This window comes from Girardinichthys multiradiatus, chromosome 11, assembly GCF_021462225.1.
Source record: "Girardinichthys multiradiatus isolate DD_20200921_A chromosome 11, DD_fGirMul_XY1, whole genome shotgun sequence".
Classification (NCBI taxonomy): domain Eukaryota; kingdom Metazoa; phylum Chordata; class Actinopteri; order Cyprinodontiformes; family Goodeidae; genus Girardinichthys; species Girardinichthys multiradiatus.
Genome location: NC_061804.1, coordinates 1,310,537 through 1,382,625, shown reverse-complemented (window position 1 = coordinate 1,382,625; position 72,089 = coordinate 1,310,537). Strand labels below are relative to the sequence as shown.

The 72,089-nt window shown below is 40.2% G+C and overlaps 3 protein-coding genes across 3 annotated transcripts; all 3 read right to left on the bottom strand.

Annotated features, from left to right (window-relative positions):
* Positions 1–2,814: 2,814 nt before the first annotated feature.
* LOC124876931 (odorant receptor 131-2-like) lies at positions 2,815–3,795 on the bottom strand. The gene has a single exon (XM_047379990.1). The coding sequence runs from the start codon at positions 3,793–3,795 to the stop codon at positions 2,815–2,817; it is 981 nt and encodes a 326-aa protein (XP_047235946.1).
* Positions 3,796–24,628: 20,833 nt separating this feature from the next.
* Positions 24,629–25,618, bottom strand: LOC124876767 (odorant receptor 131-2-like). Its single transcript, XM_047379761.1, has one exon. It carries the CDS (start codon positions 25,616–25,618, stop codon positions 24,629–24,631), a length of 990 nt encoding a protein of 329 aa, XP_047235717.1.
* Positions 25,619–36,131: 10,513 nt separating this feature from the next.
* On the bottom strand, positions 36,132–37,124 carry LOC124876897 (odorant receptor 131-2-like). Its single transcript, XM_047379939.1, has one exon. The coding sequence runs from the start codon at positions 37,122–37,124 to the stop codon at positions 36,132–36,134; it is 993 nt and encodes a 330-aa protein (XP_047235895.1).
* Positions 37,125–72,089: the final 34,965 nt, after the last annotated feature.

The window sequence follows — 72,089 nt, the reverse complement described above, 5'->3', positions numbered from 1 at the left end:
AAATGAGGTAAAAAGAAAAGCCAGAATCAGGTGTTGTCTTTACATTAACGGCAAACTTTAATGGGTTCACCTGCTAGTACCAAGTTGAACAACCATAACAAGAATCTCTTGTTCCACTTCCGAAAGGTTCTGTGTTGGACTGAGATCTGGTGACTGTGGAGGCCACTGGAGGTCAGTGATCTGATTGTCATGTTCAAGTCATGAAGATGATCTAAGCGTTGTGACACGGAGCATCATGCTGGTGGTAGCAGCCATCAGAAGATGGGTCAACTGTGGCCATAAAGGGGTGGACATGGTCAGCAACAACACTCAGGTAGGCTGTGATGTTTACATGATCATCAGTTGGTACTAAGGCATCCAGAGTATGTCAAAATGATATCGCCCCCAGCATGGCACCACCACCACCAGCAGCTTAAACCATTGAGCCAGGCAGACCAGACATTTTTTCAATCTGTAATTTTCAGTTTTGCTGAGTCAGTTTGAACTGTTGCCCCGGTTTCTTGTTTTTAGCTGACTGGGGTGGCACCTGGTTTGATGTTCTGCAGCTGTAGCCCATCTACTTTGAGGCTCACTTTGAACTTCATCAAGTCTTTACCAAATTAAATGAGCTCCTGTTCCGTTATTGGCTAATTGGCAATACCAAGCAAGGTGTACCTAATAAAGTGGCCTGTGAGAGTCCTCTACATCAAATAAGTTTTTTTGTTAGATAAAGTAAACTTTGAATTTCTAATTTCTTTAAATGACTGACAACCTTTACTGAAAATCTGCTCACAGTAAAAGCAAAGCATCTGTGAGCAACAGGAATTAAACGAATGGGAAGAAACTCACGGCTGCAAACACCAGGTGATGACATCAGTGATATGTCAGCTGATGCATGACATCATCGTCAATGTATTACTTTTTTAAATTGAAGAAAGAAAGTTTGCTAGTTCATGTCTGGGCCCGTGACTTCAGCTCAGAGTATTTTGGGGTAATCTGGTAATCTGTGTAATCTGGGTGATCCTAAACTAGTTGTTGTTAGAGGTGAACCAGCACATTGATCCACCTGAGTTAATCACATTTAGAGTGATACTTCTCTGTTATGGGTTGTACTGCTGAATCTTATGCAACCAAAGATGAATGTATGAATGTCATGAAAGCCCAAAACATAAAAATATAAAAATAACTCTAAATTTATAATTTCTTTAAGAATAAACCTCAACCCAATATGCAGTAAACAGGAAAAAACTCCCTTTTTTACTTCTGACTTTTACTTTTCTGTTGAAATTCTTCATTGTTCAGTGGTAACCTCACATTCCTTCAGTCATAATTATTCTATCCTCAGTTTTTGCCAACTTGTTGTTTTTGTCAGGGTTGGCAAGGCAGAGGACTCCAGAATGCAGACGGACAGACATCTACGTAGTGTGAGAAAAGATTTAAAAATCAGAAGAAAACAAACTGCCAGACAGGCAGGTTGTTGCAGGTGCAGGCTAGACATGAAGGACTTGACATTAATCGAGATAATGTTTCCGCAGAGAATGAACAGAATGGCAGTGTATAAATAGAGCATGGTGCATGTGAAACATAGAGACTGATTACATGATGCAGGTGGACCGAATGAAACTGATTGCAGGCTGAAAGAGACCAGGAAAACAAGATGTGACTGGAGCAAACCATAAATCCAAACTAATCAGGAGAAAACCTAACATGCAGAACATAAGCTAGAAAACAATACTAGGAAACTAAAACAAATCAAGAAAAATGATAAACAGAAACGATGCAAAACATAACTGGAAATAAGAATAACAAAAACCCCAAAACATCCACAAATCATGTCAGTTTTCTCCTTGTTCAAATGACATGAAAACATCTCGTTCTTTTGGATTTTTGCTGATGGGTTGCGCAACTACCCAGAATCTGGGTTTGGATTCCCCTGTTCTCATTACTGCATAAACTTTTATTTTTCCTTCAACTCATTTGGCAGCGAGCAAATCCAGACATGTTAACTTGATCATAATAAATTGTCTGTAACAGAGCTGAGGTCCTGCATGCTACACACTGATGTATGGAGTCATTCTTTCTCTCACCGAGTCTTGTTACAATAGAAAATAGTGGCTAAAATGGATCCTGATGTCATTGCCACTGTTTGCTGTCACCTTGCTCTGCTATTTGATAATGAGAAGAAAACAGATTGAATCAGAAATGCTGTCAGTTAATGTTATGGAAATAACTAAATCTGATGTTCAGTAGGAGGTTTTAGCTGTTTTCTCACTAATCAGAAAATGTCATCTTCATATTTTAAAACAGTTAAAATGTTTTAGCTTTTTAAGACAGAAACCAACAAACAAACCCAAGAGTTTATGGAATATTTATTAGCATGATCTGCATCTTCTATTTATTTCCTTATAAAAAAGTAATCAGATTCTAGGCATAGAATAGAAAGTGTCTAAACTTATTTCATGTTAGACTCAACTACAGGAAACAGATAAAAAGCATTCAGTGTTACAGTGGGTCACCCCCTTCGTACTGTACAATGATTTAGATACTGTCATAACATTGAGTCCAATCACATAATATTGAGCAGGTCCCCCTCTTGCTACCAGAAACATGCTGACCCATTTGGACCTCTGCAGGTCTGCTGTGTTACCTTATCAGCTACATTGATCACTGAATTAAATTAAATCTTGAGTAGAAATCAAACTAAACTTTTCTTTCTTTTCTTTACCTGTTGGTTGATATTTGTCCAGCATTCTATGTGTTTTTATGAGACACTTTTACCAAATCTATTTGACACTAGTTAAATAAATTTTAAAATCAAACAAGAAATCCTGCCAGTCAGGTGACAAGTACTCTGGGTTGTTTCATAGCCAGGCGGAAAACAGAACCTCTCCACTGACAGCTGAGATTGAGCATGAGGAAGGGCCTGATGGTCTGGTCTCTAAGACCATAGATGAGGCAGCTTAGACACTGAGGAAGAACATTTATGGAAACATACAGAAAAATCTGCAGGCGCACAGCTGGAACCCTGTCCAGATTCTTGGAGATAAGTATGAGCAAGGAGTTGTGCACTGTTGATGATACTGTGAGGCCCATCTGCAGCAGATGCAGCAGCAGAGTCCTTCGAGCCTTGCTGGCTGAAGCTTTGTCACTGGAGGCTGAGCGAGCTGCTACCATGATGCCAGTATAGGTGAAAGTAACGGTTACACCTCCTAACACTAACAGGAAGTAAGTGGAGGCTTTGTTGTACAGATCAGACACTGGATCAACAAACACACTCTCTTTTCCACAATAGTCTGTCATCTGCATGTTCTGCTGGTCTTCTAATGAAAACTTGAACATTATGATTATTTGAATCATAACATTTAATGAAGTAAAAGTCCAAGCAATACAAATAACCAAAGTTGTGTTTCTGGTGGTGATGATGGCGCTGTGTCTGAGAGGATAGCATACAGCTATGTACCTCTCTAAGCACATAAGCACCAGAGTCACTGGAGACGTTCTATGAGACAGAGAATAAAGTGCTACCAGAATGGCACAGACAGGAGACGCCAGGGTTACTCTACTAAGAGACAGAGAAAACATTGACTGGCTGTGTGCCATCTGCAAAGTGTCTGCAAACAGGAGATTAAACAGAAGAAGATATCGAGGGGTCTCTCGAAACACTTCTTTACTTCTCAGAGTGTATAAAGTGGTGAGATTAATGTAGAGGAACATGCAGCATGGCAGCGTCGTCACGACAGAGGATAAAACTAACCCCAGGAGCCCCTGATTCTGCAGCACAACGGTGGTGTTCCTCTCAGTTTGATTAGTGAACATTTTCAACAATATTTTAAAACAGACATTCAAACACAAAGGTAAAATTATTGCTTTACCAACCACACCAGTTCATATGGTTCATGCATTCCAGTTGTAATTTGTCTAACCCACCATCACACCTTCCTTCCAACCTGTCCTCACCAATGCTGAACGCTTTAACTTTCTTCCCCCACTATTTATCTCATCTTCAGAGACTCAATGACCAGTCGCCACCTTCAGGAGATTTGTCAGGAAAGAGTTGTGATGAAAACATGGAGGACATGGTGAGGCAGAACCTCTGAACTACTGGAGCTTTTTGGATTAGACAAAATATTTTCAGGACCCAAGCTAGTGGAGTATAAATAAAAACTTTACTTCAGACTCAAGGTTTAATCAGAGAAAACAACAACAGCATAAGAAACAACCACAGGACACAAATATATAAAAACTAATAACTTAAAATTTAATAGAAGACAACTGTACCAGTGTCTCTGGGTTGTTTTTAAATATGCAACTGAAGCAAAAACTGAAGTAATTCTTACAAAACTTAAACCGTCCAAAGCTAAAGATGTGTAAGGCATCAACACAACGGTGCTCAAAAATGTCAGTTTAGCACTAGGCAGTCCCATTACAAAAATCATTACTCAATCAATATATTAAACAGAATTCCCAAGAACATGGAAAACAGCCATAGTATCGCCCATTTTTAAATCAGGAAACCCACAATCCATCTCTTATTAAAGACCTAATAGTATTTCATACGGTGTCTGGGAGGTGTGTTGGGACCCTTCCATGGTTACAACATGAAAGTCCGGTACAAACCTTTCTGGAACTTTCAAAATAAACCGCATGAATCTACTTCCAGCACAGCCAGGAAAAAGGGTAACAGCAAACTTCCCGTGACGTCACTGTGTTGAATAAAACCCTGCTTTCGCAAAGTTTCTGTCTCTTCCACATGGCCCTGCGGAACTGGACGGAGGGACACAGCGTGCTGATGTCTCTTTGCTGGCAAACAGACATAACTCTTCAAACTAGATCCAAGAGTGTCATATGATCACGCGATCATATCCACTAAGTTTAGTAGGAATGAATTGCTGTTTGTGTATCTGGTATTCATTCATGAACGGGGTAATTAAGGTACAAGCGTTGCTTGACTTTTCTCTCTGAGGTCTGCAGAATCAAACTGTGGTCCAGAGAGTTTCCAGCAGAGACCCTGTCTCTACGACACCGAGTGGAGCAGTTTTCCCGGTCTGAAGCAAGGACAACGGGGACAGCATCACCGTAGTTACAGCTGTAACGTGCAGTTTGGCCGGCCGACAGAGTGAGCCGCCTCTCCCCACAGCTACAGAGGTTAGCTGCAAGTTAACCCTTTTGTTCACTGTGGATGTTTCTTCAACTTCGTTGCCCTGGACAACTTTTCCTCAGTACGGTTCACATGAGAGGTTAGGTTTGGGCAGAGAGAAGTAATTTAGGATGAAATTATCTAAATATTTTTTTTGTTTTATGACGTTTGGTTTTGTTGGTGTTGAAACTCAGTCATCTTAGTGCTAGCAGATTATCTGCTCAGCACACATGCTCAGTTTGTGTTCTGTGTTTGTGTTTTTAAAGTTAAGACAAACTTTATTGAAAGGGTGATTTTAAACACAGAAGATCGGCCATAATACGCCGTCCGCGCTTATGCATTTTAACCCTTTTTATTAGTGGTATTTTAAAGGTACAGGGGTTGGACAATTAAACTGAAACACCTGGTTTTAGACCACAATAATTTATTAGTATGGTGTAGGGCCTCCTTTTGCAGCCAATACAGCGTCAATTCGTCTTGGGAATGACATATACAAGTCCTGCACAGTGGTCAGAGAGATTTTAAGCCATTCTTCTTGCAGGATTGTGGCCAGGTCACTACGTGATACTGGTGGAGGAAAACGTTTCCTGACTCGCTCCTCCAAAACACCCCAAAGTGGCTCAATAATATTTAGATCTGGTGACTGTGCAGGCCATGGGAGATGTTCAACTTCACTTTCATGTTCATCAAACCAATCTTTCACCAGTCTTGCTGTGTGTATTGGTGCATTGTCATCCTGATACACGGCACCGCCTTCAGGATACAATGTTTGAACCATTGGATGCACATGGTCCTCAAGAATGGTTCGGTAGTCCTTGGCAGGGATGAGCCCATCTAGCACAAGTATTGGGCCAAGGGAATGCCATGATATGGCAGCCAAACCATCACTGATCCACCCCCATGCTTCACTCTGGGCATGCAACAGTCTGGGTGGTACGCTTCTTTGGGGCTTCTCCACACCGTAACTCTCCTGGATGTGGGGAAAACAGTAAAGGTGGACTCATCAGAGAACAATACATGTTTCACATTGTCCACAGCCCAAGATTTGCGCTCCTTGCACCATTGAAACCGACGTTTGGCATTGGCATGAATGACCAAAGGTTTGGCTATAGCAGCCCGGCCGTGTATATTGACCCTATGGAGCTCCTGACGGACAGTTCTGGTGGAAACAGGAGAGTTGAGGTGCACATTTAATTCTGCCGTGATTTGGGCAGCCGTGGTTTTATGTTTTTTGGATACAATCCGGGTTAGCACCTGAACATCCCTTTCAGACAGCTTCCTCTTGCGTCCACAGTTAATCCTGTTGGATGTGGTTCGTCCTTCTTGGTGGTATGCTGACATTACCCTGGATACCGTGGCTCTTGATACATCACAAAGACTTGCTGTCTTGGTCACAGATGCGCCAGCAAGACGTGTACCAACAATTTGTCCTCTTTTGAACTCTGGTATGTCACCCATAATGTTGTGTGCATTTCAATATTTTGAGCCAAACTGTGCTCTTACCCTGCTAATTGAACCTTCACACTTTGCTCTTACTGGTGCAATGTGCAATCAATGAAGACTGGTTACCAGGCTGGTCCAATTTAGCCATGAAACCTCCCACACTAAAATGACAGGTGTTTCAGTTTCATTGTCCAACCTCTGTATGTGTGTAATTCTGATGAGAAGCAACAAGCTTCTTTTGTTAGTTTTAACCGCTAACAGCTAAGAACACGTGCTTGCCTGCTAAAGATCATTTACCCAAAAAGGTTGTTAGTTTTCAAGCTAGTAAAATATTTCCCTAAACATTATTTTACTAAACTTGATAACTAAGTAAACACCATTAAGCCCCTTTTCTCCAGAAAGATTTGATTCTTTTTCAAAATAATATTTCCTTAAATATTATTTCAATAACTAAAGGCAGCTAATTAGAGACTGTTGAGAATTAGTCATCTAGAAGGTCGGTTTTATTCAGTAGATTATTATTTAAAACATTATTTTATTAAAATAATATTTAATCTGATCTTGCATTGTGAGTGGTTGTCTAAACGTTGCTGATTATTGTCTAAGTTGGTTCCAAAACTAACTTAACTTCATTTCCAGATTCTTCAAGATAATCCTTGGTTCTCAAACATAAACATTGCATGGTAATGTTGCATCACTCTTTTGGTCATAATTTCTAATCATCTTTGATCAACTTGTTTATATTGTACATAGTCCATTAGTCTTAATTATTCTTTAATTCTGCTTGGTAGTTTAGTTGGATTGTTTTAGCAAAGTAAAGAGTTTGTTGATTGAAATATGTTTGACTTTGAGTTGACTTATTTTTGTTAATAAATTCTTGTATTTTAAGAAATTGTGTGAATTTATTCCATATATGTGCAGAATTTATGCTGTTCAATAATGTCAGAGCTCGTCTCACACCTTTCTATTTTGTCCTAATACCATCGCCTTAATGGGCTGGTATTCACAGGACAGCTCTTAACAGACCCAAATATTATTTAATAAATATTAAAATATTAATGTAAAATAATATATTCATATTCATAATTACAACATTCTTGGCATCCCTGGGTGGGCATTATTATGAACAGCTTGCACTGTACATATATGAGAAGGAATAAACCACAACTGCACATTATTGAGGTACCAAGTGATTAGCTTAAAACCAGCTGTCACTGGTCACAATAGGACTCAAAACATCAGAGTTCTAACATCAGATGTCACTGATTATATTTAAGAGAACATTATAACTCGTGACACTCCTGGAGTTCACAATTTTAGACTTTCATCAAAGTAATAACTCCAATAATATATCCGTGGTAGTAACTATCAACTCTGCTACAAAGGCAACATTTTAGATGTTCTGACACAGTCTGGTTTCTTCTGTGTAAGCAATGACCTGAGACTTGGTTTAACTTCAGTTAACCTCACTGTTCAGACAGTTGCCGCACATCTGTATCCAGAGGCTGTGTTTTGTGTACGACCACAATTTGAAACTGAATTAACTTTCCAGTTAATTTTAGTATCTGACCTGATTTTTGATGCATGTATCCATTCAGGAAATTTATAGTTTGTTTTATGTTTTTAAAGAACAGGATTTATTGCCAGAGTAAATCCCAAATTTAATCTAATTCACCCTGCCATAAAAGGGTGTGTGTCAAAAACCAAATTGCAAGTATCACCCTTAGGAGGTGTAGCAATTTTCTTTTCCCTTTGCATTTTAAACATAAAATCCCTTAAAGGTTAAGAATAGTGTGTAGTCACTAGTTCCTCCCAAAGAAATATGAAGAATTAATGCCAAAATCACCCTAAAGAAAGGAGTAGCATTGTAACACTTCGAGCATAATGTTGTCACAAGTCACAGGTTGAATGATCAACCTCTGTGCCTGTTTTACAATCATACAAATGTTTCCAATAAATGGTAAATGGACTGAACTTATATAATGCTTTTCCAGTCATACAGACCACTCAAAGCGCTTTACACTAGTGCCACATTCACCCAATTGCACTCACTAACACTCACACATTTATACACCGATACGTAGGCAACTTGAGGTTAAGTGCCTTGCCCAGGGGCACATCGACCTATGGCAGGCTGAAGCTGGAATCGAACCCACAACCTTCTGATTGCAAGACAACTACTCTTCCTACTGAGCCACAGTCGCCTATATGTATTGTCAAATATACATATATAGCTGGACAAAGATTTGTTGTTGTTCTTAGCAATATTCTGATAACTTTGTTGTTGTTTTGTAGTGTCTGCCAGAATAATGGAATTAAACTCCATTATGAATTCAGCAGACGTGGAGATGCAGAAGGTGGTGGTTGCTGATCTCATCCGTTTGTCTCCAGATGAGCGGGATGCTTTAAATCAATTTGACCTTGCTGCATGTGATAAAAAGATTCAAGAATTACCTAACCTAATTGAAAATCCAACTAGAGAGATTCTGATTTCAGATGTTGTTGGTAGGCTTACCTTGTTGTATCAGCAGAAATCACAACTGGAAGCTAAAAGATATTCTCAGTTACAGGCTGACCATCAGATGGCCCTTCAAAGAGAGAATGCTGCAAAGCTTGAGCTCTCAAAAGCTGAGGAGAGGACCAAGAAAGCTGAAGCAAAGTTAGTGGACCTGAAGGCAGATGAGATCAAGAAAGCTTCATCCCAAAGGGGGGGACAGACCCCCACCTCTCAGGTACCCAATTTGCATTTTCACTCACAGCAGCTGCAGCAGTCACAGCAGGAAGCAGAGTCAGACAGCAGGCATCCAGCACCTAGGTCAGAGTCTCCCCTTCCTAAATCTAGTCAAAGTGTTCAACTTACTTCCACAGACCTTAACCGAAGTGTTGGAAGTCAGATGATGTCCAGTGGTTTCCTGTCAAATCCCATTGCAGTGAACAACCACCAAGATGACGAAGTGCCGGACTCAGCGTGCACAAGTGGCCCAATTCAGTGGGAGGAGCACCCTTCCAGCCTGATCGGCACCCCTCTCCTTTCTGACTCTGTGTCGACCCCTAGGGGCCAGGAGAGACGCACATGGCTCTCAGGTGACTCAATCCAACCTGACCCACCACCACTTGCACGAGTCCATTCATTAGAAAGCTCTCATTTAAAGCATGAGAAGACTTGTCTCCTTCCCCAGAGGTTAGGTCAGGATCTTCCACCATTTCATGAACTTAACCAACTTGAGTTCTCAGATGGACGTGGTCCACCTTGGGAGCATGGTGTCCGTTTCAAACAGCTTGAATCCCTTGCTAAAGACATAGAAGTTTTTGATCCAGGTAGCCAGGAGTCAAATATTGATGCTTACCTGTTTGAGGTTGAACATTGTCTTCTTGACTTGCGTTTTCCTTCTGATCGTGAGAAGCTGAGGCTTATTTGGAAAATAACAGCTAAGAGTGTTCATGCGTTCATAAAAACTCTTCCTCCAGAAATTAGTGACAGCTATCCAGCTCTTTATTAATGCTTTGACAGTTTTGCAAAAACAGTTTGAACCTCCCAGAGAATATTTCCAATGTTTGAAGACAGCTTATTTTCAGGGATGTTATGCTCCAGGTCTTGAAGAAGACCACACTTTTAAGTTGTTGTTTCTTCACAATCTCCACGTTAGCGTGCAGTATGAAGTGACCATGCATTGCATAACAGAGAATCTCTCCATGCAGGAGACTCGTAGATATGCTCAGCTTGTGTGGGAAACACGTGTCAGTTCAGACAGAGCAGGAAAAGGTAAAGTTAGAGTGTTAAACATTCAAACTGAGAACAGGCCTAAGAAGAGGCACAAAGTAACTTCTCAAGTGATGCAACAGAACCAGGGGGGTGGTAACTGGCGTCAGCCAAAAGACAAGCCACCAGTTAAAAGACAAACACCTTTTCACAGAGCAACATTGAACTGTAAGGTTGGTGGTAAAGAGTGGAGCCACTCCAAAGATGTCATCATAAAAGGAGGAGTTTGAGATGATCTGCAGGTGTGTTATAACTGAGGTAACAGCGTTCCTAAAAGACCTGGCAAGCCGTTGCAGTCCAGAATCAACCCTGTAAAATCTATCAAACAAGGTATGAAGATGGTAAATAATTTCCAACACCCTATATTCTGTTATAATCTTTTTCTTTCTTATGGTTCTGAACTTGAGAAATTATTAAGGTTTTAGAAGCAGTATTATGATGGTGTGAAAATTATAACAGGATTTTTCTTTTATTTGTTTTAAAACATTTTATCAGTGTTAGTCTCTGCCCAAGCCTGCCATGCTCCTGTCCAAACACTAACCTCTGAACCGAAAATGAACTGTTGAACTCTGCCTACCTACAGGAACCCAGTGACTCTTTTCACATGGCTGAGGACTGATGGTTAGCCCCACAGACTGTGAACTTCATCCCATTCTTCGGAACTAAAAGGGGGGATGTTGGAACCACAGCCATGGGGACAACATGAATCGCCAGTATGAGCTCGTCTGGAACTTTCAAAACAAATCCCAAGAATCTACTTCCAGCACAGCCAGGAAAAAGGGTAACAGCAAACTTCCCGTGACGTCACTGTGTTGAATAAAACCCTGCTTTCGCAAAGTTTCTGTCTCTTCCACATGGCCCTGCAGAACTGGACGGAGGGACACAGCGTGCTGATGTCTCTTTGCTGGCAAACAGACATAACTCTTCAAACTGGATCCAAGAGTGTCATATGATCACGCGATCATATCCACTAAGTTTAGTAGGAATGAATTGCTGTTTGTGTATCTGGTATTCATTCATGAACGGGGTAATTAAGGTACAATGTTCAATGTGGATGTTTCTTCAACTTCGTTGCCCCGGACAACTTTTCCTCAGCACGGTTCACATGAGAGGTTAGGTTTGGGCAGAGAGAAGTAATTTAGGATGAAATTATCTAAATATTTTTTTTGCTTTATGACGTTTGGTTTTGTTGGTGTTGAAACTCAGCCATCTTAGTGCTAGCAGATTATCTGCTCAGCACACATGCTCAGTTTGTGTTCTGTGTTTGTGTTTTTAAAATTAAGACAAACTTTATTGAAAGGGTGATTTTAAACACAGAAGATCGGCCATAATACGCCGTCCGCGCTTATGCATTTTAACCCTTTTTATTAGTGGTATTTTAAAGGTATGTGTGTAATTCTGATGAGAAGCAACAAGCTTCTTTTGTTAGTTTTAACCGCTAACAGCTAAGAACACATGCTTGCCTGCTAAAGATTCAATTCAATTCAATTCAGTTTTATTTATATAACGCCAATTCACAACACGTGTTGTCTCAAGGCTCTTCACAACAGTCAGGTTCATACATTCCAATTAATCGTAACCATTGAACAGTTCAGTCAGATTCAGTTATTTATTCAAATTGGATAAAAAGTTTTTCTATCTAAGGAAACCCAGCAGATTACATCCAGTCAGTGACTTGCAGCATTCACTCCTCCTGGATGAGCATGTAGAGACAGTGGACAGTCACTGGCGTTGACTTTGCAGCAATCCCTCATACTGAGCATGCATGTAGCGACAGTGGAGAGGAAAAACTCTGAAAAAGTCTGAAAAAGAGCACATAGAGTTAGTCACAGTAGAAGCTCAGTCAGTCGCCATGTCTAGGAGAGAGAAAGGGTTAAACACTGAAAGACAGGGCCATGTGGATCATCTGTAGAAGGTGAGCATTAAGTTGTTGCCAGCAGAAGCTCGGACAATTCCCCTCTCCAGAAAGGTGTCACAGGTAGACACAGAGTCAGGCCAGGTGTAGCTTCTAGGAAGAGAAAAGAGAGAACAAAGTTAAAAGCTGAAATAACAACAAATAATACAAAATTGGAGAGTAGTGTGAGAATGTAGTGAAGAGGGTGAAAGTGGTCATTATGTCCTCCAGCAGCCTAAGCCTATAGCAGCATAACTACACAGATAGTTTCAGTTCAGATTATTTAGTTAAACGGCGCTTATTTACAACAATGTCGTCTCAAGGCACCTCACAAAGGGTCCCACTGATGGTCATTGTTATACTAAAAACCACAAGGATTGGGATACCTCTCTCTGTCAGACTGATTATAACCATTGGAAAACAGAAGGGGTCATACAGGTAGCAGAAATGGAGGGTGTGTTTGCACCTCAACCATAACTGAACCGGTTTAGGCTAAACCTGACTCCCCCTTACTCCAACCAACAGGGAGGGAGGAAGGCTCCCTCCCTGATAAACTAAGCCACTCTAACTATAATCTTTATCAAAAAGGAAAGTTTTAAGCCTAGCCTTAAAAGTAGACAGGGTGTCTGCCTCACGGACTAAAACTGGGAGCTGGTTCCACAGGAGAGGAGCCTGATAACTAAAGGATCTGCCTCCCATTCTACTTCTAGAGACTCTAGGAACCACCAGTAAACCTGCAGTCTGAGAACAAAGTGCTCTGTTAGGAACATATGGACCAATCAGATCTCTGATGTATGATGGAGCTAGATCATTAAGGGCTTTATATGTGAGGAGGAGAATTTTAAATTCTATTCTGGATTTAACAGGGAGTCAATGAAGGGAAGCTAAAATAGGAAAAATATGATCTCTCATTTTAATTTTCATCAGAACTCTTGCTGCAGCATTTTAAATCAGCTGAAGGCTTTTAGTAAATAACCTATTTGCCGATGTGGAGCACTAGCTACGTCAAAAATGTGGCAGCATCTTAGAGACTCTATTAGCGCTCCCGTATCACTTCCGGTTCAGTGTCGGAGTTGGTACATTCCCTTTCTGTAAGATTTTGTCATTTGTAAAGTGTTTCCTGAGATGTAAGTTTGTTTTCTCAAATAAAAATGTATGTCAGGCTTTGTAAAAGTGTTTCTGATTTTGTAATGTTCGTTTGCACCTGTTGTAATTATGAATATGAATATATTATTTAATATTAATATTTTAATATTAATATTTTAATATTGTATCAAATAATATTTGGGTCTGTTAAGGATTGTCCTGTGAATACCAGTCCAGTAAGGTGATGGTATTAGGACAAAATAGAAAGGTGTGAGACGAGCTCTGACATTATTGAACAGCATAAACTCTGCACATATATGGAATAAATTCACACAATTTCTTAAAATACAATAATTTATTAACAAAAATAAGTCAACTCAAAGTCAAACATATTTCAATCAACAAACTCTTTACTTTGCTAAAACAATCCAACTAAACTACCAAGCAGAATTAAAGAATAATGAAGACTAATGGACTATGTACAATATAAACAAGTTGATTAAAGATGATTGATAATTATGACCAAAAGAGTGATGCAACATTACCATGCAATGTTTATGTTTGAGAACCAAGGATTATCTTGAAGAATCTGGAAATGAAGTTAAGTTAGTTTTGGAACTAACTTAGACAATAATCAGCAAACCTTTAGACATCCATTCACAATGTAAGATCAGATAAAATATTGTTTTAATAAAATAATGTTTCAAATAATGATCTGCTGAATAAAACCAACCTTCTGGATGAATAATTCTCAACGGTGTCTAATTAGCTGCCTTTATTTATTAAAATAATATTTGAAGAAATATTATTAAGGGAATGGTAAAACATTTAAGGACATATTTTGGAAAAGAGCCAAATCTTTCTGGAGAAATGGGGCTTAATGGTGTTTACTTAGTTATCAAGTTTAGTAAAATAATGTTTAGGGAAATATTTTACTAGCTTGAAAACTAACAACCTTTTTGGGTAAATGATCTTTATGTACCAGTTTCAGTCAGGTTTCAGAGCTCATCATAGCACTGAAACAGCTCTGCTGAAAGTCATTAATGATATTCTTATGGCCTCAGATAATGGACTTGTGTCTGTTCTGGTTCTGTTAGATCTCAGTGCTGCATTTGATCCAGTCGATCATAATATTCTCTTAGAAAGGCTGGAATATGCTGTAGGGATCAGGGGAACAGCACTAGGCTGGTTTAAATCTTATCTGTCTTACAGACTCCAGTTTGTTCATGTAAATGATAAATCATCTTTAAACTCCAGGGTTAACTGTGGAGTACCACAGGGTTCAGTACTTGGGCCAATTCTCTTTACTATATATATGCTTCCAATAGGTCAAATTATCAGGCAGCATGGGATACATTTTCACTGTTACGCTGATGATACTCAGCTTTACTTATCCATAAATCCTGATGAACCCAACCAGTTAGATAGACTACAAGCATGTCTTGAAGACATAAAAACTTGGATGACTTTAAATTTTCTGCTTCTAAAATCAGACAAGACAGAAGTTGTCGTCTTTGGACCGGAGTCTTTAAAAAAGAAACTTCTTAGTCAATCACTTAACCTGGATGGCATTAAATTGACCTCTGATAATAAAGTAAAAAACCTTGGTGTTATTTCTGACCAGGACATGTCATTTAAATACCATATTAAACAGGTTTCTAGGATTTCCTTCTTTCACCTCCAGAACATTGCCAAAATTAGAAATATCCTGTCCAGGTGTGACGCTGAAAAACTAGTCCATGCATTTGTTACTTCAAGGCTGGACTATTGTAATTCTTTACTATCAGGATGTCCACAAAATGCAGTTAAAAGCCTTCAGTTGATTCAAAATGCTGCAGCAAGAGTTCTGATTAAAATTAAAAAGATAGATCATATTTCTCCTATTTTAGCTTCCCTTCATTGGCTCCCTGTTAAATCCAGAACAGAATTTAAAATTCTCCTCCTCACATATAAAGCCCTTTAATGATCTAGCTCCATCATACATCAGAGATCTGATTGGTCCATATGTTCCTAACAGAGCACTTTGTTCTCAGACTGCAGGTTTACTGGTGGTTCCTAGAGTCTCTAGAAGTAGAATGGGAGGCAGATCCTTTAGTTATCAGGCTCCTCTCCTGTGGAACCAGCTCCCAGTTTTAGTCCGTGAGGCAGACACCCTGTCTACTTTTAAGGCTAGGCTTAAAACTTTCCTTTTTGATAAAGCTTATAGTTAGAGTGGCTTAGGTTATCCTGAACTATCTTCCTTATTTTTTACCTCCGTCTTCTTCCCTCCCTGTTGGATGGAGTAAGGGGGAGTCAGGTTTAGCCTAAACCGGTTCAGTTATGGTTGAGGTGCAAACACACCCTCCATTTCTGCTACCTGTATGACCCCTTCTCTTTTCCAATGGTTATAATCAGTCTGACAGAGGGAGGTATCCCAATCCTTGTGGTTTTTAGTATAACAATGACCATCAGTGGGACCCTTTGTGAGGTTCCTTGAGACGACATTGTTGTAAATAAGCGCCGTTTAACTAAATAATCTGAACTGAAACTATCTGTGTAGTTATGCTGCTATAGGCTTAGGCTGCTGGAGGACATAATGACCACTTTCACCCTCTTCGCTACATTCTCACACTACTCTCTAATTTTGCATTGTTTGCTGTTATTTCAGCTTTTAACTTTGTTCTATCTTTTCTCTTCCTAGAAGCTACACCTGGCCTGACTCTGTGTCTACCTGTGACACCTTTCTGGAGAGGGGAATCGTCCGAGCTTCTGCTGGCAACAACTTAATGCTCACCTTCTACCGATGATCCACATGGCCCTGTCTTTAATGTTTAACCCTTTCTCTCTCCTAGACATGGCTACTGACTGAGCTTCTACTGTAACTAACTCTATGTTCTCTCTTTCAGACTCTAACCTTGAAAACTGGATCAGAGTTTATCTGTTCTTTCTTTCTAGATGAAACGACTAAAGGAGCTACATCCATTAACATTTACTTTTCCTTCCCATAGAAAGTACTCCTGGATCAGTGCTTCTTTGTTCTCTTTGTGTCTCTGCTCTGTTCTCTCAAACCTCCATTCGGTCGTGGCAGATGGCCGCTCACACTGAGCCTGGTTCTGGTTCTGCTGGAGGTTTCTTCCTGTTAAAAGGGAGTTTTTCCTCTCCACTGTCGCTACATGCATGCTCAGTATGAGGGATTGCTGCAAAGTCAACGCCAGTGACTGTCCACTGTCTCTACATGCTCATCCAGGAGGAGTGAATGCTGCAAGTCACTGACTGGATGCAATCTGCTGGGTTTCCTTAGACAGAAAAACTTTTTATCCAATTTGAATAAATAACTGAATCTGACTGAACTGTTCAATTGTTAGGATTAATTGGAATGTATGAACCTGACTGTTGTGAAGAACCTTGAGACGACATGTGTTGTGAATTGGTGCTATAGAAATAAAACTGAATTGAATTGAAACTGAATTGAATTATAGTTATTAGCTATAAGGGGGACAGAAACAGGGTCAATGATCGGAACAAGAGACATCAGGCAAGGGGCAGGCAGAGGCATGAACCAGATGCAGGAAACAGGGTCGAAAACCAAAATCCAAACAATCCGACAAGGGGCAGGCAGAGAGGCAATATCCAAGAGACAAGGCAAGGTCAAAAAACAATGATCAGACAGGAAGGAATGCTGGATATCTACTCACACGATGGCTTTCAAAAATCTGGCACTGTCTGCTTGTCAGAGTCGGTATATATCAGGGAAGACACAGGTGCTTGCAATGCCACAGATTGCACTGCACTGCAGCAGCCACCAGGTGCATCTAATCTGGTGATTGCAGCCAGGGAGACAGGGTAGAGCAGACATGCCAGAATCATAACACTCTGTCCTAAATAGCATTATGTGTATGTATAACGTGCTGAAAGGATGATAAGAGACATTCCAAGTCGAGTCGGGGCTCCACGAAGGGCTTGACCTGAGAAACGTGGAACGTGGGGTGAATCCTCATGGAACTGGGTAATCTCAGCCGTACAGAGACAGGGTTGATGATCTTGGAAATCGGGAAGGGTCCAACAAATCGGGGTGCCAACTTCCAGGACTCTACCCTTAACGGTAGGTGTTTGGCAGAGAGCCAAACTTTCTGCCCCACCGTGTACTTAGGAGCAGGGATCTGTGTCCGGCCGTTCTTGACTGAACCACTGACATTCTGATCATCGACCTCCTGGCCTTTCTCCATATTCTTTGGCAATTTAGGGCAGCCGCTTGGGCAGACGGGACATTAGCCTCTCTCTCCTAAACCGAAAACATGGGTGGCTGGAAACCAAACACAACATGGAAAGGGGACAAACCAGTGGCACTTGACTGCAGAGAGTTCATGACGTATTCAACCCAGGGCAAATTTTGTGACCACTTGGTCGGGTCTGACTCACATAAAATGCGAAGTTTGGTTTCCACTTCTTGGTTGGCTCTCTCGGTTTGGCCATCAGACTGAGGATGAAACCCTGAAGAGAGACTAACAGAAATTCCCAACAAAGAACAGAACTCCTTCCAAAAACGTGACACAAACTGGGGTCCTTTTTCGGAAACAATGTCATTGGGAATTCCATGGAGCCTGAAAACTTCTTTGGTCAATATCTTACCCATCTCTTTTGCAGATGGAAGCTTCTTTAGGGGCACCAGATGAACCATCTTCGAAAATCTGTCAATTATGGTTAGTAGTACAGAGTGACCATTTGACACCGGTAAACCTGTCACAAAGTCCATAGAAATGTGATGTGCGACCATGGGCGAGGGGGGATGGGCAATGGGTGCAACAACCCCACAGGGGGGCGACGAGAAGGCTTGGCTTGACAACATTGAGTGCATGCAGAAACATAGTCTTTAACATCCTTCACAAGGGATGGCCACCAAAACTGAGCTTGTACCGTCTGAATAGTTCTGCTGACTCCAGGATGACAAACGAGACGAGAACAATGACAGGACTCCAGTACCTTAGGCACAAGGCGCTCAGGAACAAAACAGCGGTCCGGTGGGCATGATGGTGGGATAGACAGATCTCTAATAGCCTCCTGGACCTCCCTTTCCACCTCAACTCGGGACACAGACAACCTGACGGCCTTGGGAAGGATAAACTCCTCTTCACCCGCAGACTGAGATTGTGCGGGCTCTTGAATCCGGGACAGGGCGTCAAGTTTGCCATTTTTACTCCCTGGCCTGTAAGACCGGGAGAAATTAAACCGACCAAAAAACAGAGCCTACCTTGCCTGCCTGGGGGTTTAGCCGTCTTGCTGATTTCAGGTACTCCAAATTCTTATGGTCAGTCCACATCATAAATGGCTCCTTAGTCCCCTCCAGCCAATGTCTCCACTCTGTCAATGCCAACTTCACGGCCAGCAACTCTCTGTTTCCCACATCGTAATTCCACTCAGCCTGTGATAGAGTCCTTGAGAAAAAAGCACGTGGGTGAACACGATCATCCTCACCTCTCTGGCTTAACATGGCTCCGACCTCAGTTCTTGAGGCATCCACCTCCACGATAAACTGTCTCTCTGGGTCAGGAGACAGTAGCACTGGAGCTAATGTGAAGAGTTCTTTCAACCTGTTGAAGGCCTTCTCTGCATCCTTATTCCACACAAATCTTGTCTTGGAAGAGGTAAGAGCTGTGAAAACATAGGGAGTGAGAAGCACAGAGAGGGCAAGGGCATAAATTGGTGAATGACAAGGGAGTACAGGATAGAGAGTCCAAGGTTGTAAACAAGTGGAGGACAACGAAGGCCGAGACAAGACAAGACAAGCTTGCTATAAGAAAACAACTAGAAATACTCCATATTTGGACATAAGGAAATGTTGTGTTATAGATGTGTGACATGATATATGTATATGTTGAACACACCCTTGAGACTGAATAAAACGAGCTGGAAGCAGAGAGTTGATCAGAGTTGGGCCTGCAGCTGCATGGGGCCTCCATCTCTCACTCTGCGCAGAAGGTGAACATAAGTAGATTGTACTTGTGTTTATTTCACTCTTTGAAACCTGTACCCAAATCAACGGACCCGGGGAAGCAGAGATGGCTTCAACAGAGCGTTCAGGGGAGTAGCAACCTGGCTGTAATTTCTAATAAACCTCCTATAAAAGTTTGCGAAGCCCAGAAATCTCTGAAGCTGCTTGTGATCAGTTGGAACAGGCCATTCCAATATGGCCTTTACTTTGGAGGGATCGACAATCAGTTGATCTGGGGAAATGATGAAGCCCAAAAAGGATGTAGTAGTTATGTGGAACTCACATTTCTCTGCCTTGACGAACAACTGGTTTTGCAGTAGACGCAGGAGAACAGCTGACATGTTTCCTGTGGGTATCCAGATCTTGAGAATAAATTAATATGTCATCGAGATAAACAAATACGAATTGACCCACCATGTTTCTTAGAACGTCATTAACCAATGACTGAAAAGCTGCAGGAGCATTAGTAAGTCCAAATGGCATGACCTTGTACTCATAATGGCCCGTAGGCATGTTGAAAGCCGTTTTCCACTCATCTCCTTCTCTGATTCGGACCAGATGATATGCATTCCTTAGATCCAGCTTAGAAAATATCTTGGCTCCCTGGATCTGATCAAAAGTTGTATTCATGAGTGGTAAGGGGTATCTGTTCTTGACTGTTATTTCATTAAGTCCTCTATAATCAATGCATGGTCTCAACGAACCATCCTTCTTCCCCACAAAAAAGAAACCAGCACCTGCAGGAGAGGAAGAAGGTTGAATCCGTCCTGCTTTCAATGCCTCATCAACATATTTCTTCATGGCCCTGTGCTCTGGACCAGACAACAAGTAAAGCCTGCCTTTGGGGGGTGAGGTGCCAGGAAGCAAATCAATAGCACAATCATATGGTCTGTGGGGTGGCAGAGCTGTGGCCTTGATCTTATTAAATACTTCCTTTATCTCATAGTATTCTTGAGGTACTGTGATAAATCCGGGTATGTCTCCTCGACCTCATTCTCCACGCTGACCTCCATAGCAGCAGACAAAAGGCAGGCAGCGGAGCATGACCAACCCAGAACTTCTTTCTTTTTCCAGTCAATGTGAGGGTTGTGTTTCTGCAACCAGGAGGCCCCAGGTGAATTAATGATCATGAAAGTTACTTTTTCTTGATGATTACCTTCAACTGTTAAGGTAATCTCCTCCGTCCTGAGGTGTGAATTGTTCATGCTGTGACCATCCAATGCTAGCACTTTATGTGTGTCAGCTGACGGAATGAGCTTTATGTTGTTCTTATTGGCGAATGCTTCATCCATGAATTCAGTGTCTGCTCCTGAATCAATAAACACGGCCCCCTGGAAAGACATGGAAGAGGTTTGAAAATGGGCAGGAAACAAGAAGGAGGAGGCAGATAGTTGACTTCGGCTCAGTAGAGACCTCCCTTCCTCTGCTGAGCCTGTCCTTTTAATGGACACCTGAGTGCTAAATGTCCCTTCTCTCCACAATAAAAACAGAGCTTGAATCTCCTCCGACAATCTTTCTACTCAGGGCTAATCTTGGTTCTGCCCAATTGCATGGGCTCACAATCATCATTCTCCTCAGTGAGAGGTGACCGGCTCCTTCTCTCATGCCGGTGTGCAGAACCCTGAGATAATGAGGAATGAGCCACCTCATGTCGCTTCTCCCTCCTTCTCTCTGCCAGCCGAATATCAATGCAAGCAGCAAGGTCCTCGAGTTGTTTCAGGGAAGAGGGGTAGTCACGGGTTGCTAACTCATCATTGATGTCTGCGTTCAGTCCTTGCATGAATGCATCCATTTGTGCTGCTTCATTCCAACAGCTATCTGCGGCCAACAAATGAAAGTCAATTATATAAGACGAGACAGGCTGATCACCCTGCTTGAGGGACAATAATCCTCTAGCAGCTTCACGACTTGGAAGAACAGGGTTAAAAACTCAAATGAGTTCCTTGGAAAAAGCTTCATAAGAGGCACAAGATGCAGACCTGTTCTGCCATTCAGCAGTTCCCCACTGCTTCGCCCTTCCTGCCAGCAGAGATATGACAAAAGCCACCTTGGAGCGTCCAGTGGGAAATGATGATGGCTGAAGCTCAAAATGAATTTCACACTGAGTTAGGAAGGCTTGACACTGGTCAGGGTGTCCACTGAACATCTCAGGTGGAGATAGGCGTGGCTCCCTTACCTCTGCTGTTGTCCGTATTACTTGGGCATGGTTAATCTGAGACGGTGGCGACCCAGGGACAGGATTGCCTGAACGTAATGTAGAAATGATTTCCTCCAAGCCGGAACCAAGCCAGGAAAGGGTCTCATCAACGTGGGTGCGCCACTGTTGTGCTGGCGACGGGTCCATCTTTGGCCAGATTTCTCTATTACAGATTAGAAACAAGCATACCCAAGATTCAGCCAGACACAGAACTGAAAGATTAAAAGATTTATTCAGCCACAGCAAAGCGTCACTCAGGTTAAACTCCACACAGCTTCTGGGAATCACTGAAGCAGAAAGAAGGTTTAGTGACTTGTAGTTTCTCCAGATCTTGCAAGGATCAAAAAAGTCACTAACCTGGGTTGAACTTGAAACCCAGAGGGGAAACCTCACTGGGTGGCAGGCAGAGATCTCTACAGTGCAGGTAAGAGAGGCGGGTAGCTTTAGGCTGACTAATCCAAGGGCTAGGCTGGCTCAATAATCCGGGGACAGAAACATGATCAATGATCAGAACAAGAGGCGTCAGGCAAGGGGCAGGCAGAGGCATAAACCAGATGCAGGAAACAGGGTCGAAAACCAAAATCCAAATAGTCCGACAGGGAGCAGGCAGAGAGGCATAAATCCAAAAGGCAAGGCAAGGTCAAGAACAATGATCAGACAGGAAGGAACGCTGGATATCTACTCACACAAATGGCTTTCAAAAATCTGGCACCATCTGCTTGTCAGAGTCAGTATATATCAGGGAAGACACAGGTGCTTGGCTTTCCACAGATTGCAGTACACTGCAGCAGCCACCAGGTGAATCTAATATGCTGATTGCAGCCAGGGAGACAGGGTAGAGCAGACGTACCAGAATCATAACACTCTGTCCTAAATAGCATTATGTGTATGTATAACGTGCTGAAAGGATGACAAGAGACATTCCACAAACAGTCGGGTTATTATAGATCATGAATGGTTACTATGAATTGTTACTCACAGAAAATAAAATGAATTACATGAAAACACACTGGCACTCTGTGGAGTCCCTGGCAATGAGGGTGCCACAAGTTGCCACCAGGATGCCCCCAGAGTGTCAGAGGGTGTCACAGGTTGCCACAAGGGTTGCCACAAGGGTTACCACAAGGATGCCAGAGGGTGGCAGACCAGCTGTAAAAGCCTCCAGGATGCTGCCACAGCGGCTGCTGCTGTGGTCAAGCCAGCTGCCTCCACTTCAAAATGACAGCCAAGTCAGCCCTCACTGGGTTTTGTTGTGTGTGAAAACATCATGAATCATGGCAATGGCGCTTGCTAAGATCTTAGTTAAAAGCAATATTTTTGAAATGAACTGACTTGTGGGGATTGATGTCATTGTTGCTGTTATTTATACTAAATATTTAGAAGTCCACCCGGGAATATATTTATGACATTTTAGTTTTTGTCACCGTTTTATGTGGTAATTTGTGTGTTCATTATTTGAGAATGTCCATTTATATTCCCTAAGCTCCATGCTTATTAAAACTAAATAGTTTCCAGTGGCCAGTCTCACTTCACATTGACAGAAGAACACATCCAGATGTCACTCACCACATTTCACCCACATCTGATGCAGATTTTCAAAATGAAAGGCCTTAAAAATAAAACATTTAGACATTACTGTGTTTCTAGCATGAAAACGAAATGTTTCCAGTGATTACTTTCACTTCAGGCTGACAGAACACCTCCAGATGTCACTTATTAAATGTCACCAATAACTGATGTGGAATTGTTACGTTTATTTCCCCTAGGTTTCTGTGTTTATTGCCTGAAAACAGGTTGTTTCCAGTGATTACTCTCACTTCAGAATGACAAGAGAACACTTCCAGGTTCCACTCACCAAATTTCATCAAGATCTGATGTGGAATTTCAAAATTAAAGCCCGTCAATGTTAGACATATTCCATTGATGTTTTACAAAGTTGCCAAATATATTTATGATATCATGTTTTATTGTCTGATCATTCCTGATCTCTTAGCACTTGAAATATTTTTTAAGGATGACTATATGCAAGTTTTTCAGAAACTCGTTAATCACACATGCATTGAAGTCAGGTGTGGAGCAGCAGGGAAACCCACAGAACCTACAAGACTTTGGGCCTGGCGACCAGGGTTGAGAAACACCGAACTAAAGACAATGCTCTTGCATCTTATACTGCTCTATATTTACTCTCACTCACTTAAAACTGTGCACATATATGTATATTATATCTTAGATATGTTTATACTGTTTAATTTGTATTGTATTGCACTGACTACGCCAAAACAAATTCCTTGTATGTCCAAAAACGTACTTGGCAATAAAGCTTTTCTGATTCTGATTCTGATTCTGATGACGGCAAATAGTTCAACTTCATTTTAAGACCCGTTGTGAAGTAATTAATATCTGAAAACATTTTTGTATATATATCATGACACATAATATTGTAGTTGTAGTACAGTGTATTATATTATGTATAAAATGTAAAATAAATATCCTGACATACAGTTTTCTACGTCAGTCACAGATTTTTATTCTCTTTCCTTTCTTACTTTCCACTCAAACAGGCTTTAAGTTTTTCCTCACATAAATAGATGTATTTAGATGTATGTAATACAGCAAGATTTTATTTCACAGTCATTTTTAAGAATTTGACCTGGTATGCCATACCGGCTTTTAACTCAGATTTAGATCCAAGCCAAAAGTATCAGACTCTCATGTCCCATTTAATTCTGCATGAAAACCCCTCTAGTTTCTATAGTATGGATAAAAAAAATTTGATTACCCGGCACGGCACTAGTGGTGTTGGGGTTAAGCACCATGTGCAGAGGCTTTAGTTCATGGTGCAAGTGTTCCGGGTTTGGGTCCTGGACCCGGTGACCTTTGTGAATGTTTGCCCCTCATTCCTGTCTACTATCGAATGCATGAAAAACACAGGCCTCTAGTGCTACAAAAAAAATAAAAAATAAATAAAATCTGTGTAGTTAACATCCCACAGATTTCACATTGACCTTTGTACAGTGAACAATTGTGGAGAAAGCACGACAGTACTTTGTGTAATACATTTTCTTCACTGCTATAAAATTTAGGTGAGCTCATACAAGAAATTATTAACAAAATTCTCAAACTGAGGTTTTCATTATGAAATGTTCACTTTCACTCTGTGAAAGTTAAATATGTATTCTGATTTTATTATTAGCTGAGACATCAGGAATGAAAACTGAGCCTCTCCACTGACAGATGAGGTTCAACATGAGGATGGGCCTGATGGTCTGGTCTCTGAGGCCGTAGATAAGGGAGCTCAGACATTTAGGAAGGACAATAACACAAACATAAAGAACAACCTGCAGGCGCACAGCTGGAACCCTGTCTAGATTACTGGTGATAACTATGAGCAGTGAGTTGTGTATGGTGGAGGACATTGTGAGGCCCATCTGCAGCAGATGCAGCAGCAGAGTCCTTCGAGCCTTGCTGGCTGAAGCCTTGTCAGTGGAGGCTGAGCGAGCTGCTACCATGATGCCAGTATAGGTGAAAGTGACGGTTACACCTCCTAACACGAACAGGAAATAGGTGAAAGCTTTGTTAAAAATGTCAGAGGCTGAATCAACAAACACACTTTCTTTCCCACAGAAGTCCAGCATCTGCACTTGCTTCACATTATAAAAAGAACATTTTAAAATTAGACCTAGTTGCATAATGTCTTTTAGTGTACCGAAACACCAAATGATACAAATAACCACTCCTGTGTTTTTGGTGGTGATAAAAACGCTGTGCCTGAATGGATAGCACACAGCGATGTATCTCTCTAAGCACATGATCACCAGAGTGATAATTGAAACAGTGAGTGTGAGATTGGTGAGAATAGTCAGACCCACACACACCAAATACAGCATAGTTACTCTGGAAGAAGACAGTAAAAACATTGTCTGGCTCTGTGTCAGCTGGATCGTGTCTGCAAACAGAAGGTTAAACAACAGAACATAACGAGAGGTGTCTCGAAACACCTCCTTACTCCTCAGAGTGTACAACATAGTCAGATTAATGAAAAGAAACACACAGCATGGCAGCGTTGTCGCAGTGGAAAATAACACCACCCCTAGGATGCCCTGACGCTGCAGATCTAAGGTGGTGTTTAACTTCGTTTGATTAATGAAGGACATGTTAAAGATTAGGCCCACATGGAGTTTAATCAGAACAAAAACCTTGGAAGAAAATATTTGTTGTACCCAAACAAATGTTCCATGGTTATGATCTAGAGGGTTATGGAGTTCAAATATTTATACCAGCAAATAAACCACATGGATAATTTGCCTTTCCCTCACCTAATATTTATCCAATCAGAGCCGAAACACCTTAGACTGGCAGGTGAAATGTAATTGACTAATGGTGTTGGAACACCTACCCCTTTTTGTCTTGATGTCCAGCAGAGCAAAAGGTAAACCGTAGTGCTTTATAATAGCCAAGGCCTGCTGTAGTTAGAGGTAATAATTGTAAATATGAAACAGTAAATATAAATAATGACAGTTTAACCCACTGCTGTTACTTAATCGCGGTTTGTCCTTTCATTCGAGGTAATCTCAGACAAACTTCAAAGATGGTAGATAGAAAATTGTAGAGCAGCACACACTAAGCTCACCTCACGTTTATATAATTAGCACCACATATATCCCTATGTCTGTGTGTCTGTCTGTCTGTGTGTCTGTCTGTCTGTGTGTCTGTCTGTGTGTGTGTCTGTCTGTGTGTGTGTCTGTCTGTGTGTGTGTCTGTCTGTCTGTCTGTGTGTGTGTCTGTCTGTGTGTGTGTGTGTCTGTCTGTCTGTGTGTGTCTGTCTGTCTGTCTGTGTGTGTGTCTCTGTGTGTGTCTGTCTGTGTGTCTGTCTGTGTGTGTGTCTGTCTGTGTGTCTGTCTGTGTGTGTGTCTGTCTGTGTGTGTGTCTGTCTGTGTGTGTGTCTGTCTGTCTGTCTGTGTGTGTGTCTGTCTGTGTGTGTCTGTCTGTCTGTGTGTGTGTCTCTGTGTGTGTCTGTCTGTGTGTCTGTCTGTGTGTGTCTGTCTGTCTGTCTGTGTGTGTGTCTGTCTGTGTGTGTGTGTCTGTCTGTGTGTGTGTCTCTGTGTGTGTCTGTCTGTGTGTCTGTCTGTGTGTGTCTGTCTGTGTGTCTGTCTGTGTGTGTCTGTCTGTCTGTGTGTGTGTCTGTCTGTGTGTGTGTCTGTCTGTCTGTCTGTGTGTGTGTCTGTCTGTGTGTGTGTGTCTGTCTGTGTGTGTGTCTCTGTGTGTGTCTGTCTGTGCGTCTGTCTGTGTGTGTGTGTCTGTCTGTGTGTGTGTGTCTGTCTGTGTGTGTGTCTCTGTGTCTGTCTGTCTGTGTGTCTGTCTGTGTGTGTGTCTGTCTGTCTGTGTGTCTGTCTGTCTGTGTGTGTGTCTGTCTGTCTGTGTGTGTGTCTGTGTGTGTGTCTGTCTGTCTGTGTGTCTGTCTGTCTGTGTGTGTGTCTGTCTGTCTGTGTGTGTGTCTGTCTGTGTGTGTGTCTGTCTGTCTGTCTGTGTGTGTGTCTGTCTGTGTGTGTGTCTGTCTGTGTGTGTGTGTCTGTCTGTGTGTGTGTCTCTGTGTGTGTCTGTCTGTGTGTCTGTCTGTGTGTGTCTGTCTGTGCGTCTGTCTGTGTGTGTGTCTATCTGTCTGTCTGTCTGTCTGACTGTCTTTGTCTGTCTGTTGATCAATTGATCTATTATCTAGCGGTCAGTGATGATGTACAGTGTCGATTCAATTAACAACACGTCGTCTCAAGACTCTTTACAAAGTCATTTCAATCCAATCATCCAGATTCCAAGTCATGTTCCTATATTCCATTTGATCCTATTAAATTCAGTTTGTTATTCAAATTGGTTAAAACGTTTTTCTATCTTAGGAAACCCAGCAGTTGAATTAGGAAGACGACAATAAAGTTGTGCTTTGGGGAGTCATGAGTAAGTTACAGTGTTACTCTTATTTCCAGCAGATTTACATTACATGTCTGCCATTTTAACGGTGTCTTATGTTAGTAATTATTGGGACATATGTTGTGTAGTAACTCTTCCAACAACAATCACCCCCCCCCTCCAGGAAAAAAGAGGGTGCATGTCTGTTTGTGTGAGATTGATTCAAGGTTCAAGGACGGTTTGTTTTCTGTTTGATTCAGAATCGGTTACTATCAACTTTATTGGCCATGTTTGTACAACAAACAAGGAATCTGATTTATGTTTCTATAACCACAACATGTAAAACCATTTAGCGCGATAAAAATAAGGACAATGAGCATTATGTACAGGTGTGTCTGGAGAGAGATCAGAAAACAGTTTTTCATAGTTTCTTTGGTTCACATAGTTTGTCATTGATTACTCTTTTTTTAATAAAATTCCTCTAGTTGGAGACAAAAGGAAACGATTTCTTTTCATTATATTAATTTTTTACTGTGCACAATTGTACATTTTGATGATACACTGGTTGAATGTCATGACCAAAGGCTGTGTCAATTGCAGAAGGAGTCCTACAATGGAAATCAACTTTTTTATTTGGCCTGATTTCCTTTTGTGAGATGAAAAACACATTTGGCTAAATTGTGCTGAAATACCAGCTCCGCCTCGCATATTGCCCACTTAAACCTTTGTGGAACAAATATTCTTCAACTGATTCAGTCCACATTTGCTGCAGTTATTGTCAAGATGTTGATGAATACAAGCTGAGGCTTCTACTACGATTTTTTCTTTGTTTAATCACACATAAATCAGACATAGTAACAGTTACAATAGTGGTTCCACTGGACAAATATTCTTGTATGTCTTACCTTTACACAGGTAACAAAGGTTTGCATTTAGACTTTATAACTGTGGAGCTATACTTGATTTATTTCAGTTATGTAATTTAATTTAAGGCAGAAGTTATTCTACACTCCTGAGGGCTTAACAGGTGAAGTTTTTGCCAGCAGTATCCCAGCCAATGACCCCCTCCAGGATCTTCTGGAACTGGGTAAATTAGGTGGACCTCCTTAATTCTTCTCTCCAGATCTAGCTGGGAGATCTCCAGTTGCACTGACTTGCGGAGGATGAAGTTCTTGTCTTTATCTGTCATAATTCTGGGCTGTTTGCTGCTCATCTCTGCACTGAAGCCATTATGATAATTGCTTTCACCTGCTCCTTCCCAGCCAGCTCCCTAATTGCCATGCCACTCCACCTGTTCACCTGGCTTTATAAGCAGTAAGATGACAGACAAACAGCACCAGATTAACGAAAGCCATCGTGTGAGTAAATGTCCAGCGGTCCTTCCTTGTCTGCATACCTGATTTTGATCTCTTTTGTTGCCCCTTTCATTTCTCTGCTCTGCCTTGCTCACATCAGATACCTCACTGGCTTCTGGATTCTGGACATCGACCTTGCTTCTGCCTCCTGACTACCGCTCCCTGCCTCTCCCTCGGATCCTGTCGCCTGTTACTGCTTCTCCGGCTCTGACCCAGTTTTTGCCCTCTGACCACCGCACCCTGTCTGTTCACTGGGGTTACATGCCCGAGAGCCCGTGTGACGTTTTCCTGCTGTCACCCAACCACCGCAACGAGGAGCCAAAATTCACCTTCTGTATTCTTCCATGGATTCTGAGAAGATTAGTGGCTTTACTTCTGCGTTTTCTTATTATTATTTCCAGTTTTCTGCTCAGCCATTCCCCTGTCTGCCCTCAGAGGTTCCTGAGCCTGCCACTGGTGGTGGTTTCCTGCTAAACGTCACCCAGAGCTTAATTAATAAATCTTTTGAATTTTATCTGTGTCTGGCTGAAATTTTGGGTCCTTAGAACCTCCCATTACACCAGCGGCCTAACCATCTTCAGGAGTCCGACCAAAGTCTGGAGAGAGACCATAATTTGCCATTCCCTTTCCAAGTATTTATCCTAATATTTATCTGATTGGTGCCCAAAAACCTACTACTGGCACCTGAAAAGCATAGTTGGAGTAGCTTTGTTCCTTGCAGTCCCATTCCTTGAAGTCTATTATTTTCAAATCTTCATTTTTCTCGTTGCATTACTTAATGCTTTTAAAAGCTGTGCAACTGGAATGATTTTTCCTGTTTCTTTTTAACATAATGTAGGATTTGTTTTCAACTCTTTTGAATGACCTCTTGGCAAATCAGATCATAATCATGTCTTTCTCTGTTGGAATAGGAATGTCTTGTTCAGAGATAACCTCTCACATTAAGCTGGTTTAACTCTTATTTGTCTGACAGATTCCAGTTTGTTCATGTAAATGATAAATCATCTTTAAACTCCAGGGTTAATTGTGGAGTACCACAGGGTTCAGTACTTGGGCCAATTCTCTTTACTATATATATGCTTCCAATAGGTAAAATTATCAGGCAGCATAGGATAAATTTTTACTGTTATGCTGATGATACTCTGATGATACTCTGATGATAAGCTTTACTTATCCATAAATCCTGATGAACCCAACCAGTTAGATAGACTACAAGCATGTCTTGAAGATATAAAAACTTGGATGACTTTAAATTTTCTGCTTCTAAATTCAGACAAGACAGAAGTTGTCGTCTTTGAACCGGAGTCTTTAAAAAAGAAACTGCTTAGTCAATCACTTAACCTGGATGGCATTAAATTGACCTCCATTAATAAAGTAAAAACCTTGGTGTTATTTTTGACCAGGACATGTCATTTAAATCCCATATTAAACAGGTTTCTAGGATTTCCTTCTTTCACCTCTGGAACATTGCCAAAATTAGAAATATTCTGTCCAGGAGTGACGCTGAAAAACAGCTCAACACAGCAGCTGAACAACATATTCCCAGCTGTTGCATTCAGGGACCGTGGGAACTGGGATTATCAGTAATACATCATCAATATTCTATATATATGTGATTGGTTTTGAAAGATAACATGCTTCACCGATAGAAGCAGCTTACATGAAAACAGGACGCGCATCTCAGAGGAGAAAATATGATCTTGACAGATTTGCACAGCATTTTACGTTCGTGTTGGAGATTTCCCATGCTCTCAACATCAAGCAAAAGAATTGCTAAGCGGCGGGAATGAAACCAGATGCAAAACAAGCCGGTTTTTTCCGAATACCCCTGCAAAATTAAGCCCGGGCTTTTTTCCACTCTTAATTGTCAGATCAGCTGTTCGCCAGCGTGCAGCAGAGCTGATCTGCCTGACTGGAGCAGAGGAGAGGTTTGTCCGACCTACCGCACCCTGTTGGCGGTCAGACCTCTCCGGAGTCTCTCCAGTCCCTGGTTCCCAGGGACACATGGTTCTTTATGATTAGTTTCTATAGTTCTAGTTCTCCCTCCTGTTAGGTCAGCTTTAGTTATTGTTTACATTTTGTTTGTATTTATTCTAGTCCTCATGCTCTCTACTTGTTTCCGTCAGTGTGGTTTTAGGTTTGTTTACTTTTGATAATGATCTACTATAATGAAATTCTTTCAGGTGTGGAGTACTCAGTTAAATTAAACTCAAAGGTTTTTAAGAAATGGTCAGACAGGACAGGGTTATGAGAGAATATTGTTATGTCTTTACACTCAATGCCATATGTCAGCACAAGGTCCAGAGAATGAAGACAAAGGTGGGTAGGTTTGTTAATGTTTCGAGCAAAGCCAATTGAGCCTAAGATAGCATTAAACGCTATATTAAAGCTATCACTTTCAGTGTCAACATGAATGTTAAAATCCCCCACTATAATAACTTTATCTGTATTTAACACTAAATCAGATAAAAAGGTCTGAAAACTGATATAAAAATTGAGTGTAAGGGCCTGGTGGACGGTACAAAACAAACAGAAGTGTCATAATGTTTCGAACAGATTTGACCCACATGCAGAAAGCAAGTCAGGAGACAGAGTATAACGGTAAGGAGTTTATTTACAGGAAGTAGAAATGTGCAGGAAACTGGAACCGGGATACCAACTGTAAAATAAACAGAACGGTGAGCAAAGGGAAACTCTGGACCTATGTTCTTAAATGATCATTCTGTCTTACTGATTTGAAGGAGAGATCCACCAGAGAGGGGTGGAGAGACCAGGGGGTTGATTACCCGTGGGACTGGAGACTGTGAATACTGGTGGGCCGGGATGATAGATGGTCCAAGAGTTTCTGTAGTTGGTGCAATGGAAGAAGGAGGGTGGACAGGGTTCACAGAGGGAAATCCCGGAACGAAGGAATCAGGAGACTGCCAGCTGGTTTGATCCAATGAGGTAACAGGAGGCTTGAGTCTTGGTTCATGGAGCTGGATAGTTTCTTTCCAGAAGACGGTAATCCAGGCAGGGTTCGATGCGGTAATCCAGGCAGGGTTCGATGCGGTAATCCAGGCTGGGTTCGATGCTTGAAGGCAAAGTCAGGTTCAGGTAACCTGCAAGGCAACAAATCCAAAATTACAAAAGAGCAAAGCAAGATCAAGACAAAGGTAATGCGGCTTGAGCTGTACCACAAAGGGCAACACTCTGGCAGTGAGTTGCTGGCAGCCTCCTCCTTAAATACTCCTCAGCAAATCATCAAGGAGATAGAGAACACTTGTCACCTCTCCGGTTCAAAACGTCATCTAGAGGCTAAGAACAGAAATAGCACCAAACAGACAGACATGGCACAGATCCTGACAAGAAGTGGTTTTAGTGCTTTGCAATTTGGATGAGGAAAACTAAGGATTAAATATTCAAAAGAGTTGTAGCTATTGATTGGTCTGGGACTAATCAATAAATCAGACTGAAAGATGGTTGCTACTCCTCCTCCTCGCCCAGTAATTTGAGGAATGTGAAAATTTAAATAATTAGTAGGAGTTGACTCATTTATAGTAACATAATCCTCTTGCTGCAGCCAGGTTTCTATGAGGCAAAATAAATCAATCTGATTGTCACAAATCAGGTCACTAACTAGCAATGTCTTTGAAGAGAGAGATCTTATGTTCAGTAAGCCACATTTAATTGTTTTATTTTTCTTTTTAGTCTGAGTTGTGTTTATTTTTATGAGATTTTCCTGATTTCCTCCTTTTAGATTATTTTTTAACCTATTCAATTTTGGCCGTGGGCGAGACACTGTCTTAATAGGGTAATGGGTGGGTAGCAGTACAGAAGCTGCAGAGAGGAGTGTTAAACTACAACCCTGCTTCCTGGTCTGAACCCTGGGTTGTCAGAGTTCTGGAGAACTAATAAATTTTGCCAGATTCCTAGAAAGAAGAGCAGCTCCATCCAAAGTGGGATGGATGCCGTCTCTCCGGATCAGACCAGGTTTTCCCTAAAATGTTCGCCTGTTATCAATGTAACCCACGTTGTTTTCTAGACACCATCTAGACAGCCAGCGGTTGAATGATAGCATGCGGCTAAACATGTCGTCACTGGTCAGATCGGGGAGGAGACCAGAGAAAATTACGGAGTCCGACATTGTTTTGGCAAATTTACACACCGAAGCAACACTAACTTTGGTGACCTCCGATTGACGTAACCGGGTGTCATTACCGCCAGCGTGAATAACAATCTTACTGTATTTAAGCTGATCCTTAGCCAGCAGTTTCAGGTAGGATTTGACGTCGCCCGTTCTGGCCCCTGGCAGACATTTGACTATGGTCGCTGGTGTCTCTATTGCCACGTTTCTGACTATGGAGCTGCCAATTACCAGAGTTGGCTTCTCAGCGGGTGTGTCACTGAGCGGGGAAAATCTGTCAGAAACGCAGACGGGTTGGTGGTGACCTGTGAGCTGGGATCTAGGACTATGCTTTCTACGTACCGTCACCCAGCCGGCCTGAGGCCCCGGCTGCGCAGGTTCTGCTGGAGGACAGCTACGTAATGAGATAATGACCACTTTCACTCTCTCTGCTACATTCTCATACTACTCTCCAATTTTGCATTATTTGCTGTTATTTCAGCTTTTAACTTTGTTCTCTCTTTTCTCTTCCTAGAAGCTACACCTGGCCTGACTCTGTGTCTACCTGTGACACCTTTCTGGAGAGGGGAATCGTCCGAGCTTCTGCTGGCAACAACTTAATGCTCACCTTCTACAGATGATCCACATAGCCCTGTCTTTCAGTGTTTAACCCTTTCTCTCTCCTAGACATGGCTACTGACTGAGCTTCTACTGTGACTAACTCTATGTTCTCTCTTTCAGACTCTAACCTTGAAAACTGGCTCAGAGTTTATCTGTTCTTTCTTTCTAGATGAAACGACTAAAGGAGCTACATCCATTAACATTTACTTTTCCTTCCCATAGAAAGTACTCCTGGATCAGTGCTTCTTTGTTCTCTTTGTGTCTCTGCTCTGTTCTCTCTAACCTCCAGTCGGTCGTGGCAGATGGCCGCTCACACTGAGCCTGGTTCTGGTTCTGCTGGAGGTTTCTTCCTGTTAAAAGGGAGTTTTTCCTCTCCACTGTCGCTACATGCATGCTCAGTATGAGGGATTGCTGCAAAGTCAACACCAGTGACTGTCCACTGTCTCTACATGCTCATCCAGGAGGAGTGAATGCTGCAAGTCACTGACTGGATGCAATCTGCTGGGTTTCCTTAGATAGAAAAACGTTTTATCCAATTTGAATAATAATAAAATGAATGTGACTGTTTGATAGTTAAGAATAATTGGAATATATGAACCTGGCTTAAAATCTATATGATTTGATTGAATTGACTTTGTAAAGAGCCTTGAGACGACATGTGTTGTATATTGGAGATATATAACTAAAACTGAATTAAATTAAAGAAGTTCTATTGGGTTGTTTTGGGCTACAGACAGGGACACACTCAGCTAGCCACATGGAGACGACATCAAGGCTGAGTGTGTGGACAACACCAGAGCAAGCTCTGCATCAATAGTGAACACGCAAGCACATATCAGCCGTTTGCCTATCGCTGCGGAGTTGAAGACACCATCATAAAGCTTCTACCATCATCTTTTGTGGCAGCAGCATCAGAGCCAGGGTCTGAGGACTGTTCTGGAGCCTGTAGAGATAATTGTGCAAAGGATTCTTTATAAAATGAAGAATATGGTCAACACCGAGGATCCTCTTCATCAGACTATTGCATCAGAGATTCTTCAGATCAGCAACAGAAGATCTTTCCTGCCAACAGCAATACCATCTATGGCTTTTTGAAGAAATGTGAATAATATGAGTTACAACAGCATAAAAATTTCCTTTTGGGATTAATAAAGTATTTTTGATTTGAATCAAGACTTGATTTGAATAGACTACAAGCACGTCTTGAAGATATAAAAACTTTTATGACTTTAAATTTTCTGCTTCTAAATTCAGACAAGACAGAAGTTGTCGTCTTTGGACCGGAGTCTTTAAAAAAGAAACTGCTTAGTCAATCACTTAACCTGGTGTTAACTTTGACTAGGACATGTCATTTAAATCCCATATTAAACAGGTTTCTAGGATTTCCTTCTTTCATCTCCAGAACATTGCCAAAATTAGAAATATCCTGTCCAGGAGTGACGCTGAAAAACTAGTCCATGCATTTGTTACTTCAAGGCTGGACTATTGTAATTCTTTACTATCAGGATGTCCACAAAATGCAGTTAAAAGCCTTCAGCTGATTCAAAATGCTGCAGCAAGAGTTCTGATGAAAATTAAAAAGAGAGATCATATTTCTCCTATTTTAGCTTCCCTTCATTGGCTCCCTGTTAAATCCAGAATATAATTTAAAATTCTCCTCCTCACATATAAAGCCCTTAATAATCTAGCTCCATCATACATCAGAGATCTGATTGGTCCATATGTTCCTAACAGAGCACTTAGCTGGTGCTCTTTCTGCATGGAGTTTGCATGTTCTCCCCGTGCATGCGTGGGTTCTCACCAGGTACTCCGGCTTCCTCCCACAGTCCAAAGACATGCCTGTTAGGTTAATTGGTCTCTAAATTGCCCTTAGGTGTATGAATGAGTGTGTGTGTGGTTGTTTGTGTGTTGCCCTGTGATGGACTGGCGACCTGTCCAGGGTGAACCCCGCCTTTCGCCCATAGACTGCTGGAGATAGGCACCAGCTCCCCCGAGACCCACTATGGAATAAGAGGTAGAAAATGACTGACTGACTGAATTTAATCAAACTGTAAAATAACAGCATAAGCTGGTGTGTCTCAGATCCTTCACAGCTCAGTCCAGGGATGACCACTCAAACTACTACAGGGGTCTCTAATAGTTCTCAAGGCAGAATTGATACATTGAACCAGAACATATATCACAGTGTTTTTAATAAACTTACCTGAATCCTGTTTTATCTACAGTCTAATGTTATCATCATATCATCCTCTTAAGGTAAAAAATGCAACAAGTGTTTTCTAAATTAAATTAGAACCTTTTAAAGGGTAAATGTAAGCTTTCAGTGCAGAGATGAATGGATTCAAAACTGAACTATAAACTTAAAAATTTCGTAATGTTGTAAGGTATTAAAAAAAAAATCTTCATAAACTTGTTTCTGAGGAACAAACCACACTGTTACACAAAAAACGTTCTGTTTAATGATAGCAAAAGATGAATTCTTCCAGTTATTTAACAAAGAGCATCACTACAGGACACAATCATGGAGAAACAAATGAAGCAGCGTGTAAAAAATTTAATTGAATATTAGAATATACATTAAATCTCACATGTTTACGAAGGTTATTGCATGTTTTTCTCCATTAATGTCATTTTCTGTATTCTCTGAACATTCAATAACCACAACAGGTTATATAAACTTTACAGCCATTAAGTAACATGTATTCTGACTTTTTTGTTGGTTTGTACAACAGGAATGAAAACGGAGCCTCTGCAATGACAGCTGAGGTTCAACATGAGGATGGGTCTGATGGTCTGGTCTCTGAGGCCGTAGATGAGGGAGCTCAGACATTTAGGAAGGACAATTATGCAAATATAAAGAAAAATCTGGACACGCACAGCTTCAAGTCTCCCAAGATGCTTTGAGATGGCTATAATCAGTGAGTTGTATATGGTGGAGGACATTGTGAGGCCCATCTGCAGCAGATGCAGCAGCAGAGTCCTTCGAGCCTTGCTGGCTGAAGCCTTGTCAGTGGAGGCTGAGCGAGCTGCTACCATGATGCCAGTATAAGAGATGGTGACGGTTACACCTCCTAACACGAACAGGAAATAGGTGAAAGCTCTGTCGTAAAGATCAGACGATGGATCAAGAAAAACACTCTCCTTTCCACAGAAATCCATCATCTTTGTGTGCTGCAGGTCTTGAAATGAAAACTTTAGCATTAAACTCAGTTGTGTAACGACATGTGATAAACTGACACACCAAATAACACAGATAACCACCCCTGTGTTTCTGGTGGTGACGATGGTGCTGTGTCTGAGAGGATAGCATACAGCTATGTACCTCTCTAAGCACATACTGACCAGCGTGACGACAGAGACAGAGAACATTAGGCTGCTGAAAGCTGTCAGAGCAGCACACACAGGATACAGCAGCGTTAATCTGAAAGACGACAGCAGAAACAGTGACTGACTATGTGCCAGCTGCACGGTGTCTGCAAACAGAAGGTTATACAGGAGAATATATCGAGAGGTGTCTCGAAACACCTGTTTACTCCTCAGAGTGTACAACATGGTCAGGTTAATGAAAAGAAACACGGTGCACTGCAGTGTTGTCACTATGGAAGTTGTCACTATTCCCAGAAGTCCCTCACGCTGCAGATTAACAGTGGTGTTAAACTGAGTTTGATTAGTGAAGAACATTTTAAACAACTGCTACAAACACGGGAATGTCAAACAAACAATACAGAAACATAGTCATAATTATAAATACAATTCATTAGAGGAAACATGGTTACAAAGATGGATCCATTACACACATAATGTCAGATCTGATAGTTTAACGAACCATTGTCTACTATTTATCTGATCAGTTCAAACACACCATCAGGGTGTGTTTGAGCCATTTCTCACCGTCATGCTGTGAGTCAGAGGTTGTGACGTAAATGAGACTGACTAATAAACACAAAACATTTTATAATTTCATCACAAACAACAATGGTTTGGGTAAGTGTGGTTGGATTTAAAAACTTTGCTGAAATTGTTTTCAGAATGGAGAGATTAATATGACAGAGAATCTCACCAACCAGAGGCCAGAGACGTTTTAACTTATAATAGTGAGCTTTATCTTATAGGTGCTACTGACCCCGGCAATGTGAAGGCACCGACATGAAGAGAAATCAGAAAATATTGTGTTGTCCTCTTTTGTCACTAAATGTTTCAGATCATTGAACAACAACTAAAATAAATGCAATATTTAAACGATAATTGTAACAGATAAATGCTATCCAAGCCAAACTGGCCCTGTGTGAGAAGATAATTGCCCTCAAACTTAAAAACCGCTTGGGCCAGAAATTGCAGCATTACTGCCATTAAGTGTGGGGAAGAAGTTTGACCCAGTATTCTTTGCTAAATTATTGTAATTCAACCACCTGAACTGGGTTTCAAGCATAATGACTTGTTTATAACAGTGTTCTTACCTGTTGTAGAAAGATGCCACATCACCATAAACGTGCTGACAATGGAAATTAGTCCTCAGAATGGTGGAAGCTAGCAGACAGCTAGACAGACTTTATACTGCCAAAGGTATTGAGCCTGCCACCAAATCAATGAGTTCTGGTGGTCCAGTCACTTCCATGGCTGCAGGTGTGGAGAACCTTGACTGTCCTGCTCAGAGCCCTGACCTCAACCGTCTTGAACATCTTTGGGATGAATTAGAGCAGAGGCTGCAGTTCTGGTTCTGATCTAATTATGAAGACACTCCTAAACCTTGGAAGATGTTTACAGAATAGTTTAAGTTTCTACTGCTGGCATCGGGGGTCCATCAACAGACTGGACCTTATAGAATAAGAATAGGATATTATCAAAGTTCATGTACATGTAGAAGTAGACAGAAAAATACTTTTGACAACATCATGTATGTTGTGTGTTTTAGCTGACTTTATTAAACTTTTTTATTTTTATTTTCATCTCAGTGGGAAATAAAACAGACATGAATGAATTTTAACAGTCGACAACAGATCAGTGTTAAATATGATAAACTATGTTCCTGTTCTGTGTGGAGTTACCTGTTGAACATGCCAGTTTTGGACTGTTAATATTTGCTAATTAAAGCTTTGTATCCCACCAAATTAACCTCTTCTAGTACAGCATCTGTTGGGGAGCATGGCAGTAAATAAGATCAGAATCAGAATCAGAATCAGAATCAGAAAGGTTTTATTGCCAAGTACGTTTTTGGACATACAAGGAATTTGTTTTGGCGTAGTCGGTGCAATACAGTACAAATTAAACAGTATAAACATATCTACAATATAATATAAATATATGTGCACAGTTTTAAGTGAGTGAGAGTAAATATAGAGCAGTATAAGATGCAAGAGCAATACAACAGTGCAGGTGATTATTGTGCAAGTAAAGCAGGACTCCAGGCTGAGCGTTAATGTAACGCATAAAGTTACAGGTTACAGGTGTCCTGTCAGCAAAAAAAGGGGGGGTGTGGGGGAAAGGGAGAGTGTCAGGGTGGTTTCCGGGCTTTGTTAACCAGGCTGGTGGCAGATGGGAAAAAACTGTTCTTGTGGCGTGAGGTTTTGGTCCGGATGGACCGCAGCCTCCTGCCAGAGGGGAGAGTCTCAAAGAGTCTGTGACCAGGGTGGGAGGGATCAGCCACAATCTTCCCTGCCTGCTTCTGCATCTGGTTGGTGGAAATATTCTCTGTCCCCTGTTTGTTCCTGGAACCCCCAAGACCTCCTGTTGTCCACTTCCCCTTCCTCCCCGACTTGATTTCAGTTCCCTGAGAAACCTCCATTCCTGTCCTTCCTGTCTGACCGCTTCAGTGGAACCTCTTCTACCCAATTATTATTATTATTATTTTTTATATTAAATCTTTTGGTTAACCATTCTCTTGTCTGGCTGCGTTTTGGGTTCTGGTTGAGTTGCTTCATCGTTACACCAACTGTATCACTGGGGAGTGTGATTGAGAATAAATAAGCTTTTCAATATAAATTTTTAATGAAGAAATGTGCTATATGTTTTAAAAGTTTATTTATAATTCAGTTAGCATTATAATTTCTGTTTGTGATGCCTCTCTCCGCTGTCCACGTCATCGTCCATCAAGTGGGTTTAAAGGGCGGCTGAATTGACGGCTGCCACATCACTAAGAGGTAATCGGAAAAATGCAGAATTAGAAGATGGTGCTCACAAAATATTACAATTAGTTATTCCCCTCAAACATTAATCACATCTATAATATTATACTTGGCTGCACACAGTAGTCATGTTCTGGTGGTACCTCCTCCAGGGCAGACACCTCAGCTGAAAGCTGGTCCCGCCAGAGAGCAACATTGCCTGCCTCAGTCCAAACCTCAGCCTCATCCTCTTCTACAGCCTCCTCTGGGTCATCCTCTAGGGCCATGACATCCCCAGCACCAAGGCAGATGTTGTGGAGGATGGCGCATGCTGTTATGACCTGAAAACAATTTAAAAGAGGGTGCATATATGTGTATGTGTATATATTATGTATAACGTATATATAAAATGGATCTAGGTCAAGACTTACGTGAGGTACAAAGGTGTCATGCACCTCCAGCGCTTGCAGGAAGATGGCCCTGAATCTGGTTTTCATCATTCCAAAAACAGGCTCTATTATAGAGCCTGTTTTTGGAATGATGGCTGTTAAAGCGCTGGGCTCCCACACCTTGTCTTGTCCTCTTGTAGGGAGTGATGAGGGGGAGTGGATATTGGAGGCATGGGTACCCTCCATCAGCAAGGATAAAATGCCCTGGAGGAGGATAAATTGTACAGTGGGCTGTGGCGGAGCACCGTAGAGTCATGCACTGACCCAGGCCAGCCCACATACATGTCAATAAAATGGCTCTCAGAAACTGCCAGCAGGATTTTGCCAGCCAGAGGGGATCAAATACTTTATAATTCCCATCTATCTTAAAATTTAGGGTTGTTGTTTATAATATATATATAAAATATGTCAACATACATTAGCCAGTAAGATGAAGAAGGAGTCCTATTGGCTGTGGTTGGCTTGTGGGACTCCTGAGGCAGCTGATGGGTATCATGAGGCCAAGCGTGCTGCGGCCCGGGCTGTGGCAGAGGCAAAAACCCGGTCCTGGGTGGAGTTCAGTGATGCCATGGAGAAGGACTACCGGTTGGCCTTGAAACAATTCTGGCAAACCGTCCGGCACCTCAGGAGGGGGAAGTAGTGCTTCGCCAACACTGTGTACAGTGGGGGTGGGAGGCTGCTGACCTTGACTGGGGACATTATCAGGCAATGGAAAGAGTACTTCGAGGATCTCCTCAATCCTGCCATCACGCATTCCCTGGTGGAAACAGAGGCTGGGGACTCAGGGTTAGACTCTTTCATCACCCAGGCTGAAGTCACCGAGGTGGTTAAAAAGCTCCACGACAGGCACGACATGGCAGGGCTTCAGGGGTGGATGAGATTCACCCTGAGTACTTCAATTTTCTGGATGTTGTAGGGCTGTCATGGTTGACACGCCTCTTCAACTTTCCGTGGTGGTCAGGGACAGTGCCTCTAGACTGGCAGACTGGGGTGGTGGTCCCCCTTCATAAGAAGGGTGACATGAGGGTGTCTTCCAACTACACGGGGATCACACACCTCAGCCTCCCTGTTAAGGCCTACGCCAGGGTATTGGAGAGGAGAGTATGGCCGATAGTCGAACCCCGGCTTCAGGAGGAGCAGTGTGGTTTTCGTCCCGGCCGTGGAACACTGGACCAGCTCTATACCCTCTACAGGGTACTCGAGGGTTCATGGGAGTTTGCCCAACCGGTCCACATGTGTTTTGTGGACCTAGAGAAAGCATTCGACTGTGTCCCTCATGATGCCCTGTGGGGGGTGCTCCAGGAGTATGGAGTCGGGGGCCCTTAATTAGGGGCCATCCGGTCTCTGTACAAGCGGAGCAGGAGTTTGGTTCGCATTGCGGCACTAAGTCAGACCTGTTCCCGGTGCATGTTGGACTCCGGCAGGGCTGCCCTTTGTCACCGGTCCTGTTCATAACTTTTATGGACAGGATTTCTAGGCGCAGCCAAGGGCCGGAGGGGGTCTGGTTTGGGGACCAATGGATTTTGTCTCTTCTTTTTGCAGATGACGTGGTCCTGCTGGCTCTCTCTAGCCAAGACCTACAGCATGCACTGTGGCGGTTCTCAGCCGAGTGTGAAGCGCTGGGATGAAGATCAGCTCCTCCAAGTCCGAGGCCATGGTTCTCGACCGGAAAAGGGTGGCTTGTCCTCTTCAGGTTGGAGGGGAGTTCCTGCCTCAAGTGGAGGAGTTCAAGTATTCAAGTCTCTCGGGGTCTTGTTCACGACTGAGGGAAGAATGGAGCAGGGGATCGACAGACGGATCGGTGCGACTGCCGCAGTAATGGGGGCGCTGTGCCGGTCCGTTGTGGTGAAGAGAGAGCTGAGCCGAAAAGCAAAGCTCTCAATTTACCGGTCGGTCTACGTTCCTACCCTCACCTATGGCCATGAACTTTGGGTCATGACAGAAAGAACGAGATCACGGATACAAGCGGCAGAAATGAGCTTCCTCCGTAGGGTGGCCGGGCACTCCCTTAGAGATAGGGTGAGGAGCTTGGCCATCCGGGAGGAGCTCGGAGTAGAGCCGCTGCTCCTCCACATCGAGAGGAGCCAGTTGAGGTGGCTCGGGCATCTATACCGGATGCCTGGACGTCTTCCTCGGGAGGTGTTCCAGGCACGTTCCATCGGGAGGAGGTCCAGGGGACGGCCCAGGACACCCTGGAGGGACTATGTCTCTTGGCTGGCCTGGGAACGCCTTGGGCTCCCGCAGGAGGAGCTGGAGGAGGTGTCTGGGGAGAGGGACGTCTGGGCGTCGCTGCTGAGTCTGCTGCCACCACGACCCGGTCCCGGATAAGCGGAAGATGACGAGTACGAGTACTAAGCTGAAATTGTATCAAAGTTTATGCCATTATGTTCAGTTTTCACCAATAACATGGAATGCTGGACATGAAATAACTGAACCCACTAGTCATTAGACTGCAGCTTAAACAGATATTTTTTGTGTGTTGGTTCAGTTGCCAGCTTGACCAATGATGCAGAGGCTTCACGGCTCAGATTCCAACAGTCAGATGGCTCAATGCGCATCAAACTGACCTGAAAAAGGCTCTTACCTGGCTAAGGTAACGGTTATTATGTCAGGTTGGACCTGGGCCAGCATCGAAACTTAATTAACTGATGGGTTTCCTTTGGTTACTGTGTTGATGGACTTGGATGTCAGAGTTGGAGGCATGCTTCTGGTTTTGTGTATGGTGACCGAAGAAAGCCCTTACACTTGATGCTATTCACAGAGGAGCCGCCACTGCTCTGGCTCTTGTTCTATTTTAGCTGTTCTGGGGATAATAATCAAACCTTTATTCTGGGAGCAAATTATTATTTTGGGAAAATAATGAGACAAAGGATCTGTGACATGCATAGTTGTGGCATTGTTTAAAATAAATTCCAGATTTTAACGAGGACTATAAACTGTGGAATTAAAATTCTACCCCAGTAATTCAAGCTGTCCTGTTTAGATCTCAACAAAATGTTTCAAAGAACTTGGAAATGAACTTTATTTTGCTACAAAGTAATTTTGTGAACGTTGACAGAACGCAGTCTCATTTTGACCCTTCACTGTGTTTCTATATGCAGTGCATGGCCATGAATGGCATCATTGTATATTAACACTAGTTGTCTGTTTTAATGAATCTCTTTGTTTAGATTTATGTTAAAAGTAAAGAAAGTCACAACCAAGAGTCTTTCAGCCTGAATGTGTTGGTACTGCCAGTTGTTATGTTGATTTTGTTTTTAGTCGGATGTAATTCTCTGAGGTGTGATGAGGAAAGCTTCCTGCATCCAAGCCAATCCCCATGATAACTCATTTAGATGCATTAAATATTCATACCCTCACTCGTTCAGGTTTTCAGTAAATATTGACCTGATGGCTTCAAAATAATTAATAGAAACTCTGGGCCAGTTTGTGTCACAAAGTATTGAAAAGTTAAATGACATTTAAGTATGATATCATCACTCATACTTGTTTGTACCAACAAGTTTGCTTAAATCATGAAGGTCTGAAAATTTTTCTGAACATAAACATCATGACTGACAAGACAAATGGAATTTTCTCATGAAGGAGAGCATCCTGTTACATCGTACCAAGGTCTAAGCACAGTGGTGTCAGTGTGATGGTCTGGGGCTGCTTAGCAGCTTCAGGACTTGAACAACTCATCTTCATTGGTGAACCCATGAATTCTTCTCCCTCCCATTCAGTTCTATGGCTGGAGCCATAGAACTGAATGGCAAATTTACCAGGGGGGCCAGGGTGGAGCCAGGGTGGAACCAGGGTGGAGCCAGGGTGGAGCCAGGGTGGAACCAGGGTGGAGCCAGGGTGGAACCAGGGTGGAGCCAGGGTGGAACCAGGGTGGAGCCAGGGTGGAGCCACGGTAGGGCCAGTGTTTTTTCATAGGAGCGCAGAACAAAAGAATGAAACAAAGAAAAAAAGGCAATATTTTATCGTTTCATATATGAAGCGAGTCACTGAGCCCCTTGGGCTCTAAAGCTGCAGGTTGCAGACCCCTGATCTAGTAGATGACAACTGTGATCCTATCTCATAAGAAATTGATCTAATATTATGTCTTCAGTACAGGGGCCATAACAGGGGCCAGGGCCAGGTCGACAGGGGCACTGGCCCCTGTTGGCCCCTGTCTAGAGCCATCCATGATCTGCTCTGTGTTCTCAAATCCCCATTCAGTTCTACCAAAAGTAGGTTGGCCATTCCCTGTCACTATTGCATGTTCCAGAGTAGGGATTGCTGGACAGCTGGAATAATAAACTGAAATTGACAGCATTTTTTATAACTAGGATCTACCTGGAACATATGTAATTGACTTTGAATCTCTCTGTATGATTCAGTTCAATTGATTCGGTGGCCTGTTCAAAGTAGAGACTTAAAACAGGGCAGTGTGGCCTGCTTAAGGTTATGCTCCAGTCTCTAAGTCATTGACATTGAACAGGCTGGCCCTGCTGAAAACCCTTCCAATAGAGCTGAATTAAAATAGATCAGCAAGCCGAACCTCCTCCACAGTGATGTAAAAGACCCGTTTCCAGTTTTCACAAACACTCGACGCGGCTGTTGTCGCTGAGGGTGGCATAACCAGTTATTCGGGCCAGGCTGGTCTGGATTGGCTTTTTACTCAGCTAGTCTTTGTCTGTTACAAAACATTTTTCTGTGCCAACTTTTAACCTGTAAGTGGAACAAAAAAATAAAGAAGAAATCCATGGGAGGCCCAAGTCTGCACTGAACACAGCATTTAACACTTATTTAAAGTTTTACGGGTAATTTTAGTCATCAAGCAGCCCTTCACTAGAGTTCAGAGAAAATAATTTAAAATCTGCTAAAATAAAAACAATAACATCATTAATTGGGTCATCATTTTATCGTGTTCATATTATAATGTGTACTACATAACTTTCTAATATTTAATTTGTAAATTTAAAAAGCAGCTGGAGCTATCTGCTGATACCAAAGATCTGAAATCTAAGGATCCAAGATCATTTGAGGGACTCGGGTTTCACACACTTTTATATTAAGTATCATGTCAGGATTTGCAAATTTGCACCATAATCATAATTTAGACTTTTGCCCTTGATGCTCTTTGTTGTATTATCCACAGTCTGAGCAAGAAAGCAGTCCTATGTAAAAATATTACCTCTGGTGAAGTTTTGAAATGATGACTTTGAGTTTTGGTGCTTTATGGAAAAGTTTTCTGTCTTTTTAATTGAGCTCTCCTACAGGAAAAACAAAGTCTTCCATAAAGCCCAGGTGGCTCATTTAGACCCATGAAATATTTAAGCCGTTAATTCCCTGAAGTACTTTGTAAGTATTAGCGTAAATATCACAGCATATTGACATAATTAATCCTCATGGAGATTGTGTAATGTGTATCTCTGAAGACAAGTCTGGTAAAGTTTATGAAGTTTAAATTAGATAATAGAAAACAACCTGAAAATTAAATGTCTGGTTGAAGGTTAATAAAGTTTAGTTATGATTCCTAAATGATGTTTCAGTCTGAGGGTTTAAAAATCAGGATATGAAAGCTGCTGGTCTTATATTTTCCTTCATTAAATCAGAGGTTCTCACCAACGTCTGTAAAAATCTCAGGGAAGCTGTTGCTGCTCCCCATCATTTGGGGAAGGTTTTAAATCCATTTAATTATTTTTTGTCCATCATTCTACAAGATGATTGAAAAAGATGATTGACAAATGGAAAACATTTCTTTTTTTTTTTTAGTATTTGATCCCCTGATGATTTTTCTGTAGTTTGAATTTATTGCTTATGGACATAAAAAACATAAATCTTATAAAGGTAACAAATGAATCTCTGGAACATTAAAGTAGTGATGGAGAAGCCTTTATTCACCAGCCCAACAGTGAGCTGTGTGACTGATTGGCCACATGACGCCCCGAGTTGCTACACAGGGTTGTCTGAAGACTGGAGACTGGATAGGCCTGTTCATGAACTTGGGCAAGGTTTCATTCCATTATGGTGTGGTGTGTTTCTAGTGATGTTCTAGGAATCTAGAACATCACTAGAAGAGTTTCAGTCAGGTTTCAGAGCTCATCATAGCACTGAAACAGCTCTGCTGAAAGTCACTAATGATATTCTTATGGCCTCAGATAATGGACTTGTGTCTGTTCTGGTTCTGTTAGATCTCAGTGCTGCATTTGATCCAGTCGACCATAATATTCTCTTAGAAAGGCTAGAATATGCTGTAGGGATCAGGGGAACAGCGCTAGGCTGGTTTAAATCTTATCTGTCTTACAGACTCCAGTTTGTTCATGTAAATGATAAATCATCTTTAAACTCCAGGGTTAATTGTGGAGTACCACAGGGTTCAGTACTTGGGCCAATTCTGTTTATATATGCTTCCAATAGGTCAAATTATCAGGCAGCATAGAAGAAATTTTCACTGTTACGCTGATGATACTCAGCTTTACTTATCCATAAATCCTGATGAACCCAACCAGTTAGATAGACTACAAGCATGTCTGGAAGACATAAAAACTTTTATGACTTTAAATTTTCTGCTTCTAAATTCAGACAAGACAGAAGTTGTCGTCTTTGGACCGGAGTCTTTAAAAAAGAAACTGCTTAGTCAATCACTTAACCTGGATGGCATTAAATTGACCTCCGATAATAAAGTAAAAAACCTTGGTGTTAACTTTGACTAGGACATGTCATTTAAATCCCATATTAAACAGGTTTCTAGGATTTCCTTCTTTCATCTCCAGAACATTGCCAAAATTAGAAATATCCTGTCCAGGAGTGACGCTGAAAAACTAGTCCATGCATTTGTTACTTCAAGGCTGGACTATTGTAATTCTTTACTATCAGGATGTCCACAAAATGCAGTTAAAAGCCTTCAGCTGATTCAAAATGCTGCAGCAAGAGTTCTGATGAAAATTAAAAAGAGAGATCATATTTCTCCTATTTTAGCTTCCCTTCATTGGCTCCCTGTTAAATCCAGAATATAATTTAAAATTCTCCTCCTCACATATAAAGCCCTTAATGATCTAGCTCCATCATACATCAGAGATCTGATTGGTCCATATGTTCCTAACAGAGCACTTTGTTCTTAGACTGCAGGTTTACTGGTGGTTCCTAGAGTCTCTAGAAGTAGAATGGGAGGCAGATCCTTTAGTTATCAGGCTCCTCTCTTGTGGAACCAGCTCCCAGTTTTAGTCCGTGAGGCAGACACCCTGTCTACTTTTAAGGCTAGGCTTAAAACTTTCCTTTTTGATAAAGCTTATAGTTAGAGTGGCTTAGGTTATCCTGAGGTATCTTCCTTATTTTTTACCTCCGTCTTCTTCCCTCCCTGTTGGTTGGAGTAAGGGGGAGTCAGGTTTAGTCTAAACCGGCTCAGTTATGGTTGAGGTGCAAACACACCCTCCATTTCCTCCATTTCTGCTACCTGTATGACCCCTTCTCTTTTCCAATGGTTATAATCAGTCTGACAGAGAGAGGTATCCCAATCCTTGTGGTTTTTAGTATAACAATGACCATCAGTGGGACCCTTTGTGAGGTTCCTTGAGACAACATTGTTGTAAATAAGCGCCGTTTAACTAAATAATCTGAACTGAAACTATCTCTGTAGTTATGCTGCTATAGGCTTAGGCTGCTGGAGGACATAATGACCACTTTCACCCTCTTCGCTACATTCTCATACTACTCTCCAATTTTGCATTATTTGCTGTTATTTCAGCTTCTAACTTTATGTTCTCTCTCTTTTCTCTTCCTAGAAGCTACAACTGGCCTGACTCTGTGTCTACCTGTGACACCTTTCTGGAGAGGGGAATCGTCCGAGCTTCTGCTGGCAACAACTTAATGCTCACCCTCTACCGATGATCCACATAGCCCTGTCTTTCAGTGTTTAACCCTTTCTCTCTCCTAGACATGGCTACTGACTGAGCTTCTACTGTGACTAACTCTATGTTCTCTCTTTCAGACTCTAACCTTGAAAACTGGATCAGAGTTTATCTGTTCTTTCTTTCTAGATGAAACGACTAAAGGAGCTACATCCATTAACATTTACTTTTCCTTCCCATAGAAAGTACTCCTGGATCAGTGCTTCTTTGTTCTCTTTGTGTCTCTACTCTGTTCTCTCAAACCTCCAGTCGGTCGTGGCAGATGGCCGCTCACACTGAGCCTGGTTCTGGTTCTGCTGGAGGTTTCTTCCTGTTAAAAGGGAGTTTTTCCTCTCCACTGTCGCTACATGCATGCTCAGTATGAGGGATTGCTGCAAAGTCAACACCAGTGACTGTCCACTGTCTCTACATGCTCATCCAGGAGGAGTGAATGCTGCAAGTCACTGACTGGATGTAATCTGCTGGGTTTCCTTAGATAGAAAAACTTTTTATTCAATTTGAATAAATAACTGAATCTGACTGAACTGTTCAATGATTAGGATTAATTGGAATGAATGAACCTGACTGTTGTGAAGAGCCTTGAGACGACATGTGTTGTAAATTGGCGCTATATAAATAAACTGAATTGGATTGAATTGAATTCTGAGTAAGAGTGACCCATGTGCCTTCAGATCATTGACAGGATCACCCTGATCCCTCTCTTTTCTCATTGATCCTGCATAAAACATCAGGCTGAGGGTCACGCTGTTCAGTTTATGTTTATTGTATTTACCTTCTTTTTAAGTTCTTATTGAGGGTCATGTAGCGAGTTTAAGCCTTTGCAGACATACTTCTTTTGTTTTATAGCTGAGCAAATTCACAAAATCAGGAAGGAATGAATTCCTGTTTTATACACTGTAAAATAGTTGCCATTATTCTTAGACCTGGAATTCCGAGGACGTTCATACCATGGTGAGTGTTAGGTATTATTTAGTCAACTCAGAGGTAAGAACGATACAGTCAGAGTTACTTGCAGCAAGGGTAGCCCACTTTGCAGTGAAACTACAAAGTTTTGACACCCTATCTCTTTATTTATATGCACAGTTCAACAGACAGTTCAGACAGGGTGTGTGTGTGTGAGACGGAAAGGAGGCTGGTTCACACAGAGATAACAATGATCTCACACACACAGGGAGGAAGGCATAGTGCAGGTGCCTTGCAACACAAAGTTTTTACATGAGTGATAACAAGTTTTTTGCACCCATCCAACAGTCCCTCCTTTTATCACAAGTAAAAACATTTAATATAAAAACGAGTAAGAAAAATACTTTGTATGAGCGAAAACCCACGGACGGTAAACAGATTATATTTTGTGGGAAATACTCATACGGCCCCGCCGCCCTCGGCAACCATTAAAAGTTAAATGTTGATTAATACTTGAAATCATAAAAATAAAAGAATTATACTTGAAATCATAAAAATAAAAGAATAATACTTGAAATCATAAAAATAAAAGAATAATACTTGAAATCATAAAAATAAAAGAATAATACTTGAAATCATAAAAATAAAAGAATAATACTTGAAATCATAAAAATAAAAGAATTATACTTGAAATCATAAAAATAAAAGAATTATACTTTAAATCATAAAAATAAAAGAATAATACTTGAAATCATAAAAATGAAAGAATAATACTTGAAATCATAAAAATAAAAGAATAATACTTGAAATCATAAAAATAAAAGAATAATACTTGAAATCATAAAAATAAAAGAATAATACTTGAAAACATAAAAATAAAAGAATAATACTTGAAATCATAAAAATAAAAGAATAATACTTGAAATCATAAAAATAAAAGAATTATACTTGAAATCATAAAAATAAAAGAATAATACTTGAAATCATAAAAATAAAAGAATTATACTTGAAATCATAAAAATAAAAGAATAATACTTGAAATCATAAAAATAAAAGAATAATACTTGAAATCATAAAAATGAAAGAATAATACTTGAAATCATAAAAATAAAAGAATAATACTTGAAAACATAAAAATAAAAGAATAATACTTGAAATCATAAAAATAAAAGAATAATACTTGAAAACATAAAAATAAAAGAATAATACTTGAAATCATAAAAATAAAAGAATAATACTTGAAATCATAAAAATAAAAGAATAATACTTGAAATCATAAAAATAAAAGAATTATACTTGAAATCATAAAAATAAAAGAATTATACTTGAAATCATAAAAATAAAAGAATAATACTTGAAATCATAAAAATAAAAGAATAATACTTGAAATCATAAAAATAAAAGAATAATACTTGAAATCATAAAAATAAAAGAATTATACTTGAAATCATAAAAATAAAATAATAATACTTGAAATCATAAAAATAAAAGAATAATACTTGAAATCATAAAAATAAAAGAATAATACTTGAAACATAAAAATAAAAGAATAATACTTGAAATCATAAAAATAAAAGAATAATACTTGAAACATAAAAATAAAAGAATAATACTTGAAATCATAAAAATAAAAGAATAATACTTGAAATCATAAAAATAAAAGAATAATACTTGAAATCATAAAAATAAAAGAATTATACTTGAAATCATAAAAATAAAAGAATTATACTTGAAATCATAAAAATAAAATAATAATACTTGAAATCATAAAAATAAAAGAATAATACTTGAAATCATAAAAATAAAAGAATAATACTTGAAATCATAAAAATAAAAGAATTATACTTGAAATCATAAAAATAAAAGAATTATACTTGAAATCATAAAAATAAAATAATAATACTTGAAATCATAAAAATAAAAGAATAATACTTGAAATCATAAAAATAAAAGAATAATACTTGAAATCATAAAAATAAAAGAATAATACTTGAAATCATAAAAATAAAAGAATAATACTTGAAATCATAAAAATAAAAGAATTATACTTTAAATCATAAAAATAAAAGAATAATACTTGAAATCATAAAAATGAAAGAATAATACTTGAAATCATAAAAATAAAAGAATAATACTTGAAATCATAAAAATAAAAGAATAATACTTGAAATCATAAAAATAAAAGAATAATACTTGAAATCATAAAAATAAAAGAATAATACTTGAAATCATAAAAATAAAAGAATAATACTTGAAATCATAAAAATAAAAGAATAATACTTGAAATCATAAAAATAAAAGAATAATACTTGAAATCATAAAAATAAAAGAATAATACTTGAAATCATAAAAATAAAAGAATAATACTTGAAAACATAAAAATAAAAGAATAATACTTGAAATCATAAAAATAAAAGAATAATACTTGAAATCATAAAAATAAAAGAATTAAAAAATCTGCCCTGTTTATGTCATCATTGTACTTTTTCTCATTTCACTTAAGCAACAACTTCTTTCGATTTTCTGCTGTAAGGTCATTTTATGAAATACAATGTATGAGTACATTCAGGCTTTTGATGTGATTTATTTACAACATGTCATCATAATCGTCCCCTTCATTTTCGTGCATTTCTACCTGGTTCAGTGTTGCATATGCCACCGTGACTGACAGAGTTACTATTCTTTGTACCATGCATTTGCAACATGGGATAATACATATTGACAGGAGACACAGAAGGCCCATGCATGCTATTACTGCAACTAAGAGAACCTTAAACAGATTTATCCATCCCCCTGTGAGCATCCAATTTAACCAAGAAGAGTTAGGATCTGGGTGGTCATGTGCCATGACAATTTGCAGATTCTGTAGGTTGTTTAATGCTCCCGTTATGTTTGCAAAGTGTATATTATCTGGGATATATGTGCAACAGGTGTTATTCAATAGAACACAAACGCCCCCCGTTGATGCTGTTAGAATATCCAAAGCCATGCGGTTTTGAATTATCATGGCTCGCATAGCGCTCATTTCTGTGTTTTGACCCTCTTCTACTATTATGGAGTTATTTAGAAACAATCCAAATCAAAAACTTAAAGTTTCCACGCGCAGCATTAATTTGCCCACACCTAACCAGGGTAAGAGAGATAATAATGTTTTATCATCTTTAGACCAAAGTTTAAATTCATCTGGGACATTTGTTCCCCAAATGGGGTCATGTGGTTTAACATCTATTTCCCTTTTTGATCTCCTATGTGGTATAACTATAGTCTGCTTACTAAGTACCACAGTGTGATCTGATGTGAAAACTGGGGCACATACACCATACCAACTGGGTGGAAGTACATAAGCGTTATTATCACATAACCATGCCACCCCTTCTATCCAGTATGTGCCGTTTCCGGGATTATTCCTGTAAGTGTAGAAGTAGTTACATTTCGTAGTATTCCCTACAAAATGAGTATGATTCCCTGTAATATTTTGTCTTATTCAGTGTCGATGGTTTCCGGGGTCTGTTACATATGCTTTGAATGGTTCTGATTTCCCTGTAATGTTGAGAGGTTGCCATTGTTTTCTGTCGCAAGTGCAGTTTTCTGGGTCACAACTATAATTTAATCTCTGGTTACTGAAAGATTGGTCTGGCATAAGAAATAACTTTTTATTTGTATATCCTATCAGGCCCATTGATATGGCGCAACTTGTCTCGGTGAGGTTCATAGCTTTGACATATATAGTGGGGCCTTGGGAATGCACGGGCATTATAGAACACACATAACAATCAGTTTTATTTTGAGTTTTAGCTGTGTCATACACATAACGATACCAGTAATTTTGCAGAAATGGGTGTGTGTCATGTTCTTCCGTCAGTGGTCTGAGATGGGTCCCGTCTGATGTCCATCTCTTCTGGTTCGGTATCACCTCCTGTGGATCCTGCTTTAGATAGAGAAAGAGTCCTGCTACCAGAATTAAGCTCAGGCTTATCAGTCCTGTCCACATGTTACAGAGAGCCATTTTATAATTGGGTGCAGATCAGCTGTTTTCTTCACCGGTTTGAGACGCTGGGCCATATGGGTCCTCCAACTCCTTTGAACCCGGACTTCCTTCTGCTACCCCGTCGGTTGATCTGGCTCCTGTAACGGCAAAACTGGCTTACAGTGGCTTTTATGGATCCAGGAAGGCCTCTCTGCTATTTTCAGAGCTGTGGGCGTTGTCAGGAGTATTTGAAATGGCCCTTTCCACCAAGGAGTGCTCCAATCCTTCCGGTGGAGTGTCTTAATCAGGACCAGGTCTCCAGGCCTCAGGTCGTTCTGTGGGATAGGAGCAGAGATTATCGGCAGACCACTGGACATTTGTTCTTCTTTTGTCTGCAACATTTTATTCATCCACTCAGCTAATGAAGTTTCCTGTTGTGCTTTCTCTATTTCATTCATGTCAGAAGGCAGAGAAAACGGTCTGCCATGTACTATTTCTTTGAGAATACAAATTTATATCAGCAACTTGGTGTCACGTGATCTCAGACTCAGAATATAGTGGGTGGAGTTATACAATGATGTACAGTAGGTGGCAAATGGAGTAAGACCAGTTTGATTTGGAGTTATTCTCATCCATAATTTAACCAGGGATAGGCATTCGGGCCATGGCCTCCCTGTTTCTTCCATTGTTTTCCTTAATCTTTAACTGAAACCCTAATGCTTTAGAACTTAGTTCTATTAATTTATTTACAAAATGAGTTCCATTATCTGACCTTATAATCTGTGGGATACCATATGTGGGGAAGAAATGTGTCACTAGGTTCATCTATTACAACTAGGCAATATTTCTTCCCCCGTGTTTGCAACAAATTATGCACGATCTGCAAAAATTCTTTGAATAGTCAGAAATATTTATAGTGTAGCATTAATGCTTTACCAGATGTGACATATTCCCCCCTTGACACGTGGGTCTTCCCAATGTGTCATTGTAGCCGCTGTGTTGTATAGGATTGGTTTATCTTCTATCTGATAGATGTCATCTTTTCTCTGTGCTCCTCTCTTTAGCCAGGCCTTTATTTCTGTCTTGGTTGCTGACTGTTGGGCGTCTTTCAGCACATCTGTGTGTATAAATAGCAGATCTGACATTTTCTCTTTAATAGGTTGAAATGAGTTAGTTCTGTCCCTGATGATGTTTTAAAACCTCTATTTTGCCAAATCTTAGCATGGTGATGTACTGATCCGAACACATATTGGCTGTCTGTGTATATAGTAAGTATTTGTCCCTCATGTAATTCACATGCTCTTACTACAGCATATAATTCTGCTGTTTGGGCTGAGCATGTATTGGGTAGAGATTTAGCTTCTATTATCCTATCGATGGTTGTTATTGCATAACCAACTCTATTCTTTCCATATTCATCTTTAGATGCTGAGCCATCTACAAACACAACACATGAATCTGGTATAAGGGTTTGAGAAATGTCTTGTCTGGGTTTGGTGTCTTCTTCAACTTTTGCTTTATAAGAATGTGGTTTTCCATCTTCTGCAGTAGGTATTAGAGTACTTGGATTTAAAGGGCACATCTTTTTAGAGTTATGTTTGGCTGTGATAATAATAGCGATGTCAGTGTGATATGCCTTGCATGTAGCGTCAGGTGCTTCTCTTAATATTCCTGACTTCAACATATCTTGTATTACTGGCTTAGTATCTTCTTCAGCTTCTGGCTTTAAGGGGTATTGACGGACTAATGGCCTTTTTTCAGATATTAGTTTAACCTTGTATGGTGGGAACCCCTTTATAAGCCCTACATCAGTTGATGATTGGGACCATAGTTCAGGTGGGACAGCAGCTAGGACAGGATGCATGTTGCTCTCTTTGCTCTCAGCTAAACCCTGTATTTGTCCCTCTGCCTCATCTAAATGTGTCCTTGGATGGACTTTGACTATCCACGCCAGAATGAGCTTCCAGATTCCTGTATTAGGATCTACCTTCGACAGTGTCAGTGCTGTTCCTGCAGAGGTTTAAAGCCTCTGTTTTTCCAAATTCTTATTATTCTTTTTTATCATATTTTATAAAGTAAGTCCTTATTACATTTAAAAATGAGATCAATATTTTTGGTAGTTGCTATTATTATAAATAATGCTTGGTTTAGTTCTTATTAAAAATAAAAAATAAAAACTCACTCACTGATGAACACAAAAAATGAAGGGCATATTATATCTTATAATCTTAGTTTGTTTTACCCTGTTTTATAGATACAACATACAGTTTCAGTCAGCTTTGTATTTAGTTCAAGTAACTAAAGTTTGTTTCAATTAACTCAAGTTTTATCTATTTCAGTCCAGTTCAGTAATTCTGTTAAGGTTCATTTCATCTTATGTTAAGTTTGAGTCTAATTCAATCATTTTGAACCTAACTGGAAAAAGTCTAAACGTCTGTTAAAATCTTTTTGTTTTACCATAGAGAACTGACCTAATATTATTATGGTATGTTGAGGACTCTAATTTTTACATAACATGAAACAGACATTTATTTCACAAAAACAGAAAGTCAAACACAGACATTTGGCCACATGAAAGTTTAAATAACCTGTTTGTAAAAGAATTAGGAAAAATTCAAGACGGGTCTATGAACTTTCTTATGGTTATCAGTATTTTCAATAGAGGTAGAACCTTTGCTATCTTTATATGATTTTTTGAAAAAGATTCTGGAAACCTTATTAAGATATAAATTTGGCAAAGATCATCAGAACATCAGACCTTTATTAGCGCTTTTAAAGTCCCTCAAAGATGCATTACAATGAAATCAGTCATTCCCATTCACACACATTCACACACTACTTACTTATTTCTCTGTCAGAGTCATTTTATTTGCAAACATTTGAACATAATTTGACTTCTATTATTCTTAAAATGCACATTGTTTCCTCATAACCCCTTTTGTTTCCACTAGGTCTGTTTTGAACGCTTCAATTCTTTTTATTCACCAAGAATCAATAAGGTGGTCTTAGTGGGTCCACCTTAAAGGTGTTATCTGTTGGGTGTCATGTTATCATTGTCAGGTCAGTGAGGTTCATAAGTCAGTCAGAACCTTGGTCATTTGGTCTGTGCACATAATGTTTCATAGATCCAGCCTATGATTAGTCAGCAAAACTTCCACCTATAGGAGAAAAATTGATTGTTAATGAATGAGCTGCATTTCCTAGGAACACTGTCTTCCTCCTGGATGAGCATCACCTGTTGAAAAACTTTCATCATTGTTTGTTTCACATATTCAATCAGATCTTTATATTATACCAGTAGGTGAAGTTGTTAGTATCTCATGTAGACTGACATATACTGTTGCATTTGGAGAAGATCTCAGATTAAATAAACTTAGTTAGAGCTTCAATCCAGGTTCATTTTGTGTCTGCAGACTTTAGCCAATTTTTCTTTTCTTTTTTTTTTATACATAAAGAGCAAGATTCAAAACATTTTCAAAAGGCAGATTGTGGCAGAATGTAGACAAAACTGCTTATTGATTGACAAAATAACATTCAAGCACACAATCACCATATTAAAAGGCTCTACTTCTAGAGAATCACTAAACTTCTGGGGTCCGGTTTTGGCCCGCGGACCTTGAGTTTGACACATGCAGGGTAGAGTTACAATTGTTTTTTAGACCTTTCAGCAGAGACAGGCTTCTGCTGTTTGCAGAAGTTTTATCTTTGTTTTCAGGCAGCTGCATCTCTTTGTCAAGGTCGTTTCACAGAGCTGAAATTTAACTTCTCTCAAAGAGGAAAAATCAAGAATGCACACAATCTGAGCCAAATATGGAATTATTTCCCTGTAAAATGAATCTTTTGCATTTTATCATGATATTGTTAGTAGTATAACACCATAGAATGATTTTTAAAGCACCTGTTTCTCACTAATACTTGCCTACAAAATCTTTTACTCTCAGATTACTTCTTTAACAACTCTAGTCATTGTTCACTGGGTTGTCCAGTTGGACAGTTTCCATGTTGTCCACATTGTCACCTCCTCTTTTAACTTCTTTTACCACGTCCTCTAAAACCACCTCTTAGTCTTTATAATTTGGGGCTACCTTGGTATTCTAAACTGGGATGGGTGGCGGTCCGCCCCCCCCTTTATTTGTTTTCAGTTAAGCTGAAAGTTTTTTCCTGTGCTTTTCTTAAAGCATCAGTATTATGTCTATGTCAGTTAAAAGCTGCTCTTATTGTTGTTTTTTAAATTAAACTTTTTGTTTTAATCTGTTTATCAACTGTGTGCACTCAGGGACTGAAAAGTCCCCTTTGAAATTATAATCTGGCAAGGTTTTTTATTGTCTCTTGAATCTTTTGAATGCATAATCTCCAGTTTAAGATCCCCGTGTAGTTTTAGGATTTCAGTGATAATTAAGTTACCTGAAAATCCGTATTTTTATGCCATCGTGTACATATTTCTATTAAATCAGAGATTTTTCTCTGTTCTTTCCCCATTGTTCTTTGTTATTTTTCTCTTTTTAGTTTTCATTATTTCTAATTTTAGATCCCCTTGTAATTTTAAGACATCCTTTGTATCTAATTTGCCCAAAAACCCATGTTTTTTATTTTTTATTCCATCTATGACAGATCATACCTGCTCCTTTTACATAGTTCTCCATAAACTTTACCTCCCCTTCTAAGTCAATTAGTTTACTTTGTTTTTTCCCCATTATGTTTTATGTTAGTTTAATTATAGTATAAATGTCCCAGATAAAAGGTCACTGGCATGAGACTTTAAGGAGAGGACATTAACACGCCCTTCTACTGCAACTAATTCACAGCGGTGTTAATTTTCTGGAATGAAATCCGACCTGAATCTCCAAAGTCACCAGTACGTAGTTTTAATCTGGGCAAAAGAAAACACAGGACTAGCAGAATCCTGCTATGATTCTATTAAAATGCTTAGTCCTCCATACACACACAACACAGTCACACAGTTAGTTTCAGGTACCTTGTAATTTTTCTAAGTTAACTTGGTGTTATTTTATGAGCTCAATTTACTCCGTTCTTTTTACTTTTATAGCGCTTATTCTATTCCCTCGCAGGGGAATAACCCTTAGTCGTTTTATTTGGCCCCCTTCTTGGCGGGGCCCTACCTTAATTTGTCACTATTCCTTTCACGGTGGAATAAAACCATCCGAATGCAGCGTCCTTACCGGCGACGCACTACCAACGACTGTTAAGTACTTTTCCTATGAACTGTATTTTAAAACTGTCTCACCTCGGAGTTGACTTCTTGGTGACTCTCTGGACCCTGTGAGAGTCACCCCGCGCCGAGGAAGGCGATAACCCACTGGCCAGGTGTGAATTCACACACACCGGGAACAAGTTTTTGCACCCATCCAACAGTGAGAATCAAAATAACAGCTCTACAGGTCTCATTTAGCAAGTCAAAGGTTGCAGTTCATTGCAAAGGGTAAGAAGGTCTGAACAGGTATGGCCTCTATGGAATGGACTCTTCTCTCTAAAAGGAATGTGGCAGCAATCATAGGTTTGTCAAGTTATTTTCAAATAAACCAAAACACGTCGGGAACAGTCACAATAGTAAAAATAAAAATACTTCTATTTATAAGGCTTTAAAGCTGTTACTGAGGGATTTTAATGCATTTTTAATAAATACTGAAACATGTTCGGATGAAATGTTTGCAGTTTAGGGTCAAATGTCATGTGACCAGATTCTTCTATCTCTTAGTTGCACCTTGAGAACAGGACGGCTGCCTCAAACTTCCATAGAAACGTCTAATTAACTGTTATTCTAAACAGTGGACAACGATGTAACCTTCGCCAGGTGATTTTGATTTGCTTTTATAGATGTTCTGTGCGATCTTGTCCTATTAGTTAAGGCTTCTGTGTTTAGTCCTTTTTCCTCTATGTTCTTGTCTTTCATTATTGAAATTCCTTCTCAGCATGCATCTCCTGAGCTCCTGTCTGAACCTTGGTCCTGAAAGCAACCCACAGCTCCTGACAACAGATTGATAGTGTTGGTGTTTAGTACTGATGTCTACGTCTGTGTCCAGTATGAGAAACACTTCAATGAGCACCACAGTAACTGGTGGCATAACACAGACTATCTAGGTACCCACATATTTTTATACAGTGGCTTGTAAAAGTATTCATACCCCTTGAACTTTTCCACATATTGTCACATTACAACCACAAACATAAATATATTTTAATGGAATTTTATGTGAAAAACCAACACAAAGAGGTATACAGTTGTGAAGTGGAACAAAAATTATACATGATTGAAAACATTTTTTACAAATAAAAAACTGAAAAAGGCATTGTGCAAAAGTATTCAGCCCCCCTGAGTCAATACTTTGTAGAACCACCTTTTGCTGCAGTTACAGCTGCACGTCTTTAAGGGTACGTCTCCACCAGCTTTTCACGTCTAGTGACTAAAATCTTTGCCCATTCTTCTCTGCAAACCAGCTCCAGCTCAGTCAGATTAGATGAAGAATGCTGGTGAACAGCAGGTTTCAGATCTTGCCACAGATTCTTGATTGGGTTTAGGTCTGGACTTTGACTGGGCCATTCTAACACATGAATATTTTTTGTCTAAACCATTCCATTGTAGCCATGGCTTCATGTTCAGGGTCGTTGTCCTGCTGGAAGGTCAACCTCCACCCCAGTCTCAAGTCTTCTGCAGACTCCAACAGGTTTTCTTCTAAGATTGCCCTGTATTTGGCTCCATCCATCTTCCATCAACTCTGACCACCTTCTCTGTACCTGCTGAAGAGAAGCAGCCCCAGAGCATGATGCTGCCACCACCATATGTGACAGTGGGGATGGTGTGTTCAGAGTGATGTACAGTGTTAGTTCTCCATCACACAGAGCGTTTTGCATTTGGCCAAAAAGTTCAATTTTGGTCTCGTCTGACCAAAGCAGCTTCTTCCATGTTTGCTGGGTCTCCAACGTGGCTTCTGGCAAACTGCAAACAGGATTTCTTATGGTTTTCTTTTAACAATGGCTTTCTTCTTGACAGTCTTCCATAAAGACCACATTTATTCATTGCACCACTAATAGTTGTCCTGTGGACAGATTCCCCCACCTGAGCTGCAGATCTCTGCAGTTCATCCACAGTCACCATGGGCCTCTTGGCTGCATCTCTGACCAGTGCTCTCCTTGTTGGGCCTGTAAGTTTAGGTAGACGGCCTTGTCTTGGTAGGTTTCCAGTTGTGCCAAACTCTTTCCATTTCCAGATGATGGATTGAACAGAGCTCCATGAGATGTTCAAAGCTTGGAAATCTTTTAATTGCCTGATCCTGCTTTAAACTTCGCCAGAACTTTATCCCTGACCTCTCTGGTTGTTCCTTGGACTTCATGATGCTGTTTGCTCCCCAATGTTCTCTTAACCAACCTCTGAGGACGTCACAGAGCAGCTGTATTTGTACTGAGATTCGATGACACACAGGTGGACTCTATTTAGTCAATAGCAATCATCAGGCAGCTTCTGAAGGCAATTAGTTGCACTCAGAGTAAACTTTTCAGTTTGGTATTTTCCACTTCACAATTGTATACCACTTTGTGTTGGTCTTTCACATGAAATTACAATAAGATATACTTAGGCCCAAGCAGGAAGCCTGCGCTCGATTTCTTATTCTGTTGCCTCTTTGCGGGCCAATTTGGGGACACGATTTTACCCAAAAACCCTAATTTTAGTTCTTTAATGTCATTGTACATGGACGTGGCCAAATCTTTTAGCCATGCCCCCAAACGTGAGATAAGTCAAACCGTAAGTCGTAAAGATCTGAAATTTGGCACACTGGTAGCGCTCCTCAAACCAAGAAAAAAAGTCTCACAGGAAGTTGGCCATTTTGGGTCAAAGGCCAATTTTTGGCCGTTTTTTACTTTTACTCACCTCAAACTTTAACAAACTCCTCCTAGGGATTTTGAGCTACTGACTTCATATTTGGTCAATATGCAGTTAAGGCATGGGGGATTAAAAGCTATCAAAATCGTGAGTTTTCAGCCATGTTTACAGGGCGTGGCCGGGGCACAAACTTGGCTTCCGCACCCATGGTCAAAAATCATAATAACTTTCCCAAAGAAACACCAAATCAAATAAAAGTTGGCATGAAGGAGGACCTTTGGATTCCTGATGATCCTATGGAGTCATATGCTGACATCATCTAAGCCCCGCCCCCTCACACCAGGAAGTCACTTTTTTTACTGGGAAAGGTTGCTATCTGCCTGTCTACACTCAATCCGCTTCAAACTGTGTTAGGTGACTGACAACTAGTGGGTCTAACTTAGTTTGAAGCACAGTGATAGATCCTTGGATAGAAAACCTTTTTATCCAATTTGAATGAATAACTGAATCTGACTGCACTGTTCAATGGTTAGGATTAATTGGAATGCATGTGCCTGTCTTGAAATCTATATGATTTGATTGAATTGACTTAGCCCATTTTGAAGTTACCCACCTTTCACACAATGCAACAGGAAACAACACTCTCCAATTATTTTTACCTCCGTCTTCCTCCCTCCCTGTTGGTTGGAGTAAGGGGGAGTCAGGTTTAGCCTAAACCGGCTCAGTTATGGTTGAGGTGCAAACACACCCTCCATTTCTGCTACCTGTATGACCCCTTCTCTTTTCCAATGGTTATAATCAGTCTGACAGAGAGAGGTATCCCAATCCTTGTGGTTTTTAGTATAACGATGACCATCAGTGGGCTCTAGATGTACAAACTTTATCAGTGTATTATTTTACTTAGTGCCCCTACACATGGCCCATTCTAAAATGGCCAAACTCTAACACTCAGTAGCTTAATCTAACCTCTGCAACAACCCTATACCATTCCAAACTTTTGTGAAGCGCCTTGAGACGACATGTGTTGTGAATTGGCGCTATATAAATGAACTGAAGTGACTTTTCATAAAAGGGCATGGGCGTGGTGGCGCGGCGAAGTTGGTCGTCACACCATGGCCATACGTTTGGTTTTAATTTCCACATACATCATCTGATCTGCACCAAATTCAATGTGATTGATCTTAGTCCAGTCCCCAACCGAGATCTGATGTAATATTTGGTGGGCGTGGCCCAATTCTTACACGGTGCCCCCCAGAAAATTTAAAAACATCAGCCCCAAGTCATGCTTTGACCGAGGATTGTGAAATTTGATACACATATGTAATGTCTCAGTACCTACAAAAACGTCTCTTGGACCATTGATCCAAAGCCCACAGGAAGTTGGCCATTTTGGATTGAAATTGCGATTTTGACCCCAGTTTTGCCGTTTCTAGCCCGCATATCTGAGCAAATTCCTACAGCATTTGACTTAGAGACTTCAAAATCACTCATTATACTCTTAAGGCAATGAGAATCAAAAGTTATCAAAAGCTTTTTGATGCAACAAAGCGTGTGGGCGTGGCCACGCCTCAAAATATGACTTCTCGCCATAAAAGACAAAATTGATATTGCTCCTACAAGGAAAGTCACAGAGACATGAAACCTTCTAAGATTGATCTGCCTCTAGGCCTCAACAATATTCACTGATCAGATGCTGACATCATCGAAGCCCTGCCCCCTGAGAAAAGGAAGTGTCATATTTTTCTTTTGATGGTCCATATTTGGTGTCAGTTCAGTTCAATTCTGATGTCACGCCGCGGCCACACATTTGGCTCTAAATTACACATCCAAGCCCCGATTCACTCCAAACTGAATATGGTTGATCTTTGTCAGGTCCAAACAACTCTATTGGATTACATTGGAATTTGGATCAACGGGGCCCCCTAGGACATTTCAAGTGCTCTATCTCCATCATACATCATCAAATTCACTTCAAATGTAGTATACATCATCACTGATCAATGCTGAACATGTTGCCACAGTCAATTGATGACATCATTTTAATCCCGCCCACTAACAAACAAGGGAGTGTAGCTTCAATGGGGAACATCCTATTTTGGCCAAATTTTGAAAGCTTCTCGCCGGAGCAGAACTCTACATGACTGAAGATCATATGACAGGGTGCTCACAGTGCCACCTAGTGCCGACATGTGGAATCGAGTGGCGGCCTCCTCCGTGGCGTGTAAGCAGCCATGCCAGGCTCCCGCGGCCGCTGCACAGGCCGAGTGGCGAGGGCCTTCAATGCCGCTTGAAGCTTTCATTATGTTTGTGGTTGTAATGTGACAATATGTGGAAGAGTTCAAGGGGTATAAATACTTTTACAAGCCACTGTACATACAAAGATCTTGCTGTAACCTGGGTTTCTAGGTTTCTACTAGATTCTGTCTTTTAATTTTAATTTGAGTGAACTTCTTGACAGTTGGGATGTAGGTGACGGCACAGACAAGGCGTGGAACAGTGGTATTATCCCTTAAATGGAGAAATAGATGATTCTGGTAGTGATGGCCCAGATTTGGGCTAAATGGGAGAGAATTTCTATTTGGTAATTTGCCAACTTGAATGCTGAATGCATATGCCAGGGTTGTGAAGACATGATGACAAAAACAACATTGACTATGACTTCCAGTCTGAGGAACCTCCATGGTTCTCTTGTGGCCAGAGATCAGTGTGTGGAACATCCATGCTGCTCTAGTCACCTAAAAGGGAACAATTTTAGGAACCTCAAAGCTTCTCTAGCAGCCATTTGGACTAGTCTGAGGTACCCCTAATGTCTTCTGGCTGCAAGAAGGACCAGTAAAAGGTATGTCCAAGGTTTTATGGCAACCAAGAGGCCTGTCTAAATAACTTCCAAGGTCCTCTAGTTGCCTGCCTAAGGAACCTCCAAGGTTCCCTATCAGCTAGAGAGTCCAGTCTGAGGAACCTGGAGGAACAGCTGAAAAGGACTATGGACACAGCTAGAGTTGGCTTTTAATAGGTTGAAAAACTAAACCAACACCAGCATTCCTAAAAACATAGAATGTATCCCAAATTCACAGTCCAATAGATATTTTCCCCCTGATGCATCTGCCCACCCTAAAAGAGATCAATGTTCAAATGTCCAACGTTTCTTCAGTAATTGTTGTCAGAAAATAAGACATTTTATAGGTTTTTGAACAACAAAGCTATTTCAGCACCTTTAGTTCAGAATGTAACACATTATCCTGCAATTATGACCAACCATAAACCATTTTTTCCCCAACCTTTCCACATAAAAAAATCCCAAAAGGTTACAGTGAAACATGATCCGGATATTTTTGTGTCTTTGAACAATTTGCAATTAAATGAGTTTAAAGAGGTGAGGTTAAATAAATGCAGTGAGCCTTTTCATTTGCTGTTTTATCTTAAACTTTAAAACTATGTAGATATGATTATGTCATAATGATTCTACATTAAAGATAAGCTTCTTTTCACTTTAATTTTTTATCTAATCTCTCCAAAAACAAAAATGTACTTTAATTGTTAAAGGATTCCTCAAAAAGAAAAACGCCATACATTATGCTTAACTTTGTTATTATGGAAACATTGTGTGATTAAATGCTCCTGAGGTGAAACAAGGAGAAACCCCATGTGAGACCTGGCCTCCTGAGAAGCCATTAATATGAATTAAATATTCAGACCCTAAATGACTGTAAATATTGACAGAAGGGATTATTCCCATCGGTGTTGTTCACTATTCTTAATGAGGTGTGGATGAAGGGAAATTCTACGAGGAAAAAATATGAGAAACTTGGACAAAAAGAAGTTAGTTTTAAGTTAAAACTGAAAAAATACAGTAATGGAAATTCTTTTATTAAATGTTCCAAAGTGTGTGACCTTTAGGTTACCTCTCTCTTCAGAACATCTGTTAGAGGAGGAAGCTGTAAAACCATTAACTGAAGTTTAATGGTTAAAACTCATCATTTAGGATGATGTCTCAGGAAGAGCAGAAGGTTTGTTCCTGGATAACTTTGTCACCTCTGAACCCGAGGAGGGTCTGGGGTCATAAAACACAGACTCTTTGAAGTTGAGATAAAACTGTCATGTTCTGGTATAAATACTGTGTGTAAATGTTGATCGGGGCTCTGTTTCACTGACTAACCTCAGTGTCAGGGTCTTCAAACGCTGAATGCCTTTGAATAAAACTTATAAAGACAAAGTCTGGATTTTCTCTTGTTATGAGTCAACTTCTACCCACTTTGATAAGAAAATTCCACAACAATTTTAGCGTCACGAACAGGATCTAACGTGCCAGAGGAGACCGCAGGATGGGACACACACACACACACATACACACACACACACACATACACACACACACACACACACACACACACACACACACACACACATACACACACACACACACACACACACACACACACACACACACACACACACACACACACACACACACACACACACACACACACACACACACATACACACATTTGCATAAATCTTTTCCTATTTTCTGCAATGAAAAACGCTTATTAACCGCTGCTCATGTGACGCTTGCTTGACGTTGACAGATATAGCGGGTTAAAATATTATTTTAGGGTTAGAAAAGTATCTTTAAAAGGGTGATAACTTAACTCATTTGATACTTTCCAGTTAATTCTTTTAGAGAAACAAGTTCTCTTTCGTCGTGGAATATTCAGGGTCAATTATTATAGTTATTAAAAGTTATTAAAAGTAGAGGAAGTTACAACATCTCCAAAACTCAGCAGTAACCAAGTGTTTCTATGTTATTCTCAGGACAGATCTCATGAAGGAAAATTTTTTAAAACCCAGCGCATGTTTAAAACCTGATGGGTTTCTCCTTCAGGTATTATTTTCTGTTGTCAGAGTTTATATCCCATAAATCTAATGGTTAGAGACCTCATTAAAACAGGCTTAGTTTTACTACAGATGGTCTTCATACAGTTTCTGACACAGTATTTACAGTTTGGTGCAGTTTTTGTCCACAAGTGTTAACTGACGCTTATGGAAAGTACAAATTCATTGTTTTTCACAGCAGCTGCTGGAAGAGGTTATATTAGGTTTTTCTTCCCTCTTCTGATTCATGCAGCGTGTTGATTTATACTGTACCTTATATCAGGTCCTGACAAAAACTATGAAAGGTTTGGTTCTGCAGGTTCTTTTTTCTCCCTTTGGAGAAGGAAAGGACACCTGATCAGTTCTGTGTTGCATAGAAATATTAAAACACTTGTTGTTTTCTAAGATATCAGCAGCTAAAAACTTTTAAAACTTTTGAGAGTAATTGGTTTTGTTAAACACATTTTCCTTGGTAAAACAAACCTTTAAAATGAGTATGAAAAAATTGGGTTATTTAGAAAGAATCTGATTGGACAGTGGTACCACACAAAAATTAAACTAATCTCATGTTTCCTAAAAGACTCTGCATGAAAAGGCCTTCAGAACCGTGGAGTTATTTTCCACCACAGTATCAAGTTTTTTTAAGCATGTTTTTTCTTTATTTTAAAACAGATCTGGTTTTTGTTCTTGTTTTTTTAACATAATGTTTGTCTGAAGCTTCTTATGAACTGTGTTAGAAGCAAATATGATCTGAGGTAAATTAGAAGTTGTGAACTAATAATTTTAAATCTGATTATTGTCCAAGCAGAAATAATATATTTAGCCAATCCTTCAATCTCTGCAGAAAGTTAACACCATTGTTCAATGCAGTAGTACTCAACCTGTGGTTCCTGGACTCCTGAAGCCCGTGAGCCATAGATTTTGGGTCCATGAAATTATAAGACTTAATTAAAGGTAGGCTGATTACTTATTAAAATAGATCTAAGTCAATGATGAGTTCCAGTCATTTGGTGGCTTTGAAATGCAATAATACTCAAAATTTCTACTCTGGGGACACAGATTGGGGTTGAAGAGTTTAGTTTTGGAACCAAGGTTAGGATTTTTATAACAGAATCAAGACAAGTAAAATCCTTCATTTTAGGAAAAGAAAAGAAATAAAAGCTCTCTTAACAGTAAGAAGATGGTCGGCTCAAACTCAAGTCTCCTTGTTTGATTTCTTAGGGTTTAAGGATTAAAAGAATACATATGAGTACAAAGATACACAAGGTGATTTCAGATTACTAAGAGATAAAATATTGGAACATTTATCAGCATTTAGATTATTAAAGAGGGGTTCTAGTAATAATTTTCTCCCCAACTCTCAAAATTTAAATAGCCAAATTAAAGAAAATGATGTTTGTTCTTTTTGAAACATTATGTGGGGAAAAGTCCAGTTTGGAGACAAGTTTCTTATCTTAATTTCTGATTAAATCAAACACTGCAGTTGTGTTTAGTTTGGATATACCATAAAAATGTCATCGCCGGTTTAAAATACTTCTTTACATTTAACCTGAGCAGAGAAATTCTTGAATGCAGTTGTTATTAAATTGAGTCAAACAAAAAGAGAATTATAACAATAACTCTCAGGATTGTAGTTATTATTATTATAGAGTTACATTACAAAGAATTAGCAAAAGGTTTCAGCATAAGTAAATTTGGATTAATTTAAGAGAAAACTGTTGCTGTGCTTCTAAATAGTTTGTGCACTCATTTTTAAAAAGGATCCTGAAGATTGTCATAATGAAATTGATCAATTATAGCATTAAAAGATATGGTTGAGAAAACATATTCTGAAAAGAAATTGTTAAAAATTTCTTTGAATTCTTGAAGCTTCAAATTTGTCCATTTGTTTGTTTTGATGGAATAAATGTTTGTTTATATGTTGCATGAAACAATAATCCATGTTTAGAATAATGTTTCTAAATCCCAGATTGATTAAAACTTTGAGTTTTCAGGAGAGTTAAGAAGCAGCTTGTTTCTGAGGTAGGTTCATGTTAACAGTTTTGTAGTTTAAGGTTCACTAAGATGGGTTGGGATGAAGAAACTGTGGTCCTGCCCATAAGCTGTCAATCAGAGGTTAGTTCTGCCTGACTCCGCCCACCTACCAGGTTGGTTCACACCTTTGCTGTCATGGTAACGCTCAGCACCTCCCTTCTTGAGTTTTAACACTGTTTAAGAGACAATAGAATCAAAATGCTTGTAGTGATTGTTGCCTTGAAAACATGTTTTTATGGATGTAGGATGACTTTTAGATTTATGTGTTTTATTATTAAAAGGTTAATGAAATAGTTTAAACTAGTTTGAAGAATTAGTTTTACATACAGAATCATTGGTGATTTATTAGATTGAAAGTTTCCCTGGTACCATTAAACTAGCTGACAATTCAAGATATGCAAAAGTAAGGAATATATTTTTGATAAAGAATCAGAGTCATGACTTTATACTTGGTGGGAATTATTTATTAGATTCAATTTGTAGGATTTATGCATCTGAATTACATTAGATGTCCATTAATCTAATACTCATCTTCATACAAGACAAATCAGGATGATATGTGACTAATTTCTAAGTGAAATATTGATGAACTGAATAATTAAAGTTTGTGTTTTGTTGTTAATGGAACTGAATTGCAGGTAAAACATCTGGATTTTCTTTATGTTGCTTTCGTTAAATTCATAGTGACACATAGTTATGTCAGAATTCATTTCTTTGGTTCTATGTTATGTGATCTTGGTTATTAGAACATTTTTGTACAAACTTTTTGCTGGATTGTCTCATGGGTTGGACCCTGCGCCAGAAGAGAGGAATGTCAGAATAAAGTAACATGGGGTTCCAAAAGTTTTAGCACCCATGGGAAAAAGGGTAGCTCATACCTCCAGTGAGGACTTAGTGACAATGTGAGAGAAACGTTGTACTTTGTTTCTATAAATGGTGCATAGCTCCCTAAGACCACATTATGAAAACCTCTCTGAAATTATGGTGTTGATTCTTTTGTGAAATTTTACATCTCCACAGATTAGACCATTTTTGAAATTCTTTTTGGGTTTTCTGAAACTATGAAATATTGACCTGTAATCAGACCTTCCTCAAACATCAGGTCACATTTTTAATATTCATAATATTTAGCTGATGGTCACTGCTTGTATATCAGGTGGAGTCAGAAGATCAATTCTTTTGATTTTGATGAAGTTCATGTAATTAAGCACCTAGGGTAAAACTGAACCACCGCATTTACATAGCAAAATCCAGAAGGAAGACAAAGGCTTCATGTTGTTGGTGTTTTGGAAACACAGAACAATTTGTTTGTTTCTTGCGCTGTTGAAGGCCATAGAATGGTTGTGATTTCTCTGTAAATCGGGGAGATACGTTTTTGGGCTACAAACACACTGTGCATATCGCCCAGGAGTGATGGAGACGTGGAGCATGAGAATGGGACTTAGAAATTAAAATTAGCCAAGTGTTGTGAAGGCTCTACCTATTGTTCTGACTTATATGAGATTGAGACAAAGGACACAGGCAAATCTCAGTCCTTTTGAAGTGCTGTGTGGCAGGTCTCCTAATTTGGACATGGGGTTATTGCCAAGATAATTTTCTTCCACATCTTTGTGTGCAGATAGGATGTTGTTTTACTGTCAAAACCTGTCCACTGTGTTTTCTCACGTTTCACAGACGGTGAAGGCTGCATTACCAGAAACAGCCACTTCCACCCTCCAGTCCTTTATTCCTGGAGACTGGATTCTGGTCAGAGAATCTAGGAGAAAACACAGGAAGTCCAGGGCTGGAATGGCCCATATCAGATCCTACTAGACACCCAGGAAAGCTGCAGGAAAGCTGCAGGAAAGCTCCAGCTCCTCCAGCTTCATCTGGCTTCCAGGACACAAGTCATCTTCTAACTGGATCATCCACGGCCTGAAAGGTGTGAGGACAGCGGACCACCACAAGATAAAGAACTGTAAGCTGATCACTGGCAAGTGATTGACGAGGTGGTTGAAGAACACTGTTCTTACAAGGACACAATAATCTCTTGGGCAGTGCAACGTTATTTCAGAATCTACTTAAGGTCATCGCATTGCCTGAAAGTTAGAAATCATAAGGTCATTTGCCTCACTGCACACACACCACAGTGAGAGACACATAGGAAACATACAGGGAAGACCTCTACACATTTACACATAACCTTTCTCTGGATGATGGACTGGTGACGTCTGCAACAGAGAGACAGTCAAACATGCGCCATTATGCTTATTCTCCTTAATTTCTTAACATTTGGTGGCTACTAGGAGCTCCTTTGCCTGAACAGCGAGGGTCAGTCAAATTCTTTTCTCCCACTTTGACAGCGAGACTGACTCTGAGGAGGAAATCTCAGATGCTTTTATCTAACTTTTATGGTTATTGTTTGATATCTATCATTATGGTATTATTACAAATTTGAAATGTGTTCAGACAGTAGCAAGAAGGGTCCCATGATGACATTGTCAGACTTTTGGTGACTGTTTTAAGCATCTTGCGGTCTACAGACAGAGCTGGACATGTTAGCAGCTGTTTTGAATCTTCTCCTGATTTCAGATTCTTTAAATCCATGGCCCTACAGACTCACAAGTTGCTATAACCCTTTCTAAAAGCCTCAGACAGATGTTTGGATCTCATCACAGGGTTCACTCTCACTTTAACAGTCAGGAGCAACAGACTAAATGTCTAAGGTTTAAACAGGGACCTGAACATTTTTCTTGTTTATTTTCATTAAGTTCTTCTTCATCACCCTCCTGTCTGCAGTTGGGTTCTCCAACAATTACACATTATGACAAACATCATTGGAACTGAAAAAACTGCTAGTGAAAAGCTTAAATGCCCTTCTGACTGCTATGACCCTCTTTCAATATGTTTTGCATGTTTGATCAAAGAATATGATTTTGACTCACTGAACAGTTAGTGCGCTGGTTTTGAAGAAAAACTTGGGGGGATGTATGAGCCACAAAACCAGGAAGATCGAACTGAATGAGCAGCCGTCTCCTGCCGACCCAGAATGGTAAATGTTGTCTTTTGTAGAAATTTAGGTTATTATATAAAATGAGATGAGTCCTTGTTGGTTTAGCACAAATATGGTTTTTCTCGAGCCCACTTAGGACCCCAAACATTTCAGAAATAAATTGAACAGAGACGTGACTGAGCTTGATGCAAGTCACTGAGATTATTATAAATATAGGAACAGTATGCTCCTTATGACCAACATTCGAGAATTTAAATGATTTGATCGGACAGAGAATCAGAACATTCTTTATTTTCATTGTCACAAGTACAATGAAATTGAGAAACTTATGCCAGACCTCAGGAGAACTTGGCAGAAGTGTTTAATGAACCAGAATCTCCTAGCTGGACATCTTGACTCAGTAATGAAGAGTTGATGATGAGGGGATGTGTTTGCAAATTGTCTGGACTGAAGGTAGTTCAGTAGGACTGAGGAAGGAGCCTAGAAAAAATGGATTAGGAAGCAGATTGTCAGCTTGTTGGTTTTACTTTTCCAGAGAGTGAAAAAGAGACTGTTTTAGCTATGGAGATATCTGAACTGCAAGTATGAAAAGAAGGGTTATGCCTGGATGAAGATGGTGTGAAGTCTGAGCTTCAGCTATTCATCTCCTTCCATGGACCTGACTCTAGAGCCCATGTTTCTGCTAGCCTTTGTTGGGACCCACAGCCATGGATTTCAACATTAAACTCCGGTACAGACTTTTCTGGAACTTTCAAAATAAATTGCATTTAACAGACTTTCAGCACAACTTCAGAAGGAGGAAGGGGAGGTAACAGAGGACTCCCCATGGTGCCACTGCCCGCATAAAACCCCCACCTTCCCACAAGTCTTTCTCTTCCACACCGGTGTTCATCGGGATAGGAGGGGAACAAAGCGTGCTGATGTCTCTTTGCTGGCAAACAGACATAAACTCTTCAAACTGGATCCAAGAGTGTCATAAGATCATTGATCATCTGCACAAGATAAGTATGAGTGAAGCACTGCTTGTGTATCTGGTGATTTCATTCATAAAGAGGGGAAATTAAGGTATAAGAGTTGCTTACCTTTTCTCTCCGAAGCCCCCACAGAAGCAAAACTGTGTCGCAGAGAAATCCCCAGTAGAGAAGCTGCACCGCTGTGTTTACGGTAATGAACAGCTGGTTGATGGACAGAACGAGCCATCTTTCAAGCCACAGCTCCGGAGGTCAGGTTAGCTGATAGCTAACCGCTTGTTGACCGTCTCTTCAAACTTCGCCCCTTGGACAACGTTTCCTCACCACAATTCATGAGGTTAGGTGTTTTGGGCAGAGACAGATTAACAGTTAGGATGAAATAATCCGAACGTTTTCATTCTATGAAGTTTTGTTTGTGTTGAACTCAGCTATCTTAGTGCTAGCAGGCTATCTGCAGCACACGTGCCCGGTTTGTGTTCTTTGTATGTGTAAGATAGTGACATAAATATTCCAACAGATGGTGCTGTTGTTCTGTGGGTGTTCTTTGGAAATGCAGCAGTTCTGGGATGTTTGTCCTAGTAGGGACACCGTAGCTCTGAGGTTTTGCCGCGAAAGCTACCATATCCTACACAGTTTGCTTTTA

Bases quoted from the DNA above. Each gene is read 5' to 3' on its own strand.
- LOC124876767 (XM_047379761.1), bottom strand. From the start codon at position 25,618: ATGTCCTTCATTAATCAAACGAAGTTAAACACCACCTTAGATCTGCAG.
- LOC124876931 (XM_047379990.1), bottom strand. From the start codon at position 3,795: ATGTTCACTAATCAAACTGAGAGGAACACCACCGTTGTGCTGCAGAAT.
- LOC124876897 (XM_047379939.1), bottom strand. From the start codon at position 37,124: ATGTTCTTCACTAATCAAACTCAGTTTAACACCACTGTTAATCTGCAG.